The sequence below is a fragment of the Phaethon aethereus genome, assembly GCF_964289735.1.
Source record: "Phaethon aethereus genome assembly, chromosome: 7".
Classification (NCBI taxonomy): Eukaryota; Metazoa; Chordata; class Aves; order Phaethontiformes; family Phaethontidae; genus Phaethon; species Phaethon aethereus.
Window position 1 is genome coordinate 8,472,834 of NC_138583.1, and position 72,089 is coordinate 8,544,922.

General features: G+C 41.1%; 1 protein-coding gene across 1 annotated transcript; it reads right to left on the reverse strand.

Moving 5' to 3' along the window:
* Positions 1-18,840: 18,840 nt before the first annotated feature.
* Positions 18,841-33,088, reverse strand: CDK1 (cyclin dependent kinase 1; the record flags this gene model as incomplete). The annotated part of the gene is made up of 8 exons (XM_082001884.1): positions 32,966-33,088; positions 26,575-26,625; positions 24,972-25,128; positions 23,737-23,860; positions 23,105-23,275; positions 22,353-22,516; positions 22,081-22,222; positions 18,841-18,954 (listed from the first exon to the last, which is right to left on the reverse strand). The coding sequence occupies exons 1-8, from the start codon at positions 33,018-33,020 to the stop codon at positions 18,841-18,843; spliced, it is 978 nt and encodes a 325-aa protein (XP_081858010.1). The 5' UTR covers positions 33,021-33,088.
* Between the last annotated feature and the right edge of the window lie 39,001 nt (positions 33,089-72,089).

The following is a 72,089-nucleotide window of genomic DNA, read 5'->3' on the forward strand; positions in this document are numbered from 1 at the left end:
ACCATTTGATATGGGTACTTGACATTTTGTGAGCATCCTCTTCTTTGACACAAGCTATAATTGGGCATAGGGAGGGCAGACTGATACAATCACCGTATTTGTGCTGAGCTGTCTGCAGGTTTGTAGGGGGTGACATACTCTAGGAAACCAGAACATTTTTCAGGAAGAGTTTGTCCTTCCTAGCCTGCAAAGAAAGCAGGCATCTGCATTACATTAAGGGCTCTGTTCAGCCCTGCAGGGGCAGGAGGGAAGAACCAGAGAAACCCAAGCTCATGGAAGGTGGCAAGACTATCAGGGAGTAACTAAGCACTCCCACAGCATGAGAGTTGAATGGTTTCAATGAAACTAGCACATCACAGCTTCACAACCAAGAGCATCACTCCACACCTATGTTAGCTGAACTGCAAAATTTCTTGTCAGAGAACACTGGCTGGAAGCAAACACAGCTCCCAAAAGAAACCTTTGGGGAGGAAAGCTCTCCAATACAGGATTATCACTTCTGCTTCAGGGACTTAAGCCCAAGACACTGAAAGTTGGGAGTATACTACCAAATACCATTTCATGCTTATCTTTGCTTTACGTTTCCCAAAGCATCTGCTGTCACAAGCTGTATTTGGAGCTGAGCAGACCTTTGGTGATCTGCTTGTGGCTCTTCCTGTGACCCTCATTAAGGTCACTCCTACCTCACTGCAGAAATACCCTCATTCTCTCCCTGTGCTTTAGGCAGAATCCCTTGTATTTGAACAGGTTGGTCTTCTATCTGATGTCAGTTCAAGAGCTCATCACTTTCCTGTTGGCAAGTACAGGCCCAGCTCATGACAGGGTGGGAGGGAAAGCAGAGGAATTCATCCCTCATCCATTTCTGGAATATTATGGTGTTCCTGCGTTGTTCTGTGCAAAGGATTAGTCTTTTAGGAGAGGTCAAACCCATGAAGTGATTGTATCTACAGACAGAAAGACTGCAAAACAGAAGCTCCTTTGAGCATAGCAGTCAGACCCAGGTACCAGCTCCTGGGAACAAGATAGACTAGTCCTGCCCAATATACTTAACGATGAAATCTGGCCTCATGGTCTACAGCAAACACTGGCCATTGCTCCAGATGATGCTAAGTCACATGAGAATACACAGCATGAATACAGTGTCTGTCAGGGATTTTTAAAGCATCTTAGATATTTCACCCTAACCAAGTACCTAAGTAACATGTTCTCTGTCTGTTGTGATCCCCAGTCACCTACACTGCCCTGCTCTTCACTCTAATAGTAGGGAGATAATAGAGTTATGTCTTACCTTAAGCGTAGCCTATTGCTGACTGTAGAGAGCCAAGGTAAATATTGTATCCAGCCCCCACTTCTGCCTACCCTCTTTGTCTTACTTCTTACTCACTTTGCTTATTTTCACACACAAGGCTGACAAAAGTACTGTCACTTAGTGTGATACACATTTCTTCTGTTGCACAGGGAATAATCTTTCATTAATAAGCTTTTTGAATTTTCTTCAGGCCTTTTACCACTTTGCCAGTGTAGCATAATTTATTTTGTCGAGTAGTTTACACATTGAAGTGTAAGAAGTTGTATTTACATGTCTGAGTTCTTTGCTGCCTAGTAGATCAGTGTTATGCTTTTTTTTATTGTAGCTCTCTGCTTTTGCAGTGCATTTTTTTCACAAAAAAATGAGGCTTCAAACCTGCTGACTTCTGCCACCTCACACCAGTTCAATTCTCAGCTCCAGATGGACAGTGTAGGGCCTGGCATCCTCCCTGCAGCAGGAGCTTCTCACTTCTGTCCAGAGCAGCTGAGGATCCTTCAAACAGCAAGCTGCAACTGTCCTGAGTGGCTATCCTTTGCTTTCCTGGCTTCATGCCCTTAGTTTAACTTACATATTTTTATCCATATATTTTAATTTTTTATATAGTTTTAAAAGTTTAGTCTCTGTCTGCTGTTGCCTTTAAAATTGAAATGGTTCTTTCCTCCCCATACATACTTCTCTCTTGTAGCTTAAGCTCTTAAGCTATGTAGCAAAGTGTGGGCATTAAGCGTGATTAAAGATGACTGTGAGTGTACTCACATCAGAGTACAGGGAAAACTTAACTCAGTTTTGTGCAATGGTGGAGAGCTTGTGCAGCACTTCAGGTAGGACAGAACAAGGCACAGTCAGAGCCATCAGACACGGACAACTCCTCACTATTCCTTGTGAAAAAAGGGACAACACACTCCTCCCAGATATGCTGATACGAAATTAGTCACAGCACATCACTTGATATGCCATAAATGCCTTTTGGGAAGTGCGCAGGTTCAGCTGAGAACTATGTTTATGTAAAGCTTAGTGTCTTCTTTTTTTTACTAGAGACCCAAACCTTAGGCAGAACACTTGCTTATATTGGTCAATAGAGTAAACATTGAGTCTATTGGTACTAAGGTGCTTAACAAAAAAACACAGCTTTTGCTAAAAATAGGTTCAGAGGATTTAAAGTTCAGGGAGAATAGCGCCTTTTGTCCTTGCCCTGCATCAGTAGCATCCCATTTTGCAGACCGGGCCCTTGGAAATACTGCATGTATTTCGCTGCCTTTTAGACTGGAAAGAGGAAAAAGGAAAAGAATATTTAGAGGAGGCTGAAGAGTAGGAGGTCAGCAACTCCAGGAGAAACCAGGGTGTTATTACATGCACAATCATCACCACAAGTAGATTCACCTGCATTCACCTTAGTGAGAAGGGTGTTTGCAAGCCTCATGCATGCACACAGCCCCTAGTCCTTCCTCTTGCACCATCATGCTCCGACCTCCAAGTGCAGAAAAGCACTGGAGCAGCTCATCAGGCAGTACCACAGGCAAGCTGTTAGGACAACCTTTACACCATTCCCTTTGGATGTGTGCCAGCTGCACAGATGGCTTCTTTTTGGCTCTGCTTTCTGCTGAGTTGTACATATTAAAGCCTGCCTCAGATCAAATCTGCCTTTGCATTGCCAGCTAGAACATAGCTGTGTGGCTAGATGAGAAAGAGCATTCCCTCATAAATATAAGGCTCAGTTCCTCTGTTTTGGGGTATTTTACCTACCTGCTGATGGTTTTGAAGGGTGCAAGGAGTGGAAGAAAATGTGTCAAATAAAAAAATGCATTACAATATCTACAAAGGGTAAATTAAAACCTGAATGGGCTGTTGAAAACTTGATTCAAGCAATAGGAGTGACCAATCATGAATTTTTCTGTAGTAGATGAAGCAGTGCTATAAAAGCACATTACTAAGATTAATTACTTTAGCACCATAACACCACTTTTAAGTAGGTGGATTACTCAAGTAAAAAGGGAAAAAGTAGTAGATGCTCTGTGGAAGCTAATTGTAAGTACATCAGCTACACAGAGAGCCCCACACCTATTTATCCTCAATTGTACAAAGCTACAGCAGCAATACCCTCTGTAGCTTTGCGCAAGGCATTTTCCCTGCTATTAGTGAACAGCTAGGATTCATGGTCAAGATATCCTACATGACAACTCATCCCAAGTGTGGTGGCTCACCGCCCCCCCCCTCCTCCCCCACCTTGTACCTGGGACGCTCTAAGTTGCCTAATGAGTTTTGGCCTCTGAACAAAGGATTTGGCAGTTGAGAGCCACTCAACTGTACCAAGCTCTCTTGTGTGGCCAAGAAGAGGATGGCACTGATCACCTAAACAAGGTACAGAAAAAGAACCAGACAATCCTGGCAGCCTTACCATTAAAACTTGAGAAACCACCTGCCTGGACTGGGGAAACTCACTGATGCCTGAAGTCCATCATCTCCCAGTCCTATAAATAGTGGTCCCAAGTGGGACCCTTTGAGCTCTCCTGGACCGCAGCAGGCTGCAACCAGCACCTCCCTCTGAGAGGGATGCCTCTCAGAGTCCATGAACCCTCAAATTTGTGATCAACTCGGAGGCTCAACTGTGCACCCGTTGAGCGACACAAAGCATTCTGTGTATTTGACCAAATTCGAGAGGGACATTTAATAGGTTATCTTTGTACATATCTATCTCTTTTCTCTACATCTCTTTGTGTCTCTACCTCTACACCTATATGTGTGTGAGATTATGGAATCTTAGTAAGTTTAAGTTGATCATGCTGCTAAGTTTTATATGATTTGATACTGTGATTTTATCTTAATATCGTTAGTGAATTTGATTGCTGTTATTTTGTATTAGATTGTTGCCATCCTAAAGTTACACCAAGCACAATGCATATCACTACACCAGAATCTCCGATACCCTATCCCTTTAGTCATAAACCGTTGACCAAGTCTGGGACTAGGAGTGGATTCAGCCTCACCTAGACTCCTCTCTGAGGAGGAGTTTAGAAAGCAAGGGAGTCCACTCTGAACCTCGTGACTCAATGAGAGGGCATTCCTTTACTTCTCTTACCTAACCTTAGTCATAAACCATTGACCCAGTCTGGGACTAGGGGTGGATTTCTGTCTGCTCTGAACCTCGTGACTCAACGGGAGGGTCTCCTCTACTCTCTCTCCTCAACATACATACACATTAACTCAATTCAATACAGGAATAAATCATTCCAATTTAATTGTAATTTGGTTTCTCTCTGTATCCCTTTTCCATGTCGAAAATGTAATAGAGTGAACCTTGCCATCGAATTCTGTTAAGTCATGCTTTTTACAAATTTATTTTAAAATCATTCACTTTCTGATATCTTTGACAGTAATTCTTTAAGCAGCCTAAATTATCCATTCACAACACAGTTGTTTTAGATGTTTTACTACTTGGTCCTTAATTAAACACCTCTTTCTTTAGCACAATAGCTTAGTATATTGGCAGGGGGCAGAGACTGAAGTCTAAAGACAACAGGAGCTTACAAGAGGCATCCCTTAGTATTACCAACTACCACAAGACCAACCCCAACTATGAACCAGAAAGAAGGTTTCTAGCAGACCAAAGCCTTGGATGCCAAAACAGGACAGAGGAAACTGTAAGGAACCCTTAGCTCAGTCTATGAGCAAGCATACAGATTGGACAAACATGGACCTAAACCACTAACAGCATGTAACCACTGACTTGTCATGGGATGGAAGATTTCATGCAAGGGAAGAAGGGCTCCAATGGACCTTAAAAGCTATAGATCTCATTTCCTAACTTACACTTGTTACACAACAGAAGAAAAATATCAGTTTAAGCCAGGTAAGTGTGAAGCAGTTTACCTTTTGCTTCCTGTAAGCTCTGAGTACTACTTCTTACCTCCATCAACAAGCTCTGAACTGGCCAGCTCTGCTGCTGCTGCTTCTGGTTTTACAGCCCTCCTGTCCCCCAGAAACCTTTGCAGCCTCTCCTCCTCCTCTTCCTCCTCCCCTGTGCTTTATTTCATTAGGCTTTAACATAGTAGGAGAGTAGATTTACTTCAGCTACAGCATGGTTTTTAATTCTTGTTCCTTTCCATCTTTTTCTGCTGAAATAGTGTTCTCTTAGGCACAGTGTAAAAGATAAAATAGTTTAAATGAAAAAAAAATATTTTTAAGCTTATTCTTTAGTGGAGATCTATTCATAAGCTTTGACATGTTCTTCTTTAAGGAATCATCTACTACAGCCCTATGTAATTTGGAGCCTGGATCTCAAAGAGAGCCTCAAACAGGATCTTGAGGGAAAAAGGTAAGAGAATTCTACTGACCAGAAAAGAGAGAGATAGGGGTTTTTAATGCGTTTCTGTGTGCTACTGCTTCTACTTCAGTCTCCAGCTGAAGTTTTCCTCAAATTATTCAAGTATAACCTTTTTTTCTTGGTTCCATTAGGCAACCAAGTGTGAGGAAGAAGTGTATTTTGATTTTACTGTCCTTTGCACAATAAAAGGAAAACAATCCTTCCTACTTGTTCTGTGACCTACTGTACAGGTGACAGGTTCACCATTTCCCTGGCCAAGAATTTCCTTTGGTGCTCTGTCTACCCATATCATACATGCTGCATTTGTTAACAGCCTACGGTTTTGTAGGGAATATATGCATGTGACTAAATATAAGAAGAAAATATTAGGGGTATTCATATGTTTTAGATGTATTCGTCTGACACTCTCTGGACCTATATGTTTTCTTTAGCATGATGAAGCTCTCAGGGATGCTCTGTCAATCTGGTATGTGGTCTAGGTGAACGCTCCTCATGCTGTAATTTTACCTGCTGTACGGAAGATGCCTCCTGCTGTGAAAGTGATTGGTGGTTTATAAAACAGATTTGTATGGATTTGTTTGGGTCTCTTCCCTTTGCCTACTCCTGCCAGCTTTTCTTTCTTGCCACAAGCAGGGTTTGCCAGTGGGGCAGCGACCTCCACAGCACATCGCTGCTGTCAGACACAAGATAGTCGTGCGTGGCAGCTGGGAGCGAGCTGCTCGCAAACCTCAGAGCAAGAGCACTGGGGCCGCCAGTCCTTGTGCATGGATGGGGGCAGCTGAGCCAAGCCCCACACCCTCCTCTCCGGGCCCTTGCAGAGGGCTGGTGTGGTGCCATGGGTTTGCATGTCAGTGTGGTACCTGAGGCACTTTGCACAAGGCAGCATCCATGTCCTGCCAGCAGATCCAGGCTGACAAGCCAGAATCCAGTAAGGTTAGTTACTATAATGGTGGAACTTTTTGCTTCCAAGTCCCTCTGTGAGGCCTAGAGACTTTAAAATTAAACAAGAAGCCTTTTAAATGAGAGCAGATACTGAAAATCCCATGTAGCCATAAGACCTTAAGCCTACAGTATTGATGTCTCAGTTTGGCTCTTGTAATTGGTCAAAAAGTCTTATGGGGCTGATACAGATCATATAGCTTATAATTTTATAGCAAGAAATTATTAAAATACTTATAATAAAGTAATACTAATAAACCTTCACTTACTTTAATGTCAAATCTTTCTGACACTGACTGATTCCTCCAGCTTGCATATGACTCCCATAGCCTGAAACTCTTCTGAATGAGTCCCATGCTCTTGTTTCACAATCCTATGGATTAAAATCTAAAAAGCAGACTTTAACCCCTCAATAGCTGAAAGGGTTTTGGGCCCTTATAAGAGATTTCACTGAAAGGGACTATCTTTCCTTTGGAAGCCAATTTATTAAAATAGCAAAGTCAAGCACTGTCAAAATCATGGCAAATGCTGTGAGCCTGTCACTTTGAAATTGTAGGGGCAGATGGTGAGAAACTTTCCTGCTGGTCAGGGAACTTTCTGAAGTCTCAGTGACTTAGACCAGACTGATTTTTTTTTTTTTTTTTTTTTTTTTTTTGTAAGAACTAAACTTGGATTACCTTCCATTTGTCATAGGCTAAAAGCATATATCACCTAGTATAGACCAGCTGCTTCATGGTAATGTCACATCCCAGAATAACCTTTTCATTTGATCGTGCAGTTGGTAAAGCAAGGAAGCCTGTGAGCTTATTCCTTGTTCTGTGTTCCTCCTCAATCTTAGCAAGCCAGAATTGAAATGCAGTGGCGTGTTGGTTTTGTTTTGTTTGGGGTTTTTTCCCTAAGAGGCTCGAAGCAACAGAACACTTTCAGGATGGGGCTTAAGAGACAGACTGCAAGACAGTCCCTATTCAAACACAAAGAATGACTGGAAGAACAATCATTGCTGAACGTGGGCTAGCTACTGAACTGACAGCTGCCTTGAATATGTCAATAACATGCTTTAAGGCTGTTCAGAATTTTGGGGTTTTGGTTTGGTTTTGTTTTATTTATCTGGTTGCTTATGGAGAAGCTTTCCTTCCCCTGGTAGTTTAACAGCATGCGTCATGACCTGTCACTTGCTAGATTTGTTTGATGTGAAATTTGAGTCTGGCTATGGAAAAGCACACTGCAGGAATGTGTTTGTTTTGCTCTCTGCTGGAGGTAACACTGAACAGCTTAGTTTCCTGTTTTGTTGAAGTTTCAGCTCAGATCTGTGTTGTAAATGTAATAATCACATTTTAAGGGGAAAATTGGCATGTGTGGTCTACAAATAGAAGGCCCAGAGTCTGCAATTTTCCTTTACCTTCCCCCAGGCTGTGTCTTTCCCCAGGCAAACAGCTGTGTTCACATGAAGGTCATTGCAGAAATTATATTAGTAACACCAAAGCCCAAATTCACAGCTAATGTAAATCTTCCCTAGATAGTAAGGGGTTTCTCTAAATCACATCTACTGAGACTGTTGTCTTCATCAGCTGGGAGATAGTCTCCAGATTTCAAAATGCCAAATAGATTTTTAAGTCCATTTACTCCTATCCTAAAAATTAAAGAAATCAAATCAAACAAACAATGTAACCAAAGCAAAAACATTTTTGAGTGCTGCACGGTTGCAGAGAGATTGCAAAGCTGAATTTTTTGTTTTGCAGAGAATACTCTCAATTTCAGTTCAAACGACAATATAGAGGTGTTGAGGGCTAATTAAAGCAGTTGATGTTTGTTCAAAGCTTGAAGAAAGGAAAATCTGGAAAAGCACTGCTTTTTATTATCCATAAACTAGCCTTTTTCTAAGCCAGGGCTATTCTTAACTCAGAAAGCATTTTCAAACTGCATGACATGCATTACATGACAAAATTATACGTAGCAATTTACTCACCTATATAAAATTTTTTTAATTGCAGTAGACTATAACATCAGAGCTAAAATTTATTCTTCTCACTGACATGAGGGCAAATTAAGCTCCACCTTATTTCTCTAGTTTTTTTGCTTTGAAGAGACCAGCCTAGTCTTTTATTGTACATGACAGAAGCAGAGGACTCTAGTTAGTATACATCTAACAATTTCCTAAGAAAAAAAAGCATTTTCTGTTAATTTCTTTTCTGTATCATTTCAGTAAGAAGTTGAGTAATGTCTCAAGCTCCCCAAACACAGGGTCATTCCCACCTGCAGTGCTGGCTAGTGCCTCTCCTGTATGCGAGTTTGTGTGTTGTGTTCATTGCATTGCAACAACTGAGAACACATCTCTCAAACTGAACACACAAAGCTGTGAGGTTTAGCATTCCTGTTGGAAAGGAGCACAGCCTGGCTTATAGTCTGGGGTTTTGAAGATGAGCAGCAGGAGCTAAATCATACAGTTGATCTTTGGCAGGGTTTCCATGAGTTGAAGAATGATGTATGGTGACTCTCTGAGTTAAGCCAATGACAGATTTTAATAAAGAGTCTTCCTTTGTAGTCAATCTCTGCCCTTAGAATTGATGTTGCTTGTGGAGATGGATACGTTATGTGTGATTTTACATTTCTTTCACTGAGAAACACCCCATTATAAAGAAGCAGCATTAATATTTTTCCCCACTTACTAGAACAAGTAGTCTGACAGGGCCACATGTCATAAGAGAGGACACCTGCTGTATATTTGTTTATGCTCTTCGACTATGCATAAAATGCAGTTTTACCTAGTCCATATTATAAGCACTTGAACGAGAATTGGGAAATTATTAGTGTATTTTTCCATTCACAAGGATAACTATCAAAGTACATCTCCTACACGTTAGCACCTGCATTTCTGCCTCAAGCAGCTCAGTGAAGAGAATTATTAGTCTAAACTTGTATTAGTTATGTATCTGGATGTGACTCTACATTGAGAGAGGAGAGGGGGAAAAAAAAAAACAACTAATGCTTTATGCACCAGCACTGGGGTGAATTTTTCCAGGCATATGACTGTATAATCCCATGCCACTGAGAGCAGATCGAATCATCTGGGAAGTATTTTACATAGTTCTGCTTTTAGCCAAAACCTTTTGCATTTAGGGGAACACCATATCAACAAACAAAACCAAGACCTTATATTTAAAGTTAGTGTTGAGGACCAGATTCTCAACTATTATAATCTTGACCTTTTTTTTTTTTTTACCAGCAGAGAGTCTAGTCAAGCTTATGAAAGGTACTTAGAAAATGACAGGCTGCAAAACAAAAACAGAGGCACAATTTTGCACACACATATGTCAAGTACAGAATGGGAAATGTAGAGATTAAGTGTGCAGACTTCAAAAAATCCACTACAAAACTGGCCACTGTGGGCAATTTATAGGTATTTGTGACGCTGATTATGAGCCTGTTGTAGTTTAAGTATATTGACTGGCACTTCTGTGATACTTGCTTTATTAAGCATAGTCATTCTGATCATTAATTTCAGCATGAAATAGTTTTACAGAGGCTTTTGTGTGTTAACCTAAGTGATTCTTCACTAAAGAAAGAAATCAGTATGTCAGTATGGTACTGGACATCTTTGAAGTTAGCAAAATTTAACTGCCCAGATGTTTCATGAAAGGCTTTCAATTCAGATAGTATTTTCAGCCTGGCTGCCTACCAGAAAATAAATACCCTTCAATTTTTTATGGAGCCAGGAGAGTCTCATAGAGGTTTTTCTCCTCTTCCCTGCCCACGCCGCAGCGGTTGTCAGTACTGAGGTACCAGAGTGACACCTCGTGGTCGAGAGGGCGGCAAAACAAAGAAACTTAGTAAGAGAATGTAATTTTTATATTAAATACACATCAGGACTTTACTATGTCTTGTCATGATTCTTCTAAAATAGTGTTTCCTACAGCTCCATTGCTTTTATTTGCATACATTTGTGTTAAGCCCAAATTACTAAGAAAGATGATAAAATTTATTAATTACTGATCCAGGGAAAAGTATCAGATTTCTGCAATAAGATTAAAAAAAAAAACAAAACTCTTCACCAAAGTCTTTTAAATTTTATTTTAAGAGGGGCTTCCCCTTAAGCCTTTTTTTCCATTTATGGGAACATAAAATAGTTTAAGCTTTCTCAGCCATCTGCCAATTTTATATGTTCTACACCATTCCACTTCTTCCTTTTATCTTTTTGCCTGTAACCAAAGGATGCTGAGTAACTATTAACTTCCCAGCAAGTCAGTAGTCCCAGTACATTTCAGGATAAGATGCAGAGCTGGGTGAGGTCATTCACAGAAACTGTAATTCGTCATCCTCGTATTACAGTTTTAAAATAAGATCAAGACAAATCTAATAGAAGAGAACCCCTCCTCCTTTTTTGCAGCCAGTGACTTAAATGATATTTCAGGAACACATGCCTGCATTGGGTGGAAAAAAAAAATTGGCAGGCATTAGGCACATCTGTAGTACAAAGTATTATATGTTCAGAGCCCAGAGCAAACATAGTTCAGCAAACAGCTATGAAATATTTACACTACTGTCCACAGTTTACACAGCAAGGGATTGAAATGGAGCATAGAAGCTCAGGGACTTGCTCATACTGAGTTGATGAGTGACTGTTCTGAGATAACACAAAAAAGGTCAAGATCCTCTGGGAAGTAACCAAAGAGGAGCCACGAAGGAGGACACTAAGAGACTTAGTGTTTTCCCTGCCTTCCTTCAACTAGTCAAATCCTTTCTGATCCCCACAGGTGTCTGAAGATCTGCTAGGTCACAACATTAAGCTGTTCACAGTATGATCCTTTAAAAGAGCCTATAGGGTGAACAGGACTGACCTTTCCTTTTATCCCCCCATGCCACCAATTGGGAGCATTTTAGAGCCTGAGCTCTCCTCTGATATTAATGAGTCAGAACGGGACAACCTTAAGTATGAGATAAGGCTCCTCATTGTCTTTAGTCCCCATTGGAAGCAAGACAGGCAGAGCCAGCCCTTGATTTGATTATGATGTTCTTCCTCTAATCATTGCCAAGGAGAATGGCCTTGAAAAAGGTCCATCTCTGATGCCTCTTAAGTCAATAGACTCAGATAACAGAGGGGAAGAAAAATAGCACAAAAGGGAAGCTGAAGATGGAGGGAACAGCAGTGAGGGTTTTTAATGATACAGACACAAAATCTCTAAATTCTTTAAGGCAAAAATAACTGTTCTTAAAGACCAACAATTGGCAGGAAAAGTGATAGTTAATGGGTCTTTGTGCAAAGAAAAGTAGTAGGTGCAGAGCAAACAAAACCAGGGAAGCTCCTTTGGTAGTCCCACTTTGGAGAGGCCCATGGGGCATTGCTTGCTAAGCAAGTCTAAGCTGTTATGGGAAAAGTATGTTCCTCCAGGACTAAGGATCCATGCTAGAAATTAGCAAAATCACAGGTTTTCACTCTGTCACAAACACATTGCCTTGCACATACTGGATATTGTGGGTCATAGGCAGGATCTTTTAAAAATTAAATTCAGTAAGTTACCACTCAAAATAGTTCAGGAAAATATATTCTTAAACAACCTCCTCCAACAGGCTAGTCTAAACCCTACAGAAGTCAGCAGAAAGGCTTTGGCTAAATTGAAGGAACTGAATATAACTAATCCTGTAAAGCCACTAATTATCCCCAAAGGCATAATACCTGTCATAGTAGCAACTAGGAGAGACCAGCTACCACTTCTAATTCTTCCATTAAAGGCAGACAGCCAGTTAGCTATACTGGCTATATATGTTTGAGATCAGTCAATTAGTAACAGCATCAATAGAGACTACTATTGATTCAAATACAATGAAAATATATTGAAGTAGCCAGTAGACCATGCTGAAGTAAAATATGCTCAACAGAGGTGAACACCGAGTACCCTGCTCACATTTACAGTCAGGAGACAATACTTTATGCAGGAATACACAGTGGGAACAAAACCAAGAGTCATTACCTGAAATCAGCCATTGACACAGGCGATGTAAACCAGAGCAGCTGGTGGTCAAAGCAGTGAGAAATTGTTTACATTACCACATAAATTGATGCAGCTTGTCAGAAAAATAAGGCAAGGAGCTTGGTTGAAAATGGTCAGGCTTAATAAAGTATGGCCTCTGTATCAGCATTTCCATATTCTCACTCAGTCCTTATAAAGCTGATGAAAAATAAAATCAAATAGAGCCATAGTTGTACTATGTCTTCATGCAGGTCTGTAGACGTCGAACAGGAAATACTGCTGTTTGAAACTGGCTGTTCAGAAGTAACCCCAGATGCTGATACAGGAATGCTAGTAAGTTCTTAGTCATTTGCTGCAAGGGAGTTTTATTTGCTGCTTAAAAGTAATTTTAAGTGTAGCAAAAGGAGCTGCAATCTTGTTGAATAGATGTTTTCTTGCAAGTGGCTTATGACTCCAGCAGGTACATTTACCCATCCCCTCTGGGCAAATATAAATCTTACACCTACCCCATGCTTCAACAGATGAAGTAGCAAGGAGCACTTTGTAGTCCATGTTCCACAACAGGAGGTTCCTTAAGTAATTAATACAGGAGGAGTTTGTCTAAATGATCCTTTTTAGCAATGTCACAATAGCTTAACATTCTCTCCCTACCAGAGAAAACTGATTATGCAGACACTGAAAACAGATCTGAGCACAGCAGTGAAAAGCTAAAGTCAGTCCTCTTTTAGCACCATAGGAATTAGATCAAGCATGCAGTTACTAGCCTCTGCAGGACTATCCCAAGGCAGTGCCTATTCAGCCCCTAAAAGCCCAGTACCTCCCTGAGCTATCACCTGAGTTACCAGCAGCTTTAGCCTTCAGTCAGAAACCAACTTATGCATAAGGGACATTTTCCAACTTTAGTTGGTTGGAGGTGTGCAGCATTTTCCTTCATTTAATAAGACCTTTTTTAATCATTAACCTCCTTCCTTTTGTCACACACATCGTTACCTTAACCTTACTCCCTTTGGCACTAACTCTGTATGCAGCACAAAGCAGCAGGTAACATTCTTATTTCCTGGCAAATAGAGTGGTGTTGCAGTGGACTCGGCTTTGCCAGTTGCAGTAAATACACTCTTCTGGTTCTAGTAACTGCAGTTGCATTAAGCATTGAAGTTCTTCTTTAGCAGCTCAAATTGAGAATAGTCTTTTCCCAGTACTGACCGATCACCACTAGTTGTAACTTGAGTTGGGATAGACATTTAACATATTTCTACAGCACCCAAGGTGGATGTTATCAGACCCTCCAGGTGCAGCTATAATCCACCTAGTGAGAGACATTGATAGGTATGATGAGATACCATGCTTAGCAGCCTTCCTCTTTCAGAGCTGAATAGATAAATTGTGGGTGGGGGTTGCCTCCCCCACTCAAATAAATATTATTAGGTGGCCTGGTAGACCCAACAGAGCAAGTTACAAATAAGTTAGCTGCAACTTGCTGACCAGGCTCAGAACAGTTATATCAGACAAAGCCTTAAACAGACACTACTTTGGGAAGAAGTTAGTTGGTTGGAGCAGAAGTCAGCCCACTGCAGCACGTGTGCCAAAGGCAGCACAGACACATTTGGACAAGCACAAGGCTGGTGAACAAAATCCAGGGCAACTCAGGAGAGGCAGCAGCTCTCAGTTCATCTCTGAGGAGTTTCTGTTTTCCAGGGCAGGGGTGTGTGTGCATGTGTGAGATCATCGCTCCATGGGGTGCTTCCTGGCTCCTACTGAGATTTAAATAGTGTTGCTTTTTTCCCTAAGTTAGAGACCAATTCTGCTACGCTGCCCTTAGAAAGCTTCCTACATCAGGTTTAAAGCAGAAAGGAAAAGCAAGTGTCTCGCACTGAAAGCTTTCTGCATTGAAAAAGTGTTTAGGAAACTTCTCTCTTGTGTCCTTCACTCTATGCATTGCCTTCAGATCACCCTGTTTCTCTAGAATTTTCTCTCATGCTTGTTTTTGTCCTGTGCTCTGAGCAGCCTTTTCCTGCTTACAAAGACCCCTTCTTGCTCATCCATCAGTTTGTCCTTCAGATCCCCCTGGTAGGAATTCTTCCTGGCTCTCTTCACAAGCAAGGGGGAAAAAAAAATTCCAGGACTTCAGTGAAAATTTTGTTCTCCTCCAGACAAATCACTAGACCTCTCTCTGCCTCAGCCCCTGATTCTTACCCTAAGATGGCATATACTAATGTAGAGCATTCCAACCTATGGGGAAGTTCTAGGTATTAGACTTCCTAGTCTTGCCTTCACCCAAGACATTTTCTTTCATGTAAATTCTGGTATCTCCTACTCCAGTAAATACTGGGCAGAGAATGATTCATAACATAGCACACAGCCAACAGGTTTTAGGAATGAGAGCCTCTCAGAAAATTAAAGATACTTACACTTTCAAAAGCAAACATGACTCTAGAAGGGGCTGATGTACGACAGGGAAAATATTTAAGACAAGAAAAGCAGCAAGGAAGAGCGATACCACAGTTACGATCAGACTCTAGGGTTGTTAAATGAGAGAATCAGCATAAAAGGAAAATGCATGATGAAATGACTTTTGCATATTTGGTAGCAGAAAATTCAGGAAAAAAATATATCTGCTGACACTGTTCCATCTCCAGATGTCATAAAGGCACATCATCAATGACAGGAAAACACCCACCAAAAGTCACTAGAAAAGAACATGTTGTAAAGGAAACTTTGTTTGAAACAGGTTAAATCTGCAGCAGAGCATGCCTATCAGCTAACCCTGCTCTACCTGTTCGAAGGATCAAGACTGAGAGGATGGATTCATTGAACACTGCAGCATAAAGGCATTGCTAGAATTACCGGCCCAGGAAGGACCACCTCTGACCCAAACATCTGCACCAGCACATAAAGAGGTATAGGTTTCTTTTTATACCAGCTTTTATAGTATTTACCCCATTCAAAGATTTTGAAAGTACAGTTCTTCCTCTTTTTTGTTCCCTGTAAAATCTCTATTTTTAAGAGCCACTTATTTTAAAAGCAGCAGATGGTAATACCATATTCTCACTAAAATGAATTATGTCTGAGTAAAATAAAAGCAGCTGAGCTCAGTCTACAAGTATCTAGTAGGTGGTTGGCTATTTTTAAAAGAGCAAAGCTTGCTAACACTTGGAAACTTTAAAAAAAAACAACCAAAACCCTAATTTGATCCTGTGTAAAATCCTATCCTTGTATACACCAAACTTTCATCTGCACTACTTTTAATGGTATAGAGGACAAGCAAGTAAAACAGCAAGTTACATTTATCATTCCCTGCTGGGGTTCATGTGTGCTCTAGTAGAAAACATGTTACTCTGCAGCAGATACAGCACAAGAGGCAATACCGATGCAACATTATGGAAATTTAAAAGCAGTCTGCTCTTGGTTGAAATGAAGTGATTCCTCCACTCAGTTCTTAAAACATTCAGAAGCAAACTACTGCAAACTTGTGGAGCTTTTACTGATGTGCACTATCACTATAAAAGCCCATAAAGGTGACTTTAAATTCAACATAGTTAATGTTATTACTAGTAAATAATGTAAGTGGGCACTTAATACTAGAATTACTGCACATAGGGCGGGGGAAATCAAAACAATACATTGACTTCTACTAGTCACTTCAGAAAAGGTACAATGTTCTCTATTTTCAGCTAATCATTCTCCATCTGCAGCTATGAAACATGCTAACTGTCTGGCAGGTCCATATCCAACTGTTAGTTTAGTACAATTCAATTGTCTAAACATCCTAATAAAAAATTTGAACCAGCGAAACCCTGCCAAGCACTACAATGTCCTCAACTGAAGGACAACAGTAATGTAGTACTATGGCAATTCAGTTCTCACAATATATAGCCAAAGCGCTATCAGTAAATAGGGCTGCCAATTATTACTCACAGTGCAAGGCACCTCAAGTTTTCAGCAATAAAATGGAATAAACATAAAATGGAATTTCAGATGGTGAAAACTTGAGCATCACAAACTTTCCACATACTAGATCTAGACAGCAGGGCAGTTAGACAGTGTAGATGATATATTTTTCCTTAAGGTAAATTATGTTCATCATTGAAATAACTTTACACTGTATTTCAGAATGGAGCTATTTAAGTAAGTCATGTCTTCGGGTATGACAGTCACCATTTTATCTGACCTCAGACACTGATGGACAGTATTATGTTCCTTTCTCTGTCCTATTTGCTAGGAGTACTATAATAGTTCATTCAGAGCTACAGCAATAGCTGTGTTACACCACCAGTCATAACAGTGCCTGGGTAAACAGGAAAGACTGCAGACTTGTAGTAAATTGTTTAAAATTAAGCTGTCTTTAGAAATTTTGGTACTGAAATCTTTTAGTTAAGATAAAGTGTTCACTGTGTCACATGAAACAGAAAATCACTAGTACTTACAAGACAAAAATAGGGCTTTATCAGTATTATAAGTAACAAAAGTCTTGAGTTTGCCTAGCTGAAGTAGTCTTCTCCACGCAAAAGAACTTAAGTAAAAGTCCACTGCAAAGAGACAGACTATGTTAAGGTGCACAGTATTGCTTAAACAGGTTAACTTCTGATTTTCAGAGCAGTTGCTAACAGGTTCCCCCTGCTTTTCTACACCGATGTAACCAGCTAGCACCAGCAATACTATCCCTTGGCCTGTAAAGCTCAGTTTGTCTTGAAATGGTGTCCTATTGCTGACATTAATAGGAAGGATTCAGCCACAGCAATCTTGTTCCCTTCCACCTTCAGTTAAGAGCCTTCTGAATAAGCAATTTCAGAAAAAAAATCTCTGCTATTAAATGACCCCATTAGGCTGACAGTATCCAGATACTTCTGGAGATTAAGAACTACCCTGCAGAGAATGCTAACACCCCAACTGGTACTTATGTCTAAAAATACTACTCGTTAACAAAAACTGGGTCTGACATCCAATACTTTCAGCTACTCATCAATAGACACAATAAGCAGTGAGGGACAAGATATCATCATCTCCACTGCTTTTGTTTCAGTCTCAATCTTCATCAGCTGTAGGACAGGGCTCTTACAAACCTTGCTGTTATGAGCAGTTCATCTGTTCCTTTCACATGGGTGATTTAGAAACTTAAAACCTTCAGCAAACTTTGGCCCCTAAGCAGCATGTAAAGGAGCACCATGGTGCTTAGAGCCAATAAAACTTAGAGACAGATGTGCACCCTGTCCCTACTGATGATCTGAAAGGCAAGAATAGCAATAGCAATTGAAAGACTAACATACAATCAACTATTAGTATATACCTTTGTTAACTGTTTGAACTTTTTACAATACTCTCACCTATAAAGTTAAATGCTGGGGAACTTTAGAAAGCTCCTGCTTTAATCATGGAAGAGTCTATAGACATGTAGCATCTCAGTCTACAAGTGCAATTCCTAGCACTCATGTTAAGTCAACATTTACTTGACTACTCCTATATGAAGACAAACTGGTTTACAAATTCAAGCACAACCCAGGGGGCTCTACCTTTAATAAGAATCAGGAACTGTAATACTATTAGCAGTTGGAAGAGGCTCTGTTAAGCAGTTACACATGGGTATATAGAGAATCCATGTAAAATTTAAGACATCATACCTTAACTGGTCCAGGAGCTAGAACTATGCCGATTCACAAGTTAACATGCCAATGTCTAAGTAAATTCTTGGGCCTTCAAGATAACAGAAAAGCATACAGAGCAAGGATTTTTCCAAACACTGATTCGCAAATACCTTCAAAAACTTCAAACCCTAGAATGAGTTTGGCCATTTATTTGGCTTTAGTAGTAATCTGCAGTTCTTCAGTTCAAAAATCTTATTTACATGTCTTTTGGCACATTGATTGCCATGCTCAAGTAAAATTTTAAACTGACATTATGCTGAAACTGCTCAAACTTCAGAGGAATTTCCTATTGTATTTTCCTATTACATCAAGAGCAGCAATTTAGTAGTTTAGTTTACCTGCCTTTTTTAGACCAGTGGTACCTTACCAGCACATTCCAAAGAAAACTGAGTCCTTTTGTAGAGCACCCACAGTCCAGAAATAAGTTCAGTCCTTCACAGGATTTAAAGCTTTATTTATAGAAAGTTCACTGCATTAATGGCAGCGATATTTGCATTGTATTTGAACTCAGCACTATTAGGTTAATATTTACATTCAGATAACACTTAAACCAAAACAAACTAAAACACAGCCAGTTTTAGAGCAGATAGACATACAAGTTAGACAGACTTAATAGTAAAAGTAATCACAATTATTTCACTCTGGTTGATTTAGTCCAAAGGTCTATTATTTCTTAATCAGATTAGCAGGAAGAGTAGATTTGTCCAAGTCATCAAAATATGGATGGTTCAAGGCCATTTTGCCAGAAATTCTTTTTGCAGGATCATAAATTAACATTTTCTGTAAGAAAAAGGGAACACATTACTCCCTCATGAAATGGGAACTAAAATCATGTTAAATAGGTAGATATTTAACCACAGTAATAACCAAGTAACCATAAATATAAGTTTTCCCCTATGTTCCATGATTTCTCTTAAAGGGAGAGGTCATTGCCACCTACAAGTCAGTAGTAATGTACAACATCCCAGAACACAACGAAATGTTTATTCTCCCATTCAATAACCAAGCCCATGCATGTATCAGGGTACCATATGCACTGAACTAAATCCAGAACCAGGCATCAACTAGTCTCAGCTTCCCAGCTAAGGGAAATTAATAAGCTTTAGGCTGTTAAAGCCCAAAATGCTTACAAGGACAAGTTGTCCTATGCTTGTTTTGTTAAGCTAACATTGAGGAAACTGATGTCAAATTGCTTCTGCTGTTTACCTTTAAAATATAAGCAAGTGATCACTCCATTACAGAATCCAAACAGGAAAGTAGTATACAAGCAGGTAGAACTGAAGAAACCTAGTTTGAAAACTTAAGTTTCTTTGCAATGTTATTTCAACTGAAGACTTCAATAAAGTTGATGAGAGCAAATAGAGGCAATACCAAGCCACTAAAATAGCCCCCAGAACTTTTTAGAATAGGCAAGAGATTTGTTTTGCTAGTAGTTTTTAAAACACACCTACAGCTTATATCATACAGCCAGGGGCCAAAAGAGGAAAGGAATGAAGGATTTAACTGTTTTCTAGATGTAAAGCTAGCAAAGTCTCTGCAAAGTCTTTTTGCTTTCGTTTTTCCTTAAAGGAAAGCATGTTTCAAATTAATCAGGATTCTACCAGTTGCTTCTCCCCCATCCCCACAACAAATTTATCTTCCAGAAAAAAAAAACCACACACCTTAACCAGTATTACTCTGCCCAGCATTCAGTCATGACATTTAACTATCTTTAGACTTCATCCTACAGGGAATCTTCCAAGTTGATTTAAACCACTGAATTTGCATTTATATTCTCTGAACACCTGCCAAATGCAACACTATCTCTATATTTAAGGTAAAATTGGACATACAAGGTTAAGTGACAGGTTCCCATTAGCTATACCTCAGAACAACAGTACCCTATAGCTAATACTGATATCAAAGGTTCTCTTAAAATTGACTCAGACAAAAAAGGCAAATTTCTCTGAAAATGGGATGCTGTGACATTGAGACTACCGGACTTCAGATGATAGATTAAGTGACCATTTCTTCTCCGAGCAGTCTGGAACATCGTTTTTCCTGAAGCTTAGGGTCTGATAATCAAAATTTTTGATGATGGCCATTAAGTGCTTTGAAACACTGGCCACAGAAGTCATTTAGCTTTTGAAAGTCTATAGTTTACAATCTCACTCAAGCAATTGTTCTTAACACAAAAATATGTAGCCCCTTTTCAAAGATAGCTATTTTACATACTACCATCTGCAATAGTCTATAGAGGAAATGAACATTTTCATTGACATATCTGAGCTTCTGCTCTAGAATGAAACACTTTTGTTGCCTTTAGAGTTATATCACTGCTTCAGGCTTAGAAGTGCCATAGGAAACTTAAGTGGATTCTAGACACTTCAGAATTCAGCTGTACCACCATCACCAGGCATTAGAGGAAGCTGAAATTTCAACACTAATTTAAGGCAAAACTATACCAGATTTCACAGAATTTAATATGCTTTGAGACTAGCATTGTGTTAACACCATTTGAGGAACTAACAATTACTTTTGCCTTTGTTAGCAGCACTCCAAACATTGGTTTTACACAGGGAAGCCACAACTAAGCTCAGATGAGTACTTAGCAGGCCAGTTATGTGACTATAAACAACATTCACTTGCCTGTTCAACTGATTTTTAGTTTGTAAATACAATCAGTAACAATTCCAATCAGTAACAATTCCACTTCAAACTGACTTAATGATGCCGTCAGTGGACACAAAGGAATTCTTCTCAGCTTAAGTCCATTATCTCTGTAAAACCATACTGCTACAAAGTTCAGAGAGCTACCCAAAACAACTACATGTTTAACAAATATTGTTCAGGTTGTCAGTCTGAACTGTGGGTCTGTTCTCAAAGAAAAATTGTGAGAAATTGTGGTTAGTTGAGCTTCTTGGGTATATTTTACCATAGCTATACTAATATAGGTAACAAACTACTTCGCCTGCTTTAGAACATGAGCCAGCTGCACAGCTAATTGCTGTATAAGGTTCCCCTTGTACCAAGATGGTTCTGAAGTTCCAGCTTATCTTAAGATCCACCCTACACCCCCTGTATGCAAGTCTGCACTGTATAAATGCAGCTTTAGGATAAGTCACCCAGGTACATTCTTATACATAGGTGCATCTAAGATCACACCCAACGTGATCTAAATGAGTCCACAGCGGCAGTACATGAGCTAGAAGAGCACCAAGAAAAGCCTGATGAAGAGCTTGTCAAATAAAAGCTTAGCATGGTACTTCCACTGCATAGCCACAGAACTAAAAAGTAAACTCACACTAGACACAATATATACCAATTAAAAGTTAATCCACCACAGCCAAAAAAAATTCAAAATTTAAAAGCAATTGAGACAGACACTACAGACTGACTTAAACTAAGCCCCAGTTCCACAGCTAATCAATACATTCATCCATTTCCATCGTTGGTTAAGCTTTCATGGTGGTTTTTAACTGAATAAACAAGATGAGCCCACCAAGATTAATCCACATGCTACCATAAAAGAAAAACATTTCCATCTGGATCAGCAATTATACAGTCACATCATAACTAGTGCTGGCACCAGGAAATTGACAGCTACAGTTTGTGGGCAGGAACCTTCACTTCACCTGTTTGTAAAAGCCCATTCTCCCTTTCCAGTTGTACCTGACTTATTAGTATAAAAAAGCTGAGGCTTAATTGCTTAATTAGAAAAAGTAGTCATCTATTATTTATGAAAGAAGCGAATACCACACAAGATGTCAGTTCTACAAAGAACAGCCACTCATACCACTGCTGATAGCTTGAAGATCTCCATATCTTCATTCTAGCCAAGACTGATTAGTATAGCTTTATGTATTCCAGAGGATTTGAAATGATCTGTTTGGTTTCTTAATCAGCAGTTTAAGAAAGACTACTTACAGATAGCAGATCCAGTCCATCTTCATCTAAGTTTTTGACATGTGTTCCCAGGCTGCCAGGTTTCCATTTTGGGAATGTGTTTTTATAATCTTGCAGGGATTCCACTTCAGGCCATACCTCATTGTTGGGGGTACCTAAAGCTCTATGCAAGCATAAGCAAAATACTGAGCAGTTTAGTCCAAAACCTGTATGCATTACTATGATTTTAGTAAGTGCACAGCACTGTTGTGCAATGCTGCACAAATAGCAAGGAAAGGTTCAGCCTGACATACCTGAAGATTCTGAAGAGCTGGTCAATCTCCGAGTCCCCATGGAAAAGGGGCTTTTTAGTTGCCAGCTCAGCAAATATGGTACCTATGCTCCATATATCTACAGGAGTAGAGTAACGTGCAGATCCAAGCAACACCTCTGGAGACCTGTACCAGAGTGTCACTACCTATTGAACAAGGAAAATTTTTTGGTAAGGTTGTAGAATCAGGTCCTCCAATTGACCACAAGCACAATGGCTCATTCATTATTAAGCAGCATTCACAGGTGGTTTTTTTGGTTAAAATAATAGCCAGTGCTAAAAGTTTTAGTAAAAACACTAGTTTCAAACTTTGTTTACAGATAAGCATAATGAACTCCACTGCAGTAGTTTCTACTGCCAGCAAAGCCATTGCCACTCTACTTCCCAAAGAGTGGGAAGCCTTTAGCATCTAGCCACTAAAACCCTCAAGAAACTCTAGTAGTTTGCGAAGCAAAAATGCCCTTATGAGACAGTGAGCAACAAGTTCTGTCCCATCTGATTCATTGTCAAGGTAGTAGTGAGATTCATAAGATGCTTTGGAACCTTAGAGTAAAAGCAGAGTCAGGGAGATGGAAAGCCATTGAGTAAAACAAAACAGAAATATAACTTTTTTGATACTGTTAGGTTATGACTTCAAAAGCTCCATGATTCTTTTTTAGCTGTTTCATATTCAGTACTACCAGGAAGCTAGTAAGCATTGTCCAAATCACCAAGAGGATGTTCCAACTCACTCACTTCATGAGTGTATACCCGCACTGGAATTCCAAAGGCACGAGCCAAGCCAAAGTCTGCCAGTTTAATCACTCCCTTGTCATCTATTAAGAGATTCTGAGGTTTTAAGTCTCTGTGCAACACTCTTCTTGAATGACAGAAGACAATACCTTGCAAGATTTGATACAAGTAACTCTGTGGAGAGGATGAAGTGGGAGGGAAAAAAAAGAAGGATAAATAAGTAACCTTATCCTTAATAATAAGGATAAATAAGGATACATAAATAAGTAATAAGAATCAAGTAACTTTTAGTGTTCTGCAACATAAAGCTGCTCTCTTACATTAGCTCTCCCCATAATAGTAGAAAATGGAGATCCAAATCATTGCAGATATTGAGTTAATATCAACCATAAAGCCATACAAATTAATTCTTTACTGAAGCTTAGTTTAAGGCAGCTTAATTTCAGTAATTGAAAGAATTTGAAGTGGCATTTGAGAGCAAAACTCACATTCATCTTCTTATCAACAGCTTCTTTAACCTTTCATTTCTCCTCAAGGAGTTTACTATACTGAAAATAAGGGCTGCTTCTAGCTTTGTAGGTCATCTTCTTTAGATTAATTTCTATCTTATTATATTAAGAAATTGTCATCATTACCTTAACACGTGAACGATCCAAATATTGGCCAGATGGAATAGTATCCAAGTATTTCTTGAGATCCATGGAAAGGAATTCAAAGACAAGGTACAGTCTTGAATCCTGCATGAGAACATCCTGAAGACTAAAAATTGAGTATACAATCAACGCCATTGCAAAATGCATGGACTCATGGCTACATTTCCCCTCTTAGCCGGGATACAAGCTGACATTTCCAGGTTCCTGATACAAAAGCCTTAAAAATTTTGCAGTCTTCAAAGATCAACAGACTGAGTTACACTGTCATCTAGAAAATCAAGTATATCTGAAATAGTGTCAGACTGAGATAAACACTCTGTATGCTTCCTCTTAAACTTACATTCCCTTATGCCTACTATCAGACACAGGAAGTCTGAGGAAAAAATATTGTTGCCTTTAAAAAAAAGATTGTGGGTGTTGGTACCTAGCTTCCTTTTGAAACTGGCTTATTACAGCACAGCCTGAATTACTGGGAGGGTTTAAGTGGTTATTATAATAGGAACCTCATAGGCACAACAGGATTTGCACAGGTTTATTAAGTATCTCCTTCATCCTTAAATAGTTTATAAGGGTTCCTAAACCCAAGCATACATAGAGACACTGCATAGCTGGACCTTGGCCAGTTTTTAAGGCGCGTTAGAGATAAAGTGTTTTGCTGCATCCAAGAGCAAGTAACTATTTTGTGGGGAAGACAATAGCTGCAATCAATTCTGCATGTCAAGTAGTCACTGGTAGAAGTTTCACTTATAGCTCAGATGTGCCAGCTATGACAGCATCATAACACAACATATAAATCTCTGCTACAAAACAGCAAGAAGTGATGGATGACAGAGGCTCACATAAGATCACTGAGGTCAAATGGTCTATTCCAAGGTGGCAAATAGAGTTCTGAGGCTGAGTAAAGTAACAGCTTCAACCAGTTTTCATGAGGTACATTGTCTCCTTTCTGACAATAACCACTCTGAAGGTAATTTACATGAATTACAAAATCAACAAGAACTTGTTAGATTCCTAGAATGGGAAAAGGCAGCATGTGGAAGTTTTAATTAGCAAACTGGTATAAACACAGGATTTGGGACTACAGCTATTTGCTGCAATGCAGACACTGTATTAAGCAGGGTAGCTGTCACCTCACTAGAATGGTGGAAAAATAATTTCTTATCTGAAGCGATCTAGCGCCCTTCAAAGAGTTTAGCTAAATACCAGTATATCCATACCAGACTATATTGGGATGATGCAGCTCTTTTAATAAAGAAATTTCTCGGATAGCAGTACTTGGAACACCTTCCTCCTCACTTTCTAGACGTATTTTCTTCATTGCAACCACTTGGCCTGTGGTTTTGTGCCGACCTTTATACACAACACCATAGGTACCTGAACAAAAAGACAGTGAAACACGTACAGGAAGAGACAGCTTCAGGTACAGATAAGTCATAGGAAATAAGAATTGCTAACATAGGCAAGAGTCCTTGCAATCAAGTATTTTTTAAATTATTTTGCTTGATTACGAACTACTACCAAGTTTTGGCAGTTTAACCGTGCAATAGTTTTGTTCATTTAAAGCATGCCACCCATAAACAGTATCATTTGTTAGGACAGGGTACTCAGTAGCCTAAGTGTGAAACTTGAATATTTGGAAGATATAGTTGTAAAATCAAATACTGTTTGAGTTTCAGGTTGATTAACTTTCAGGCAAGATCACTATACCTCTTCATCCCCGAGGAGTTATGATTTTGCCATTGATACATCATATTAAAAGATTAAGGGTTTAGCTGCAAAAAAACTAGCATTCCTTCTGCAAACAGATCTATCCATCCATTGGCCAAATCTATAGAAATACCTCTAGCACAATCCTCAGTGCAGGAGAGAGAGTAGTGCTGTAGGTCTCAGCAGAAGCTAAAATTGGAACCAGTAGTAAATCTCAAATCAATAATCTATTTTAATCATTAGTGTTCACAGAATTAGAACCCTCAAACCCAGACAGCTTAAGTATTGTCTTTTCACCCTTCTTGAAGCATTAATCCTGCAGATTAAGCTCAAACAAGCTCATTTCTTTCAGGAAGAAAGATTCACGCACAAGGCTTCAGTTACAAAGCTTTGTTGCAAGATCCAAGCCCATACATTTTGCAATTACCTTAGAGAACACCTTCTCAGAATAACATACTGCAAATTCTCAAATCTACATCAGGCTAAAGCATTATAAAATACACAGTCTTCTCCACTTGACATAGGTTGGATTTCCAGTGAAAGGGAGTTGTGACTAACAACTGCATTGAAGCAATCATCTTAGTGCCTTATAGTAAATTAATTGTTAAAATTCACATCTCCACAGATGTTTACAATCTGCTCTTTCCCTTGGCAAGTATAGTGACCAGATATAATCCAAGTAGAACAATCCACAAACCAGTACTCCCGACCAGCAGGTCGAAGCAAAACAAATATACCATGCAGTACAACTTCAGGAGCAACTGGTACATGAGTTCACATACAAAGGAATGGAGGGGCTTCCTAAATTGAAAAGCCAGTTTCAGGCCTCAGAACATTTCCCCCTTGGAAGAAAATTACACCATTAGCCATCAGTATGGAGGCAGATGCTTCTCAACACTAATCAGCTGTTTCAGATAGACAATGTCATCTTCAAAAGAAGGGCAGTCTGAAAGCTTTTGCATATAGGGATGATTACCACAGTTAACCATGGGCTTATTTTGCTGGTTAGTTGAATCTCAGTAGTCACTCTAATAGCCAGAGTGCACAGAGCTTCTATGACACTTCTGTGACTAACTGTGGAGCATTATGAGGCTCATGGTTCTCCATACTTACCTTCCCCAATCTTCTCTATTTTTGTGTAATCATCCATTGCTATGGTTATTCCTGAAATGAACAGAAAAAAACCACATGAGGGTAAACAGTTGCTGTCCTGAACACAGCCAAGGCACTGAAATTATGCCAGATCTTTGGAAGCTACTTCTGTCTTAAATAATTAGAATGCAGTGTGGAACACTTACCATTCACATCAACAAAAACATAGGCTTTTAATCAGGGTTCCAACTAGAAAAAAACTACATCCCAAAGTATGATTAGGCACCAACTCAAAGGAGAAAGATGCTTTTGTGAAGAAAGCTCCTCCAAGCAACTGAAAAAACACACTCTACTCATTAGTTACTCATTAGCAGGAACCCTACTATCTAAAAACCACAGGGTTTGGTGTTCGCAGCACAGGGGAACACCAGCCCCGTATCGTTTGATAGGTACACGGCACAGAGCTACAAACCACAACTGCCTTACCGGGCACAGGTACTAGGAGGCATTAGCACCTGGCGAGACCTTCCATGCTGCTCTTCACCTCCTCCATCCGGCACAGCTGAGCTCTAACGCCAGGTTCAGAAGTGCCACACGAGGTAACGAGCGGGTTCGCCCTTACCGGCAGCTCCAGGGGAGGTCTCCGCGTTTGGGAGCCAGCGCGGAAAGAGCAGCGAGCGCTCGCCCCCAGCCCGCTAACTAACGGCAGCCGAGGCCGGGAGTGCGCAGCTCCTTTCGGCCCAGCTCCCGCCCCTCTGTCACAGGTCGCGTCCCCTCGCCACCGCCCGCACCGCGGGGCTCGAGCGACGGGAGAAGCCCCGAGTACCAGCGGGAGGGGCGGGCACACTGCCCACCTGCCTCCCTCCCTCCCTCCCCGCGGGCGGTCTTGCCCCATCCGGGAAGGGATGGAGGCCCGCGGCGTGCCGCAGTACCCCGCCCCGCCGAGGAGCGGTGCCCCCTCTGCCGCCCGGCCGGCGGGGCGAGCGCTGGTCTCAGCAGACGCCGGGCCGGGAGCGGCGGGCCCGGCCCGCCACCCGGCGCGAGAAGGGAAGGAGAACTACCTGCCATCCCCCCCCCGCCCCCAGCGGCCGTTACGCCGCCACGCGCACTAACGACCACGGAAAAGCGGCTCCCCAGCCCCTCCGCAGGGCCAGCGCCGGCCTGCCCGCGCTGAGGTCCCCGTACCTTCCCGTCAGCGCTCCGCCGGCCCCCGCTCCCCCTCACCGGAGCCGCCGCCGAGCCCGCTCCGCGCCGCAAGGACGTCCCCGGGCTCGCTCAGGGGCGGGCACGGTGCATTCGAACCAGCCGCGCGCCGCTGCCGCCGCACTCCGCCAATGGGGCCGCGCTGGGATCATTCAAAGCGGCCAATCAGCGCGCGCCACTCCGGCGGCGCCAAAGCGAGGCCGAAAGGCGGCTTCTGCCTCCGCGGTAGAATCGGCGCGGGCGGGCGCGGCAAGCTGAGGATGCGCCGGGCGTCAGCTTGGTTCGCGTCCGGTGCGAGGGGAGGCAGGACTTGTGGCGCGGGCGGGTGGTTCCCAGTAGTCTAAAGCCTTCTGGCCCAAACGGTGAGATACGAGGGCCGTCGCGGAAGGGGTTGAGCTGCGACGGCTCTAATGGTTGAACTGATCGTTGCTCAAATAACACATTAGGCTGTTTGCATGGTATGGGGAATATAATCATATTTGGATCAAGCTGGGCTTGTGGCTGCAGCTGCTCCTTTGAATCAAGCAAATCTTTTCGATTTAGATGGTGTGGTCAGCCAAAGCATAAATTCATTATTTCTGGCTTGCAAGGGTGCTGATCTGTGAAGTACTGCTGTGACTTTTGGAGCTGTTTTTAAAGTACACTCATTAATAAAAGGTCATTGGGTAGCTTAATTCCCCAGAAGCTGAGACACATGCCCGTAGTCAAATTAAAGTTCTGTATCACTGCTCCCAGATTAAGAACAATTAGTCCCTGTGCTGTAACAGCTGCCGAAAGAAGGGTTGGGGATGTAACTAGAGAGGCACCCGCGGGCTTTGCTCGGGGAGAGCCACAGCAGTTGCAGCCTCACTCCATTGGTACCTGGGGAAGTAGTAATGCAATACACTCAGATGAAAAAAAAAGCCTGGGAAAATGCTATTCCAAACATCGCAAAACTGTGTTACTTAGAAATTTCAATGCCAAATAGATTTGCAAAGGAAATGCGTTTTCAGTTTTATAGGTCTTTCCCCTACAGGATAGTTTCACTGTGGGTTCTGCAATGCTGCTGACCTACTCTGGCACCCGATTCTCATTGGCACCGGCAGTCCCAGGCAACACGCTCCTGTGGAAACCTACAGCCCCTGCAGGAGTGAGGTGCAAGCATCACTCCACATTGCTGAAGTAACTGCATTTTTTAATTACTTCCTTGCACTGGTTTACAACATCCTTGAAGGATGGGATTGCTGCTCCTCTTAAATGTAAGCAGGGCAGGCTGCTGTATACAAAAACATACACCTTCTCCCCTAAAAGCATTTCTTTGAGAGGGGGATTCCAGCAGGCAGGACTGGTTATGGTGCTCTTCCTACTTCTCTTCCCTAGCCCATGACCAAGGCGAGATCCTGCTCGTCCAGCTCCTCCCCACCAACACGCATACGTTTCAGGGGTAAAAATCCTCCATTTTCTCCTTCCTCCTGGGGAATTTTTGTGGCATATGGTGCGCATGCTTGCAGGTTTCTGTTTACCTTGAATCGTGTACTCCCAGCATTTGCTGGAGGTTTACCTGCCTAGAACAAGGCTTTTGTATTTCTGGGAAATCCCAGATGGAAATACAGCCTCACATCCTGAGCAATTCATAGGAAAACAGTCCAGTGTGCTCTGCCCTGCACAGCCACAGAGAAACTCTTCCCTGTGTGTATAACACGTCCAGCAGAGCCCAGGTTCAGTAATGCACGTGGAGTGGCTGCACAGCGCGGGCAAACACGTGTGAGCCCCTTGGGCCTGAGTCTGCACAGGCAGCACCGTCAGCCTGTGCGCGCTCAACAACTTGGGGGGATTGCTTTCTACAGCCAGCACAGGACCGGAGCTACTGCTGCTGACTCTGCTGGACTAATCCTTGCCCAGACACCTTAGGAAGGTGGCCAAAGTCCAGCTTTTCCTTCAGATAAAAAGAAAACATGCCTGGGGTTTCCCAGACATATGGTAACCTTAGTTAACTTGGGGGGAGAGGGTGTTAGCAGTATCATGAACATTTGGTACTATAAATTAGTATAAATTATATTAAAATATATACAGATTATGTTTATATATAAAATATACTGTGTCTGAAATTACTGAATCTACTGATGTGCATTTTCTCGAAACCGACATTTTCTTTTTTTCTGATTTTAACCAGCTTTAGTTTAAATATACACAATATTTTCTTAGTTGTGCTCGTACAGTCATTTCTGTTGGATGGCTTTGGGATCTGTCTGATTGCCGTTGCGCTTGCAGCCCCGCAGAACTGCCCCTGCCTTCCTGCCTGCTCTTGTGACTCCTGCTTCAGTGCACTAATTATGCTGGCTTAATCACGGGTAAGCAGCTCGAACAAGTGGTCTCCATCTTCGGTGGACTGTACCAACACCTTATAGCAACGGAGAATGCTGTTGTGTGCAGTGGTTTCTTCTGAGAACACTGGAAGTTGCCTTGCCCTGAGCGTGTGCTGAGAGTGCTCAGCAGCTGTGACGGTGGGTATGGACTTAAAGCAGCTTATGCCAATTTCGGCTTGTCCCTGTCACCTCACAGCACAGTTGTGCACGGCGTAACTCTATGTACACCGACAGAGGTGCTACGTGCCCCATGCCCACACTCTCCATGCTTACTTTCTCTGTCCCTCGCTGTGTAACAGTAAGCTCTAGCTAGCTTGCTTATAAGGCAGGGTACGTGTAAGTATAGACCTGTCATGGCATTAATTTGCCAAGTATCAGTCTCACAGTTCTGCTTACCTAGCGTTTTCCTCCCTCTTGCTGTTGTCTGTGTAAATCATGTTAAATCATGTCGTCTTTCTGACTGGACAGTGCTTATCTTGGGTTGGTCGTTGCTTTAGACATGGCAGTAGCTAATGATACTGCTTGAGATGAGTGATAGAACTACATTTGTATTGACTTTTGTGTTTCAAGGGATTTACTGTCGTGCTTGAAGGAATGAGCCTGCTGACAACTGAGTCATGGATGGACAGAGATGTGCAGATGTGGGAATCCCTAGGACTGCTGCTCCCTTTTACAGAAAAACATGGATCCAAGTGCAAAACCCAGGGAAAACTCAAAGGCAAACAGCAAAGGAATCCAGGTCTACCTTGATAATAAGAGGTTTACCATTTTATTTATATAAATGGGCAAAGGGCATGTATATTAAAACCTCTTCGGCATCCAAAACTTCCACTTGCTTGAACTGCAATGCTATTTGTGCAAGGCATATAGGATCAGACCTACAATGCCAAGCTTGGATTATAGTATTACAGTTGTATTCATGGCTAAGAACCCAGTGTAATACTCTGAACAACTCCTCCTATGCTGAGTAGAGGGCAGCTGCAAGAGTCAATATCATTTTGTCTTTCCTATATTAATCATATTCTCCTCAGCAATAGCATCGCTGTAAGCAAGAGAGAAAGTATGTCTGTCCTTTACATAATGAAGTTATTAAAAAAGATCAACTGGTTTGTGAATACCAATGAGGGTATCTGAAATAGGTTGTGTTCACTGTACTCAGAAGCAGATAAATACAAACATTGATTGCCTTCTTTTAACATTTATTAAAAACAAAAGGTTATTTTGTTAGTATGACAATGCAAAAGTACAGTAGGAGAGATTTAGTAGCATTTAGGAAAGCAAGATAATATTAGAGGGATGGTATCTCTTTAATGCACAGCTCAGCTGATGCATTTAACCTGTTAAATGCCTCTTGCTATGCAGGACAGTTCCCACTATCAAGAAACATGGAGAATGCCTCTGCTGCTCTTATTGCATATTAGCATTTTGACAGGATGCCACAAAGCAAAAAAATCTGAGAACTGTTTGAAAACAAAGCAAAAGGATGAAAGCTGCTAAGAAAGAATTGTCATCAGTGTCTCCTGAAAGTGTGAATATAAATATTTAAAATGCATTTAAAATACTTGAATTTAGGTTCAAATTATTTTTAAGTATCATTTTTTGTAGCATAGGGTGTGGCATGCACTAAACCACTTTACCTAAAAACCCTGAACATTTATATGATTATGATAATAAAGTAAAGTATCATAAACCATCCCTTCATTTCAAATAATGAAATTGTAGCTAGAAGGAAATGTCAGTGGGGTGGTTATTCATGAGCTTGTATCTTCCTGGAGGAAACCCTGGCTGAACTTAGAATCAGGGGAAGTTTTACCATGAACTTTGCAGAGGCGCATGAAGAAAAGCGAGCATGGAGCACAGGGAGTGTGTGGGAGGGAGCAGAGGGATGCCAGAGTCCCTGGCCAGCGCACTGGGGTTGGCCTCCAGAGGCTGAGACGTGCCATACCTGGATGTAAGGTCTGAAACCTGCTCTCAGCTCTGGCTTTGCCGAACTCCTGTCCCACAGTAGGGAACGTTTCACTGTCACCTGAGCTCTTCCTTTATTGTGGACACACAGCCGGTTACATACAAACCTCTAGAGGAATACCTACAAACACCCAACCTGGATTTTATTTTAATAATTGTAATTAAACAAGAAAGGTGAACAGGGCATATGTACCAAGTTAGGGGAGGGAAAAAAAAAAAGAAAAAGAGAAAGAAAAAAAAAGTGCCTTTTGTTTTTCTGGAGCATCTGGGCAAAAATCCAGGCTCCACCAAAGTCATTGGCAAAACTCCTGTTAACTTCAGTTGGGCAAAGCTTTCACTCCTGACCCCGGTAAAACCAACCTTAAGAAAAGCTCTCTGCTTCCTGATTTTAGTTTTTGCATGGCTTACACACCAAGAAGAAAAATGGCAGAGCACAGTAAACAGCTTTTTAATTGCTGTTTGGATGTATGAGAGCAGGAGAGGTACGTTCAGAGTTACGTTTGGGGTTCAGCACCCAGCCCTGGTGCAGGCTGGTTTTGAGGTAGACATGGAGGGCTGGTTAGCAGAGCCCTCCAGCTGAGCAAGGCAATCTCAAACCCCACTCCCTTAGGCTTTGTCAAAATTTAAGGCCCTGTCAGTACAGCCATAGCAATATAGCTCTGTCAGCAGAGCTTCCTCAGGTAGAGACAGTTACGCTAGCTAAAAGTCTGTTTTCTGGTACAGCTTTTTCCGTTCAACAAATAATGCTCTTTTTCTCCAATTACCTCAAGTTTTCTCTGCGCTCCTTATTTGTTTATCCTTTTTCATCTTACGAAAACCACCTGCTGCTGTGCCCCATCAGATCAAATGAACTGCAATAAGCACATTTAAATGTCAAACCTCCATTGGGGAAGCCTGACCTGGAACCTCTCCTGAAGTAAGGGAAGTTAACTTTTTCTTCCCTCCGGGTATCATTCCTGCTGCCAAAAAAAGAAGGTATGCTCTTCCAGGTGAGAGTGTAAATGAGACAAGTGAGGTATGTAAGCCTGTGGAAATGGACTCTGGATTTACATCTACACATCACACTTGAATTTGTTTAAAAATTCCTCCTCCTATCAGTTGTGAGAGTAGAATTACAAAACACTTTTCAAGTAAAAATTATTTTTTTCCCTTAAGTTATTATTTTATTTCACGATCCACAAATTCCATGTAAGTCTTTATAATTTTCCTTCCCAAAGAATGATGGAAGGCTGTATGCAGCAATGGCATGGCGTGCGAGTCATGTAAAAACAGTGCATGGCCCAGCCACAGAGCTGTTAATTGCCACTGCCAGCGATGGTACTGCTCACTGGTAAACATGACCAGCCTTGCTTCGCGCCTTCTTTCAGCCAACGGGGAGGTTATGATCCCTTTTTTCCCCATCTCCTCCGGCTCCCGGTTCTCTGAGTGGGCTGAGGAAATGAGTCACATCCCAAATAAGAGGGATAAAAACATTCTGGGGAATTAAACTTCTCCATATGAGACACAGCCAAGGTCTTCGGTTAAATATTTTTATTTGGCTCTATATACAAAGAAAAAAAGTATACACTTTACAGAGAGAGTGACAAGCAATTAATTACACAGTGTCATAAAGATGTATAAACATCTATAACCTGTTTATACAGCTGGGGATTCACCCTCTAAAGTGCACCTACAGCACTAAGGCCCACCGTAGTAAAAAGTAACTGGATTAAGCTGTTATTGGCAATATTTCTAGATAAAGCAGGACTTAATAGCATTCATTGTGTTCAGCCACTGCTAATTGGTAAAGCAAGTTCTAACAAAAACAGGAAAATAGGTTAGTGCACCAGAACAGGCTTTTGAGAGGGGAGGAAAAGTAAGATGATGGGATGAAGTCATTTAAATCAAAACTACAATAATCTTAACTGGGTTTACAAATACTTTCGCAATTTCAAGTCCAGTGATAAAACACACTTTAATGAGATCGATTAAAATATTTTTTTACTACTAAGAAGAAGGACAAGCAGAACTACTTGCTTGGTCAATGCAGCAGCTCCTGCATGAGGTTTGCATAGGCGCCAGCTTTGACTGGGGGGGGAACCACGACATCCCCAAAACCGACTCACCCCGGCTCACGGGCGTTATAGAGTGAGCATCAGCTAATCCTCATGGTGCGAGCAGCTTCCGACTGCGCCCTGTTGCTTTTCACAGGTGATCCGCATTATAGTAAATGCACCACGCCTGGAGCCCTGCTTGTGGGAAACCAACGGCAACGCGTTAACTGTGCGTGAGGACGCCCGCAACGTCGAGTGAGACGGCTTGGGGGGCTTCAGGCTGGCTCCTCGAGCTGCCCCCCCTCAAGAGGGGCCTGCGGCAGGCGGGAGCGGCGAGCCCCCCACCCGCCGTTCCCAGGCTGGTCGCCGCGGCGGGGGGCTCCGGCGGGGCGCAGGTAGTTGCTCCCCGGCCCTCTGGTAGCAGCCGCCTTCCCGGTTCTCCCGCGGGGGAGGCCTCGGGGCGCTCACGGGTGCGGGCAGCGCCCGGCCACCGCCGTCGTCGGGGGCCGCCGCAGCCAGGCCGCGCCCCGCTGCCCAGCGACGGGGCGGGACGGCGGCGGCGGCCCCCGGAGCGGGCGGCCGGGAGCCGCGCGTGCCCGCCCGCCGCGGGAGGCGAGGCCCCGGCGGGGATGGGCTCCACCTGAGGGGGCGGCGGCGGCGAGGGGCAGGCCCGCCCGCCGGCGGGGGTGAGCCCGGGACGGCTCTGCCCGCGCGCTGGGCGAGGGGAGGAGAGGTGCCTGGGAGCGCTGCAACATGGCCTCCTCCTCCTCCTCCTCCTCCTCCCGTCCCGTGGGACGGGGAGGCAGAGACCAGGTGAGCGCGCGGCTCTCGGTCCCGCGCCGCTGCCGTCGGGCGGGGTGATGGCGGGGGCGCCAGTACCGGCGGCTCTTTCTGCTTTTTCGCCCCTTTTGCTCTCTCCTCCTCCTGCCCGCCGCTGCCGCCGGGCAGAGCGGGACCAGCGCCCGCCGGACTGCGCGTGGCGGCCCTGGGGCGCAGGGGGGGGGCACGCGCGCAGCGGGAGGTGAGTGGGGTGGCTCGCGCTCCCGCGGCCGTTAACGGTCGCCGCCGGTCAGGGCCGACCCCGGGGCCGGCTCCCGCCAGCCCGCCCAGGTGTGAAGGCTGGCAGGGGCGCGGCGAGCCGCCTCTCCCCGCCGCCGCCGGGCGTCCCGGCCGGCCCCGGTCTCTGCTGTACGTCTCCTGTGGTAAAAGATGGCAAAAACGGCTTGGAGAACAGCCGCCTGACCGCACGTGAGCGCCCGGGCCCGGAGGAATAAGGTGCTTCGAGGCACAGGTAGCGATTTAGTGTGCTGCACATGCTTTGCTTGTCTGCCTTGCTGTTTTTTCACACCTCGGTCACGACGTGGCGATGTGCTTGTGGGATGGGGGCTGAAAACCTGCCCGGGTAAGGGCTGGAGTCTCCCCTGTCCGCGCCTGGCTGCCGATCCAGGCCTGCAGGTCGCTGCTGGGGAAGGTGGGGGCTGGCTTATGCCCTGTCACTTGGGGGCCATCAAAGGGGCCCCCGTGTCAAACTGTCTTCAGCGTCGCTTTTGCCGGCAGCGGGACAGGTAAAGAGAAGGTGCTGTGGAAGACTTCATCGCAACGTGGTGTGGGCAGCCATGGGAGTTGTTTTTCTCCTCTCTCCTCCCCCTTCTGCAGCAGTTAGACCCAGGCCACAGGGTCAGGTGAAGGAGCTTCGCTACCATGTCGTGTGTCCCTTAGGTATTCGATGTGATCACTTTCTGTTTATTACTCTAACAAATGCTGCCTTGTGTCATGAGTGAGCGGGCTGGTCCGACATTCTTCCAGCTGAATGCAAATGGCATAATGAATTTTAACTGTGAAGACTTGTGTTCTCAGGGCAGAAGAAGAGCACATTTTGGCCTATTGCACAATGTCTGACGAGCAAAATGACACTTCTCCCAGTAGAAGTAAGTTTTAAGGGATTGGGAAACTATGATAAATGTGAATTACTCTTTTTTTTTTTTTTTTTTTTTTGCTATATACCCAGAACTCCTGAAACTAAAACTGAAAACTCTAAAATTAAAGCTATAATTAATCAAGGGTGAATAAGCTTCATCCTTTGTTCTTTTTTTTTGTGAAATTGGTATCTTTTGAATCATGAAATCTCCCTGCTTTTAACACCACTTTTGCTACTACTTGAAACATTTAATATCCTACCTTCTCTGGCCAATTATCTCTCTCATTGTAGGGTGCCATGGTTTCTCATGTTTCTCCGTCAAATCTGTCCAGGGTTCATGTTTTAAAATGGAATGGCAATTAGCACCCTGAGAGGACTGATCTGCCAGAAGTGCTGCTCTGACAGTCGGGTCCTCTAAGTTTTGGCTCAGCAAGCTGCTGTTCCCCCTGCCCATCACCTCTTTGTTTTGTGAGACCTGTGTTTGAAGGACACCTCCTAGGATGTGAACACAGCACTTCTTACTGTGGTGTCAGTACTCCAGGCATTTTGCTTCCTCTCTTTCAACAGTTGGCTCAAGGATAAATGGAGAAAATGTGACGTGTGTGTTCTTGAAGTGGGCAGCTTCCAAACTCATTCTGGAAGGTCTGTAACGTAGGCTATGTTGCAAGTGTTGAAGCACTGAGTCCTTAAAGAAGATGACTGTTCTCAGTCTCGAAACTGTGTGTGGTGCACCTTGGGCTTGGAGTAGCCTCAGGACTGTTGGGGTGACTTGGCTCTGGACTCTGACTGTCCAGACCATCAAGGGCAGCAGATTCCCCATTGGCTTGAGAGGACTGTTAGGTCAGGCTCTAAACTTTTAGGGTGTCTTTTTGTATTGTGTGGGGTTTTTCCCCCCCCCCCAAAGGGTAGTGGGTGTGCAAGATGCTTAGATCTGGAGACATTATTAATGCCCAGTGTTGGAAATGGGGCCATGCTTTGAAACAGTTGTGTGGTTTTAGTGAGTTCCTTACAAGAATCTTTTCTGTCATCGTAAATTTTCCTCTGATGTCATAGATACTTTCTATGGGAATTTGCTAATGCTTGTTGCTTGATTTCTGTGACAAAATTATACTGTACTATCACGTGCCGTTGCTCTATTGATACTTGTCAGAGGATAAGGTTGGGGATTTTTGTTACTGAAAGGATTATCACCTCTCCTATATCTTCCAGATACTAATTTATTTGCCATATGCTTTCTTTAAGATGAGATCTCTCTGTTATAATGCAGTGATTTTCAAATTCATGTGAATTATTATGTGTAGATAAATACTTTCCTTTTTTTAAATTCTATTTCCACTTTTACCTAAGATAACTTCTAAGCTTTGCAGATGGAGTAGAAATTGTTGTAAAGGCATAGGAAAGAAAATAACTTGCTATTACAAGTATTTTTGTATTACTGTGCTACTTTGCTGTTAGTTATTAGGATGGCTCTGCTCTTTATGTTGCTTTTCAAAAAGCAACAGGAAGAGTAGAATGCACTTTTTTAGTTCTTATTTCTTTTGCTATGACAGTTCTGAGCCTGAATGCTATGAGTACTACTGAAAGTCAACAGCTAAAACCAGGTTAATTATGCTAGTAGGTCAGTGACAGGGCTGTGTTTTGCTCTGTAGTGTTTATGTCTGGTCAATTTACAGTACTGAAAGTTTGGGGACTGTCTATGGCTTGTAGGAGATCTGACTTTGAATTTTAGAAATGAGAAACTCTTCCACTTTTTTTCCCCCTACTTAACTTAAAACCGGGGCACTGCTGGGAAAACAGAGGAGACTGTGGTCATATTGTTGTGCAGGGGAAGGAAAAAACTCCCTAACTCTGTTCAAATATGAAAGCCATGTTGTTCTTGCATAACAAAAATAATTTACTGTTGAAATAGAAAACTTATTTCACAGAATAAGCTTTCAAGTGTGAAGTGTAAGACCACAAATCCAATCATAGCTGCTCTGAAAAACAATAATAAACCTAAATTTTCTTCAATTATTTAACACTTTGGGGAAAAATTATAGTCTACACAGTAAAAAAAAAAAACCCCAAACAAACCAACCTGCCAAGTCCCCAGACTCCCTGCCTGTGCAGTATACAGATCAGACTACCTGAGTCTCAATTCTAGGCAAATGTTCAATATAGACAAGTTCCTGCCACTGCTGTCGATTCTGGTTTTGGCCTACATTTTTATCAGTTTAACTTTGCTATTTTTCCTCTACTCCAAAGCTCTTGGAGTTCTGTTCTTACACACTCTGTTTCTCAAAATTCAGCACTCTTGACACCATGTAAAAATTAAGTTGACATACTAATCCAGTGGTTGATTACCCATTGAATGTTATTTTTGCCACTCTCTTGTCTGAAGTGTGAATACTTCCCATATACATTAGGTTTTGTGATAAGCTGTTGACAATGGTACTTGTACTCCTGTTGGCATGGCTCACAGAATGACAAAATATGACCTGGCATGTTAATGCATTAATTCTGAGAAAAGCATGGTTTCGCAATCTTTAATCAGGCAAAGTTTCATTAGCTCTTTGAGGGAGTTTGACAAGGACTTGGCCCAAGTTGTTTTGTTGGGTTTTTTTTTTTGAGCCGCTCGTGGCACTTCTTAGGTTTTTCCAGAGAAGCAGAGTGGCATAGAACTTGGGGCATGAGGGTAATATAAAATATTTCTTTGGGTTTTATGCTTGAATTCTGACATGTATAATGTTAAATAGGTTTTTATGATGCTGACATGTCTAAGAAGGAAAATGAGTTTTGTAGTTTGAATTTTCAGAAAAAATCCTTCAAAATAGTTTTAAACATTTTTTTTTGAATGTGACAAAACTAACTTGGATTCTGTTCCTTTCTTCCCTGAATAATTTGAGAAATTAGGCAAAAATTTGAAGTGTTTTCCCTTTTTCTTCTAATCTAGGGAGGAGGAGGAAGAGAACGAACTCCAAACTGTTACTCCCATCTTCAGCAGTTAAGAAATACCAAAACTTTGCTAATCTTTTGTTAGGTTGCATGTACTGCCTGATGGTTGGTGCAAATAGCTCTTGCTCTCAACAGCTGAATTACATTAGCGTTCACATAAAATACATGGAAAATAATAGTTGCTTGTACTGCATGTTTCTGCTGCCCTTGCCATTGGGATGCAGTTATGACTATGTAGAGAGGATATGTTGCAGATTGAGAATAATGGGCGAGGAGGATGAAGAGGACAGTAAAGAAAATTGCTTTATTAAAATATTGACTAGCATGATGGTGAAATTCTAAGGAACCTTGCTCTGCTTGTGTCGGTCATTGCCTCATTGTTCATGTGATGATTGTGTACTCTTGCAATCTTGCACAGTTTTAGTACTGTCTTGAGCAAAACCCATCCTGTTTAGTCTTGGAGTAGTGGCTGCTTTTCCTCCTACGCTCCCCTGTGACATCCCAGAAAAGTGATTTTTAGTATTAGCTAGTTAATTATATTGTAACTTCTTCTATTAAATCCATTTTAAACTTCAGTTCCCACTGACTTGTCGAAGAGAAAAAGGTACCATATTTCCTTCAATATCCTTTCAACATTGAGAGCTGTTCTCCAAGGGTGTACTTAGGTTGGTGCCCTTCAGAGGAGAAATTGTTCAAAGTTTCCGTATAATATCTGATGTATGCATCATGACTTTATCAGTAGGTGTTATTGATTCTATCTGATAATGCCTTAGAAAATGTTATGAGCTAATGAAAGGAGTTTTGCATAGCTGTAGTCAGGAGTGTTCATGGGCTGAAACCTTCCCATCCACCCTGTGTGCTAGTGCTAAAGCAAGAGCTGGCTAAGCTTCTGCACTGAGCTTCTGTATTTTAAACAGGTTGTGATGACAGCTCCTTTTAGTAGGAAACTAAAGTAACGTTCTGCAATGACAGAGTAGCATATGCATGTCATATGAGAGCTTGTTTCTTACTGGGAGTCTTCATAGAGACTTGATTTTTAAGTTTTAAAACTTGTGTGATGTAGCACCTATTTTGGAAAGTATTTTTAAAGCAATCCTAATAGAGGTCATTTTCAGATAACTTGGGTAGAACAGATGTAAGCTTGTTTTATGATCTTCGCATGCTACTGTTACTATATTTTAAGGGTGTTTTGGCTTTTTTTTTTGTTTAAAGAAAGGAATATGGATTCTCCAGCTTCCATGACAATTAGCTTGCTCTATGAAAAAGTATAAGTTGGAAAGATGACCACACCCTGACCTAATAATCAACAGAAGTTCTTCCGCTTTTATTTTTTGTGGGGACAGAATTTCTGATTGTCACTGTATTGAGAGCGCTGATTATGCAGTTGGTGAGGAATTACTTAGCATTAGGAAGATGTTCAGGCAGCTGTCTCTATTTTCCTTCTGAATTTGAAAGAAGTCTGAAGTCCTCTGTGGTGGGAAACCCCCATTCTCATAGAATTATTATATGCAAATGACTCATTTGTTTTTGTCTCACTTTACTGTTTTGTAGACTTCTGTTGCATGTGTCTTGCTCTTAAAAGATTCTTAGCTTTTCTGTTTCTTGTCCTCACTTTTTTGAGGGGGGGTGGGGGATGATTTTATTTAATTTCTCTTCCACCGTATAATCTCAGACTTATTTCTGTTGCTTTAATAGTTTAGTGCAGCCTCAGACAACAGAGCAGTTTCTGTGCAGCTTCAGTTACCTCAAAACACCTGTTTTGCTTTAGGACTGGTTCAAAGAAAACATCCTGAAATCGTGGGACTTACTGTGCAAAGAACTCCCAGTCACACCAGAGAATAGGAATAGATCTGACAGAGCTGAAAAATTGATAATTAGTTGTAGCCTTTCCTTTTCTTGCTGAGATGAGTCTGGTCTATATGTGAACTCACAAGAGGTTTTTTTTTTTTTTTTAAAGCACAGAAGTCAGGCTGTTGCAATGGAAGGCAAGGCTCATGGAGGTGGGATATGCAGCAGAACTGCAAGTGCTGCTTATTGAGTACAGTTACAGTCATTAGCATTTTTGTTGTTTCTTCACTTCTTTCCCCTTACTTTGGAGTTTTCTGTTTGTGCTATGAAGGAATCTCAAGCAGCAGGTTGCGTTGCTTTTGTACTGTAGGAATGACCCTTTTATGAAAGAGTTTTGGGGACTAATGAGTGAAGTTTTTTGAGGCAGTTGGACGAAGAGGTAAAGAATGAGTCTTGCGAATGGGGAGGGGGAAGTATACAAGGCCAAGTGACCCTAGTATGCTCTTTAAGTTATATGTTTGGGACATAATAAAACACTGAAAACTTAACATAAAAGGTGAGTCAGCTGGCCTTCTGTTCTAACAATCAATACTGCATTCAGGGGAAGAAAAAAAGACTTATAAAGAAAAGCCATCCGATTATAGGTAGCAGTATTCTATAATATTAAGAAGTAACAGTAGTAATAACCATGTGATGGGTGTTAAGGGAGAGGCTAATTAACGTGGCAAAACCAGAAAGAGTAGTAGTGACTTTACAATAATCTTTGAAGGGAAAAACTGTAGCAATTAATAAAGCTGGTAACTTTTTCAAAATTTAAAATTATTCATTGCTTATCCTCCAGTGACCTCAGTGCTCTTCTGTAAAGGAAAACATTTTATTGGCAACCTTTAAAAAAAAAAAAAAAGCGGGGGAGCTCAGTATGATTTTTAGAATTTATTTAAAAAGAGAAACTACATGGTGTGCTTTATTTTGGTTGTGGGTTTGGTTTTCTTTTGTGTAGAGATCTTAGGCCATTTTTGTAAGTGACTATCTCTCATCAAAGATTAGATTTAAGGCACAGTAATTATGTTATTGCCCCATATCTCTACTCATATGACTCCTTTGTGCAATATCTGAGGTACGTAACCTGGTACGTGTATTGCTCAGAACTGTGGAGCAAGTTGCCTTTAAGGTGTGGTGAGGTAAAGGAAGTCAAAGATGGAAGATACTCTTAACAGCCTCTTAAAATATTTCACCCAAGAACATTACATGCACCTAGACTTGCTCTTAAAGTTGTTGGAGATTGTAGGCATAATAGCTCTAAGTGATTGTGTTTAAGTTTTGTTGGGCTTTAAACTAGGAAAAGTTAAATATCCATGTAGCTTCTGAGTATCTGGCCTTAAACTTTTTGTGTGGTTTTTTGTTTGTGTTTGTTTTTTTTTTAATCTGCACCAAGATGTCTAAAATTCTAGCTTTTGGTGCCCTTTCTAGTACAATGTGGAGCAGCTGCTTTGTGCTCTGAGGTAGCACAGGCAGCTTGCTTTTCATTTAACCTCAGCCTCTGTAATGGCATACTTTTCTTCATCACATTCACACTGTTGAGTAAGAAGCTCCCTCTATTTTTTCTGCACAACTTCTCTAAGCTTTGATATACTGTATGTGGGGAATTCAGCTCAAGAGCTTAGGGTACTGTACCTGCAAGCTGACAAAGATGGGAACAAGTCCAGCATGTTTCAGGACGTGGACTTGTTCCTTCTGTGACATTAATTTCTACAAGTAATGACTTGTGCCACAGACATGACCCCATTTGGCAGGTGAACATTCTATAGGTGTGATTCAATGTTTTGAATCTCTGATGGCTGAGCCAATTTCCTTTCTTATTTCTATCTACGTCTTGATTCTGCTGCTTGTTCCTTTTCAAAGAATACTGCAGAGAGCACATATGCCTGTCTCATGGCAAATCATTTCACGGGTCAGAACTTTGCAAATGCATGAATCAGCCTTACTCTGGGATAGGAGCCTCTGGTGGGAACAAGTTACAGTGAATAAGGAAAAGGCAAGAACCTCCTAAAGGGCATCTGCCTCTAAATTTGCCGCATAGACAGTACCAATTAGTGCAGGTGCTCAGCTTTTATATTCAGGAGCATATGTAGCTCACAAGGCTCAACCTGAGGCTTGCTTGGTCTTAGGCACTGAAGCGAGATGTTGAAGCTACAGGTTGAGTTCCCAACCGAGGATACCAGCACCAAGTCTTAGTTCCAAATACCCTAGGACAGCAGAGAACTTTCTTTTCTGTGTTTTTTTTTTTCTTCCTCCTGCCCCGCTGCATGAAATCTACTGTGCTTTGGTGATCCTTGCAATCCCTTGCTTAAAAACCTGTCTGTTAACTGTCTTCTTTTCCTCTGCAATTTCCCTTTGTGAAATAACTAATTCAATAAGGTACTCTTGGTCTTGAAGTTATTGCTTTTGATATTGATACAGGTTAAACTTTTTTCAGACTTCAGTCAATTTGGTGGTGTGGCCTACAGCAGTTTTCTGAAAAGTGTTTTGTTTCTGTAGTTGGGGAGAGATGGACTGTAGAAGTGTGGCAGGGAGCAGTAGGGGAACAGGGCAGGTGCTTTGCTACCTGGTTTCATCACTGCAAAGGGTGTTATGTAAATACATTGAGACTTTCTTCTGGTTTCTGTGATGTAATGTTTCATAAATAAGCACTATGTTCTTTAAAACTCGGGTGTCAGAGGCAGCAAGCTGAATATATTCAGAAACAATATGACAATCAGAAGAGTAATTCTAGGGAAACCTCAGTGGAAACTGTATCTTTCTGGAAGGGTATGAAAAATGGTGTTGTGTTTACCTGCATTTGGCTTAGTGGTTGGTAAAAGTCTGGGACTAGCAGTAAGAGTCAGTAAGTCCTAAATGAAGCTGCTTTATCAAGTCTCGTGAAAACCAGCAATAATGTCAATATAAAAATGAGTTATCCAGTTTACTGTTCTAATTGAGTCATAAATCAAGCAAGTTAAAAAAAAAAAAAGGAAGGAAGAATGCACATGCATCAGTCTGTGTCAGTTCAGCATACTTTCCTGTGTGTGGCCTGTATTTCTTTTCATGGACTCCATCCCTGCAAAGCAGCTTTGTGATCGCAGTCTTGATATGGGTCAAAAGGGGAAGATTGTTAACATTCCTCCTGCCCCTCTCCATCACCATCAGCAGCTCTCAGTGGATATCAGTCCTTTAGTCTCGTGTGGGAGAAGACAGTGGAATTTTGTGCCACTTGCAATCACTCTTCCAAATGTTTCTCTCAATCTGTGTCTTATCTGGACAATAACCCAGCTCCCAATTTTTGATGACTATTATGAATTGTGGTTGGTTTAGTAATAGGAATGCCAACATTGCTGGCATACTAGTATTTTCATATTTTATTAACATTCATGTGCTCATCAGGAAGTCTGTGATACAGCTAAAAAAACAACTTTTCTCAAAGAGAATCATAATTCTAGTGTTTTCTGTAACCGCCCTTTAAAAGTTGTCTTGTCCCTGGTTGGCAGCTTTAATACTGTTGCTCATCTGTGTGGCTCTTTCTTCCCTCTTGGATTGTGCTGTATTTGTTTTGATACCAATGTAGTTTCACTGTGACAGCTTTGGTTTTACAGAATAGAAACAACCACATTTTTTTTGGCTAAATTTAAACTGCTTTCAAAGTGAAGTGTCCTTTGTTCTGCAAGTAAATTATACTGGATTGTTAGAAGCAGTTTAGAATTGCTTGTTACAGTGATACAAGTAGGTAACAACATGCCTCTGAAGAGATTAAGGACTTTACATTTTATGTTGCATTTGTTCCAATCATAATTCTAATGAAATGCGTGTCTCTTCTGCAGTCTCTTTCCCTTGTCTTTAATGTGTCCATCTTCCTAAAGAACTTGTTAAAGAACGTGGTGTTGAACAATATTCCTTTGATCAAACTGGAACAAAAAAAAAATCAATATTCAGTAGTGATCTGTAGCTTGAAAAGCAAATGTATAAAGATCACTAACCTCATACTGAGCTTAAATATATTCTCTTGCAGGGAGGGAAATATATCAAATATAGTTATTGCAAAGGTTAGATATTGGGGAGAAAAAAGCTTAGAAACAGAACCTGTTTTATATATCTGCTATAGATAACCTTTACTTGAGGAGTATGCATAAAAAGAGATTAGTAACAGCAAATTCCATAAAGCTTGTGCACTTTCTGGTTAATGTTTCTCTTATGCCCTGCTTTTACTACAGTTGACCAGTGTATTGTAATGGAAGAGTCCAAGTATGATAATTTTTAGTCAGCTGCATGGTATGTTTAACTGGACTGTGATGTTTAAGCAACAAAAAGGAATCCCATTCAGATTGCTCCATGGAAGGAGAAGTAACTGTCTTGGACACCTGTAATTCTGTCATCTGCTTATTTTTGTGCCAGTTGAACACGCTGCAGATGATCTTGGCAGTTTAGCATAAGCATATTAAGCTTTCTGCATGAAGGACACTAGTATCTGAAAAAACCTTCAGTACTAGTGTAAATAAACCACTTGAATGTCTTGTGTTTTATTATGTAAAACGCCTTTGTTCTTGTTTGTGACAGTTGTTGCTGATGTAAGTATAGCAAATCCAGCTGTACTAGTCACTCAAAGTCCTTGCTAGGGCTTTTTTGTCAGTTAAAATTATATACAATAACTCCAAACTTTAGGAACCTTGGAAAGCACTGATATAAGTTGTGTATTTTTAAGTGTAATGTACAAACAAGTTTGACCTTCCTGGAAATGTGCCCACGTGTTATAGTGAGTGTCATATAGCAAATTCTGTTTAAATTAACAGTAGTGGAACAGCGAAGAAAGAGTAACAGAATCATTAGGTTGGAAAGGACCTTCAAGATCATCAAGTCCAACCATTAATCCAGCGCTACCATGTTCCCTAAACTATGTCCTGAAGCGCCACATCCACTTGTTTTTTGAACACTTCCAGAGATGGCAACTCTACCACCTCCCTGGGCTGTTCCAATGCCTGACCACCCTCTCAGTGAAGAAATTTTTCCTAATATCCAATCTAAACCTCCCCTGGCACAACTTGAGGCCATGTCCTCTTGTCCTATTGCTGGTTACTTGGGAGAAGAGACCAACACCCTCATCGCCACAACCCCCTTTTCAGGGAGCTGTAGAGAGCAATAAGGTCTCCCCTCAGCCTCCTCTTCTCCAGACTAAACAACCCCAGTTCCCTCAGCTGCTCCTCATAAGACTTGTGCTCCAGACCTCTCACCATCTTCGTTGCCCTTCTCTGGACACGCTCCAGCACCTCAATGCCCTTCTTGTCGTGAGGGGCCCAAAACTGAACACAGTATTCAAGCTGCGGCCTCACCAGCGCCGAGTACAGGGGCACGATCACTTCCCTACTCCTGCTGGCCACACTATGTCTGATACAGGCCAGGATGCTGTTGGCCTTCTTGGCCACCTGGGCACACTGCCAGCTCATATTCAACTGGCTGTCAACCAGCACCCCCAGGTCCCTTTCCACCAGGCTGCTCTCCAGCCACTCCATCCAAGCCTGTAGCATTGCATGGGGTTGTTGTGGCCAAAGTGCAGGACCCTGCACTTGGCCTTATTAAACCTCATACAGTTGACCTCTGCCCATCGATCCAGCCTGTCCAGATCCCTCTGCAGAGCCCTCCTACCCTCCAGCAATTCAACACTGCCACCCAACTTGGTGTCATCTGCAAACTTACTGAGGGAGCACTCGATTCCCTCATCTAGATCATATATAAAGATATTGAACAAGACCGGCCCCAGAACCGAGCCCTGGGGAACACCGCTTGTGACCGGCCGCCAGCCGGATTTAACATCGTTCACCACAACTCTCTGGGCTCAGCCGTCCAGCCAGTTCCTCACCCAGCGAAGAGGAAACCTGTCTAAGCCATGAGCCGCCAGTTTCTCCAGGAGAATGCTGTGGGAGATGCTGTCAAAGGCTTTACTAAAGTCCAGCTAGACAACATCCACAGCCTTTCCCTCATCCATTAGGTGGGTCACCTGGTCATAGCAGGAGATCAGGTTGGTCAAGCAGGACCTGCCTTTCATGAACCCATGCTGCCTGGGCCCGATCCCTTGGTTGTCCTGCAGATGCCCTGTGAGCACTCTCAAGACCAACCGCTCCATAATCTTCCCCGGTACAGAGGTCAGGCTGACAGGCCTGTAGTTCCCAGGATCCTCCTTCCGGCCTTTCTTGTAGATGGGCGTCACATTGGCAAGCCTCCAGTCTTCTGGGACCTCCCCTGTTAACCAGGACTGCTGATAAATGATGGAGAGTGGCTTGGCAAGCTCCTCCGCCAGCTCTCTCAGTACTCTTGGGTGGATCCCATCAGGTCCCATAGACTTGTGGGAGTCCAGGTGGTTTAACAGATCCTTAACTGCTTCCTCCTGGATTATGGGTGGGTTATTGTGCTCTTCATCCTCATCTTCCAGCTCAGGGGGCTGAATACCCTGTGGATACCGGGACTGGCTATTAAAGACTGAGGCAAAGAAGGCATTAAGTACCTCAGCCTTGTCCTCATCCTTGGAGACAATGTTCCCCACCATATCCAGTAGGGGATGGAGATTCTCCTTGCCTCTCTTTTTGTTGTTAATATATTTGTAAAAACATTTTTTGTTATCTCTTATGACTGTGGCCAGACTGAGCTCTAGCTGGGCTTTTGCCTTTCTAATTTTGTCCCTGCTTGACCTAACGAGATTCTTGTACTCTTTTTGAGTCACCTGCCCCTTCTTCCAGAGGTGATAAACTCTCCTCTTTCCCCTGAGTCCCAGCAAAATCTCCCTGTTCAGCCAGGCCGGTCGCCTTCCCCGCCAGCTCCTCTTACGGCACATGGGGACAGCCTGCTCCTGCGCCTTTAAGATTTCCTTCTTGAAGGCTGTCCAGCCTTCCTGGACCCCTTTGTCCTTCAGGACTGTCTCCCAAGGGACTCTTTCAACCAGTGACCTGAACAGGCCAAAGTCTGCCCTCCGGAAGTCCATGGTAGCAGTTTTGCTGACAAATTTTACTGCAACTGTCTCTAAAGGATGAAAAGAAAATGTTGTGTGACTGCTGCTATATGTGATCACTTCCTTTGGCTGAAACAAAAAATGCAATCCTGTTACTTCTTATAATACTACAGTAAAAAAGTTGCATGTTTGTATTTAATGGGATCACAGCCTTTAGTTGTTGTCATCTATACTCACAGTCACTAGCTTATGCCTTTCTCTACCGTTTATACTGTGGTAGAGTCTGTACAGCTGAGGAGGCGGAATTGGCTCTGTCCCTTGTGTGTGCAGAGCTGCTGACTGGTTTGACTTCTCATAGGTGCTGAATGGCAGTGGCTGTCACCAGGGTTGGAAGAAATACAGCTCCTCTTAATAACAGATCTTAAGACTATATGATCCTATTGTGGAATACTAATTTAGGTGATACAATGACCAGGGAAAGTAGTGATGACAGTACTGAGGATTGACAGATTTTTTTTTTTTAAATACTTGTCTATTTTCTGAGATTTGATCAGAGAAGTGATTGGGATGAAATGTAGAACAACTTTTCAGAGCTGCTGGAATTCTAGAGTTGAAGTATTTAGAGGAATAAGCAATTGATATATACATAAATGTATATATATAAAAGATAGTTTAAAGTCCCCAAAATATTTGGGATTTGCATAATAATAAGTGAGAAGGTGTCACGGAGACACAAAACAAAGGCATCAGATAACCAGCCAGTGTATATATGACCAGATCACTAGTGCAGTAATATTGTTAGGAGGTCTCAGCAGCCAGATTATTTATACCATAATGATGTTAGTGCCTGAAATTCTGACTCCATCTGCTCATCTCTGTCCTGCTGGCTTGTATTTTTGGCAGCCACCTAGGAGTTTCAACCTAGAATATGGGGGTGTGTTAGTGAAGGAAGGAGTGGGCCCATGGAGCATGGCCTCTGGAAGATGAGAGGTTCGGTAGAAGATGGGGTAGAACATGAATTAATGTGAATCTTTCCTGTCCATCAGCATTACCTTCAGCTCTTCTGAGTATGCCTTCTGCCTAGCACGTGTCAAGTCCTGGGTGTTCAGTTGCTGGTTTTGGCAATGGCCCTCCCATACAGATGCTGTCTTCTGTGGTTGCATGGAAGTTTTACTGTTCATTTTTGCTGCTTTGCAATGCAGGTGTTACTGTTCCCCTGTATACCTAAATGTGTTAGGCTGGGATTGCAATTGATCTGGAACAGAAAGCTGGTGATTAAGAAATAGCCTTCTATTTAATGAACCATGCCAAACAAAGTTCAAGCTCAAAAACTTACTGACTTTGATAGAAATCTTGAAGCTGGTTAGAGGTGCTGGAGTGGGTCTTTTTGTAACTGACATTACAGTAACCTTCTCTACTTCAACATAAATTTTTTTGTTCTCTTTCATAGTGATTAGGTATGTAATGATAAAGCTTGCACTGCTTGATGTTGTTCTCCTCTCTGTCCTTGAGCAAAAACACATTTAAAAAGTAATGTCTGCTCAAAGCCTCTAAGAAAAAGGCCATCTTTGAATTTATTTTACTGGGAATCCCCCAACTTCTAGTGAAATGCAAGACTTGTGTCCTAGTGGTGTAAGCTACAGTCTTACCTTCCTAAGCCCACTGAATCTCCTTCCAAATAAAAAAACGCAAACCAAAAAAACCCAGATAGTGCAAACTAATGCTTCCTTTTTCTTCTGAGATCCCGACTCTTTTCCCCATTAGTGTTATAGGGTACTCCTGATTATGACTGTGAGTGAGCTCTGTGCTTTCTGGGACTGCTGTACGCTCTGAAGTCTTGCTGTGAGTGCCAAACCAGAGAGGTCCATCCACAGCACTGATACTGGATTTTCCATAAATTGTAAAATTTTTCGTAAGATCTGTAGTAAAAAAGCATTTTCTGCTCTTTGAGATTTGCAGTAATGCTCTCTGAAATTAATTTCTTCTCTGTGTAACAATGACTATTTAACTCTCAGTACTCATCAACAAAAAAATTATCTCTCTCTGTTTTTCTGTGTTTAACATTGTGTCCTGTGTAACCAGGCAAGCCAATGTGAAATGAGGATATAGAACTTAAGATAGAGAAATGTGCACTACATCTCTCTGGTTAGTGAATGGGGCCAGGTGAGCAGAAGTGGAGGTTGAATTTTTATTGCCAGTCACTGACTGTGAGCAGTACATCTAGGACTGCAGCTCCTCCAAAAACCTCTGCCAATATGTAGGTGTCTTGCACTTCATCCTTGATGGAAGGAATATTCTTGCTCCTTTACTTAGAGTTGTCAATATAGCTGCCCCCCTGGCAGCTTGCCAGCCACTTCCTTTGTGAGCTCCCCTGCTTACGAGGGTGGGTAGATGTTTGTCACTCCTGTCATAATGTTTCTTCTGCTCTGCTTTCCTGGCAGATGCTCCTACCCACCACGTGGCTGATTGTTCTCTGGGTGAGAAAACTTGTTGAATGCTGGTAGGGCTTTTGTCCATCTGAACTACTGATCCTCTCAAAGCATGGGCTGGAGCTTTGTGATATTCTGATCACACTAAATATAAGAGCTCTTCCATTTTGCAGAACATGTTCTTTCCTGTTTTTAGTAACTCTTCCAGTTAGTGATTAGTTTACTTTATAACAAGTATCGATGTCAGTATTGTTTCAATCATGCTGATGAACAGATCTTTTTATACTGATACATGGTAGTTTGGGAGGACAAACTCACTGGAATATCTAACAATGAGCAAATGCTTTTATTAAAGATGGAAAGGCTACTAGACTGCATACCTGCTAGTTGTAAAAAAAAGTTTAATTTGAAAATGGATCCAGAGAATTGTTTCACTTCGCTACGAGTTACATCTGTTAAGAGCAAAGAAATTAGGTAACAATATATTACTTAATCTCTTTTTTTAATGTATATCTTAATGTGGTATAAGGATTTTTTTAATCTGTATTCAAACTCATAGGTGGTTATTTCTTATGAGAGATTGTAGTTCATATTTAAATAACAATCACTATAAATAACAATAAATTTAAATAACAGTTACTAAAGAATGTGCTGCACTAATTTTTCTCCTTTCCCCATCCCCTGCCACAACTTGGGGTAAAAAACAACTTGTATGAAAACTGATCTTGTTTGGATGCTAGTCAGCAGTAAAAGTCTATTTATCTGCTTTCATTTCTTTGACATGGCTAACTTCTAATAAATGAGCTCTGTGCCCTTCAATTGAGATTCAGTGATGTGTGTATTCTTGTTTCATAATCATGTTTAAATGATTAGCCAAGTAGAAAATTGCATGGTCAGTAGAAAAAGAAATTGAAGAGAGTAACATTGTAATATTGATCTTCACTAAATTGTAGTAAAACACTTGGAAATGGAAGAAACATGTATTTCATGATGTATTTTACTGCTAGCAGAAAGTTCTCTAATTTGTATACAAATAGGTTTTTTCCTGTGTTTAATTAGGTGAACAAGTAAAAATGAGTCTTGAAATTCAGAACATATGTAATGTTTGGAGACTTGCCCCCAGGTTCTTGTTTGGAAATTTTTTAAATGTATACACTTCAAATATCATAGGTATTCTCTCCCTTCTTATTGCTTATGCCCTCCCACCCCAACACTTACTAGCAAGTATCAGATTTAAACAAATGCTTTTGGCATGTTATGCATTTTCCCAGTCTGTTTGGGATCCTACGGTCCCTTCTCTTCTCCTTTAGCAAGTCTGTACTGTGATCCTTCTTCACGATCTTTATCGTTTCAGTAGGAATTATACACTATCCAGGGCTGCACTAATTTTGGGAGATTTTCTGCTGCTCTTAAGACATGCTGAACATCAGTTATGTTCTAAACAAATTACTTCAGGGTGCTTTAGGGCACAAATTACACCAGCCTAAAGAAAATGATGTTTATGGCTGTAAACAGCTCGGGTGCATCCTCTAATGTTCACGCTGCTATGATTACAAGGTAGTCTGTATTTCTTGTCTCTCGGAACACTGGATATTTGTCACGTATTCTTGGTTTTATTCCTTGGAAGGATTTTGCAGATTACTATTGTTAGTGCAGGCCTTAGTGCGAAGTTCATCATGCTGCCTGGCCTGATAGCTGAGAGCGATCTTGGATGGGGTCTGTGCACTGTAAAACCCTGTGATCAGAGGTTGTCTTAAAGTTATTGCTTTAAAGTGCAAAATATTTAGGAAAAGTTCGATTTTAAATTGTCTTCATAGATATCCCATGCTGTAAGAGAATTAACAACACTTCTCCAAGCCTAAGGGTTTCCAGGGATAAACTCTGGGTCTCTGCATTCAGCTGAGGAAGCAAGCAGGACTTGAGCAGGCAGGGGAAAGATAAGACTTGTGAGCACAACTGTAGGTAAAGACATTCCTTCATGTTAGATCCTGTTCCTGTGTGGGCCTTGGTCTCCTGGCACATGTGTTTGACAATGGCCATCTTGTCCAGATGGCATCTGGCCAGCCTGACACTTCTCTGCATTTTCAGGGACCCGTGCAAGACAAGATCAAGGTGTTTTGAGCCCTTTAAAGGCATAATGCTATTTTTGTGTGTGACTTTGGTCTCTAACATCATTCATATAATGGGATTTTCTGCTATTTGTCATAAGTTTAAAATAGTAGCCAACGTATGTATGAGACGAGATTTAATTTAATGGTCTTCTACTGTAGAGTTATTGATTGTGATATGTTCTTGTTGAAGTGAGATGTTTTGATTACCATCTTATTTTGGATCATGTGCAATTCTGGAAATAGCAGCCTTCCCCCCACTCCCCCAGGCAATCATTTTGGAATGTAAGTCAGATCCAAATGACAATGTCTATGAAAATGTGATGCAGAGGCTTTTTTCTTTTTTTTTTTTTTTAAGCACATTTTTTCTTGTCCTACAAACCTTAAAATATGTCTGGTTGGGTGTTGGGATGTGCTGTCAGCCAGGGTGGAGCACTTCAGTATTAGCAGATGGACTTTGGTTTTGATTGAGAAAGGTTGAGTTTTTAGGGGCGGAAAAGGGAGATTCTTTTAGTTCTCAAACTTGGATTTTTTTTTTTTTAATAGCGTGATCCTGGAGAACTGTAGCTGCAGCACATGTATATAAGGCAGAAATGTATATGGTTATTAGCTTCAGATCCATATTTGTAAGAGCTATCCTAAAGCAAGGAGAATGGTGTGGGGGCGAAACACCACATCTGAAAAAATATTGCATTTCTTGGTGCTAATGGAAACCCAGGTCAAAGCAGTGTAAGTTAGAAATAGATGGAAAATAGAACAGGCAGAAAATAGCTCGTCTCACATTTTTTCTAAATGAGTGATAAATGTTTTGCTTCTAAAAGCCATACTTGTATACATACACTTAATGTGTTAGAAATAGCAAAATCATCAAAACTGTTGTAGAGTTGATGTTTAGAATGTATTGTGTTGAAGATGTAGTGAAGCCATTGCAAAGCTAGACAGCTTGGATTGGTTTCGTCTGACATCTTTTCTCAAACCAGACCTGAATACATTAGTTTCTCATCTGTCCTTCCCTGCCTGTGCCCAACTGGGTGGTTCTTCCACACCAAAAAATGAGGTCCTGTTTCCAGAGAAGCTGCAATGTTGTTTTACCTCCATTTTCACTAACACTCAGATTAATTTGAAAGGCAAAATACAATGAGTTTCTCCTGTGTTAAAGAGAATGTGGGAAGGAAGGTGGGAGACTTTACCTGAAGATTGTGACGTGTCACCGGTATTTCATAGTTTACCTCTACCCCGATGCACTGGATGTGCTTGAGTGAGAAGGATCTAGACAGAGTATTCTGAGAGATGCAGTGAAAGAAACTGGAAACTGGTGTCAGATATAGCCCCAGTTTGGTTTCTTGTTTGGTAAGCCTGTTACAAACCTTAAAGAACTTAAACTTCCATGTGGCAAGAATAGAGTTGCTATGCTCATTGATGTTTAACTAGTGTCTGAAGCAAATGCAAACGAGTCTGACAATTTTGGGGTGTCTTTACTTCCCTAGAAGTGACAAACACCACGGCTGTGATGTTACTGAGGAACCTTCCAGGTAACTGCAACCCAAAAGTAGTAGGAAAATCCTAGAGCTGGGGCATAGGGTGGGGGCTTGCATCTTTCCATCTCCCTCTGTCTCAACAGTCAGTTTGAATTCAGGCAGCCCTAAGTGAAGAAACAGAGGAAAAAAAACCTGCTCTGTACTGAGAGCCAGCCTGATACAGGACATGGAACAGAGACAAAGCAAAATCCTATAGTTTTGGGTAAACCAGGTTATGGTGGACTTCAGCCTTAAGATTTAGAAAATACGCAACATTAAATGATGTTTGGGGGTAAACTTTGAATCCCAGACAGATACTGGAGAGACTGCTGACTTAAATTGTTTATCAAGCCTTATAAAAGATGGTTGCTGATCTTAAGCCTATTTAGTAGGTCAATAGGGAGAAAGACCAGAAGCCTGTTTTGCAAATAGACCTTCCCCTTCAAATTAAATATGGTCAAAATGCTGGTGGGCAAAAAGGAGACTTTAATGAATTACATTTGTGAACCTGATTCCGGATTTCTGGAGTTACTTTCTGAAAATTGTGTTTGTTTTTTTGGTATGTGACCAAAGCTATGTCTAGACTGTTATTTAGTAATTTTTTTTTATTCATAGTACAGACTTGCTAAAGGAGAGGAGAGGGGACCGTAGGATCCTTCCTTCCTCTGTTGACTTCATGTAGTGTGGCACAAGGGCTCATGTCCTGTGATGGGAATTCCCTCCCTTCCCTCTTTGCCCTGTGGTTCTAGACATCACTGGATATGGCTAAGTGAAAGCGTGCATTTAAGTGTATAAACATACACTACTCCTAATTGTTCCTGAGATATAAATGACCATTCATCTTGAATTTTAAGAATCCAAAATTGTGCTATGTGATCAGGTATTAATGACCTTTATTGCAGGTGGGCTTGGATCTAGGACGAAGGCAGTTTTTACCCCTCTTCACAAACTGGCTTTTTCCTGTATGTACACCTAGACAATCTGAGTTCTTTTCCAAGACCTCTTGTCCTTCACACTCACCTTACTGAATAATTGGAAGTGCTTTTGTTTACCTTTGTATTTCCATTATTGCACAAAGATCCAAACTACAGAAGAAACACCCCCCCCCCCAATTGCTAGTCTATTTTTAATGCCTAGTAATATTGTACATTACTTCTTCCAGGGTGTTTCCAAAACGGTTTCCTTTGATCTAAATAAGTGGTTTTATTCTATGCCATCAAGATAGGATAAACAAAGTAAAAGGTTTCTTTGTATCTTCTTAATATTTTTGTAGTGTTACCAAACAAAAGAACACCAGTCATGTTAGTAATGGCAATTCTCGAGCACTTTCTTGGTGAATAAATAGATGAGGAAGAACTCTGGAAGGAGAACCTGAAGAAAGACTTGCATGTTTCTGCAGTGAATGGAGAGTATAATTGTTTGAACTAGTGAGAGAAAGAAACTCAGCATGTTCACTGATGAATGCCAACTTAAAGAAAGGGGAGGGGGAAAGGGTAAAAATATTTTAGTCATCTAACCTAACAAAGAGGAAGTTGTAATCCCAAAGTTTTGATGTAAATGTTTATACTCAGTTCTGTAGTATACATCTTGAAGTGAGAGGGGAAAATGTGAGGCCTTGTTTCTTTTGAACTGCTATAGGACTTTTTTTAGTTTGTTTTATTTTTCTTTGAAAGGGTTGTCCCCACACTGGGAATAAAATCAGAAATCAGCTTTCTCCAGAGGCCACAGAAGCTAAAAAGTGGGAAATGCTCATCATTTATCAGTGAGAGAAGGTTCTTTAAATCAGAAATGGGACGTATTTTTGGCATAAAAACTGCAAAGATGGTAACAGCTATTTTATCTTAAATTTAAGACTTTGGCCTTAAGCTGTTTAACTGTGTTTGGATCTTGCCAAATTGGGTCTGGTCTATTTTTCATCTAATGTAATCTAATTCCAAATAGTGCTGGGAGTTCCCTCCAACAGCTGCATGAAAAGGCATTTTGGGAGCCACGAGTCATACAAAAGAATGCTATATGTGCTTTTGTCAAGTCAGGCTTCCAAGAGTCATTTTTTATGGAAGAAAAAGAGAATTTGTGTGCATTTCCATACCTGCATTAATTTATTTGGGCTAATCTGATTCCTTTTAGTCACAGGGTTTGGGGCTAGCTCGTTTGAGAAAGTAAGCAGCAGGAGTACAATGTAGAGAGGGATTTGAGAAGCAAATTCTTTGGGGGTGAGTTGATAATGTTCATAAAATGTAAGCCAAAATAATGTCTTGCAGAACTGAGAGATCTACAAGGGTGGGGGATAGAATAAGTTGTTTCAGGCTCTGTGTACACTTCTGTAAACTGAAGATCTTATGATCCAAGAAAATTCTGTACACTGTATTTCTCTTCACAGTTTTATTTGTAGCCTGTAAACTCTCATCTGGGGAGTTTAGCTATATTTTTATGTGCAAATTTAATGAATATGATCACTTGCCTATAAAAAAAAACATAAAAAAAATACAGCAGAAATGCTCCCTCAGAGCTGCTGCTTTTTTTTAATCTGATTTTTGTGATCCAAGTTTAGGATATTGTTTCCTGAATAACTAGACAGAGCCTGGAGTGGATGCTTAATTTTACACTGAAATTAATGGGCTCTGGATTACTTTCTACTCTTCCAGTGCAGCATCCTTCAGTACAAACATCAGTTTATGCCCTCACAAGAATAGCAGTGTAAAAATAATTGCTACCCAATTAACAGTAATATCGTGCTGTTTCTCTTGCTTTTGGCTATCTTTCAGGACAGTACCTGAGAATGCCTGTGCTTTCTCTTGGACTATAGCACCTGATGAATTGTTCTCCAGAACAGGGATATATTCCTGAACTGGAGCTAGAAATTAGTAGCAGCGTTGTGACTGTGAATTGTAGTCTTCCTGGAAGATTCAGTGTAAGATGTAGAAAACTGAACTGAAGTCTTAAAGCTGAAGCTAAAACACAAATCTTGTGCTGAGTTCACATAATAAATAATAGGGCTGTTAATCTGTTACTATAAGGAAGTTTGGGTCAATTAAGTATTGCGGGCGTGAAAAATTCTCTATGATATTTTTGCTATAAAAATCTCTCCAGCAGAGAATGAAAGTAAGGAACTTACCCTTTTTTCCAAAGCATAAATGATTCCAGAGGTAGCAGGTTGAACTGCTTCAGGACTAGGAAATTACAAGTTCCTTTTATTGTTGTTTGTTGCTCTAAGTTTTGTTCGTCATTAAGGATGCATAAGAACTGTTTCATGTGAGCACTTTGTAACTTGTTGAATCACAGTGCCAAGGTGCAACTAAATCACTTTAGCCTTGCAATTGTTTCTTTTGGGGAGGAATTGCAGGTGGGAGGTAGAAAGTTCAGGGTAATTATTTCTCTACTGTGTTGAAAACAAGCTTTATACCTATTGTATGCACTTGCCTCTGAAGTATAAACAGTTTATACTGTTGAAACGTTTTGGGAAAGCAGGAAAGGTATTGGAGGAAGGGTGTGATTTGTAGCTATTTAAACTTCTGTATTTAACTGAAGGAGAACAATTATTTAATTTCCATTTACACCTAATTAATTCCACTCCAAAATTTATGGTAAACCAAAGTGTGGATTGATCTAATGTATGGGATCTGATATGCAAAGTATCTGTTTGCCTAGTGCCCCATAGAGGCTGAAGCTCTGCAGGTCTGAAGAGCTTTTGTGGCAACACAGCTCTTCTGTGAGGAGGTCGATGGGGGAAAGCTGTAAACCTCACTGGTATCTGCTTCTGTTCCTCATGTCTCTGTCCAGCTGATTTGCTGTTTCCCACAGCCTCCTCCAGTTCATCTGGCTGCTGTCATCAGCTGGGTTGGGAAGGCAGCAGCCACTGCTGGAGGAGCAGGGAGGTGGAGAAGGGAGTGCACAAGGCTGAGCTACTATGACTTGCTCTCCTATTTCTCATTTCCACAGCCTCTGCTGGCTGGTAAGGACTCTAGTAGGAGCTGCCGGGTGCAAGAAATGAGATGGAAATTGTGAGCAGAGCCAAGTATAGGAAGAAGCCTGAATCCTGAAACTGCCCATGGTGGCTCTGCTAACAGAATGTAATTGTACGGGCATAGCTAGTTGACAAGACAAAGACCCCAGTCAAACTGTTTATGTATTTTCATCTGCTGAGTTTGATACTGTATGACCTACTAAATACATAATTCTGCAGTGAGCTGACAGAATGGGTTTGGTGAGAGAATGTACTTTTCAGCTGGGTTTTCCTACACAGTAATCCTTTCTGTCAGCCTCTCCCTACTGACACTCAAGACATTTTGAACTTCCTGGCTGCTTTTGATTAAATTTGACAGAGCAGAAACAGTTCAAAGTTAGTTTTCCACAAGCTTCGTGAAAGTAGGTGGGCAGACAAATTCACATTCCCAGTTTATCCACTGTAGTGTGAGCTTAGCCGTATTACTACATAGCAAAGAATCTAAGTGGGGGTGGGGAGCAGACAGGGTACGTTCCAGTGTTCACAAAACGGCTTGCTTAATTGTGTCACATGCTCATAAAACAGTTGTATCACCGGCCTTTGTTAAAGTTTACCAAAAGGAAAGTTGAGAGCCAGCTCAGAGGCTCTGTTCAAAGATGTGAAGCATGTTTAAGAACCAAAGAGGGTTTTTGTTGCCTTTATATTACATAGGTACTAGGACTATGTGCCCAATAGGAATACATTTCTCATCCCCGCAAAAAAAGCGTTATAGCATAGGCAGGGACCCCTAAAAAGTTAAAAAACTGAGGTCATGCGATCTTCATGGTCCTACCTGTGGGCTCTTCTTCCTGAAGCTTTGCTGTTGTAGAACCTAAGCCAATGCTGCCCACGGTCTCCAGACCTCCTCCTCTGGGGAGCTGACGGTGCTTTGCAACAAGCATCTGGGCATCAGCTCTTTGGGTTTTTTTCCGATGGTTGTTTCCTTGCTTGTTACTTCCTGCTCCCTCTTGTCTGTGCATTTGTTCTGCTCATGTCAATGGAAAGCATGATTTATTTTTGTTGGTTTGGTGTTTCAAGAGGATGGCTTTTTTCTTGGCTTGATAGTTCAGTTACCATCTACACAACTGGGCAGGTGGGTTTACAGTGTGGGCAGAGGGAAAAGAAGCTGTGATTAGTAACTGCTGGTATAAGTTTAGGCGTTTAAACAGAGTGGCCTGATTCCTTCTGAAATCAGTCTGAGTCCTTTTGGATGTACAGCAAGAACGTGCAGGTGGAGTAACTGGCACAGTGCTTCAGCTGTTGAGAATACTAAGTCTCCAAGGTTATAATCCTTGGAATGAAACAAGTATGCAGTGTGCTGGGAGGAGGGACAAGTGTTCTTAGTTAATGTCTGTGTGAGAGGCCAATTATCAGTCTTCTACCTGTCAAAGAACAGAAGAACTAGATTTTTGTTTGTAGAGAAATTAGACTGACATGAGGCTTTGCATATTTATTACGATGAGATATTGTGTTAAACAGTAGTTAATTATTATTGAGGTAGGAAGCCTATCCAATATAAGATTTCCCTAAAGCCTGCTGTAGGCTGTTGTGAAAACTCATTTGAAGGACCTGCAGTTTTTCACATAGTTTTTATTTTTATCCATAACAGGCTTTTTGTCTTAAGTCACATCATGAATTCATAAAGTAATACAACTCTCTCACATGACATAGGATGTAAGCGCTTAATTTTTTGTAATTTGACTTTTTTTAAGTAAAACAAAAATATGGTGGGAAAAGTTTAAGTTTTACCACTTCTGTTTAAGAAAGCCAAATATTGGAGTGTATATCCTAGAATATGGATTAGATATTTAAAATATGTAAAGGCAATTTATATGTGGAACTTATGAGAACAGTAGTAAAAATTAATGCGTTTTAAGCTAAATGGGTAAGCTTGGAAGCATCCTACTGTACTGATTTTATTAATTGAGCTGCAGCTGTGCTTACAACTGAGCCTTTAGAAAATGAATACTGTGTATTTACACTGTTTGTAGTAGAACCATGCAAATCAGATAAAGTTTAAAACTATGTTTAAATGCATGGAAAGAACTGAAAGAAAAATGAGTGTTTTGTTTACTATTTTTGGACAAATGGCCATTAAATACAAATATCAGTAGTGCAGTTGTAGCCCATTTTGTGGTCATTTGCCGTAATAATGTTAAGCGTGACACTTTGCATTCCAAAGGTGTTGGAACATTAAAAAGGATCAATCTATTCTTGGTATTTAATATTCTGATAAATGTGATATTTTTATTTGTGTGTTAATTTTTATCTTTCTCCTTAACAGGCACATATAAACTAAAAAAATGTTAGTAACCAAAGATGTTTTCATAAAATACAAGCATTTGTTGTTTTTTGTACATAGTTTTAGAAAGGACAAGAGCTTCATCTTGCCTTTTAGGTTTACATTTTTGTTGTAACTTCTCTTACCATAAGTTGTTCTTACCTTTGGTAATTTCAGTTCAACTCATTTATTCAGTCTCCCATCTGTTTGCTTTTTAAAACTTAAATGACCAATTTGCATAAGGCAAGTCCATACTAGATCTACCTGGTAGATCAAGGTGATCCCAAGCTTAGTTACTTGGTTAGATGATTGTTTTAAACTGTATTTGTAGCATTACTATTGAATGGACACTTCTATATGTATTCTTGGTCAAAACTCTTAACTTTAGCTTCCTTAAATTCAGATTCAGAAGCCTAACTTAAATGCTGTACTACAAATGATTATTAAGGCACTAGGGTTTTATAGAACATGTTAACATCAGTATTGCTAAGCATGTTTTTTGTATTTTTGTCCTCTTTTATTTCCCTATTACTGGCCTGGAAGCCTCACTTTAAGTATTTTTCTAGTTCTTTAACTTTATCCATAACCTGAGTTTCAGTACTATATAGCCTTATAAACTTGCTAGGCACCGCTTTCATTAGAATTACCTTTGCCATCTTTGCAACCATTGGGAAAAAGCATGTGAAAAAAGAAAGGGTACATACTTTTGATTTTAACTTTTATTTACAGTTTCTCCCAGTTCAGTCTTAATACAGAATTTAATAATACACTAGTGCTAAAGTAGTGTACATGGTAGAATGCTTGCTTTTGCTTGTATAAAAACCTGAGCTCCCTGGAGCATGAGGAGAAGGGTAGTTTTGTGTTATTCTTAAAACAAATATGTTCTTTTGAAGTTGATATGCAAAGATCATGCAGCCCTTTCAAAAAAGAATAGGGAAGAAAAACACTTTACACTTTCCTCTTACAGTAAGTTATAAATAAAAGTGATGTATTAAAACTATAGCATTGCATCAAAACACTGCGGTTTTAAGAACTGTGTCTCTGCCTAGGTAAGAACATATAAGGATGATGGTTACAAACAATGAGGTTAATTGTATGACCTATTTCATAATGTGTATTCATATATATCTGTAAGTACAGTTTAAAAAAAAATGCTGGTCACCGACTTTTTTAATATGTGTAATATGAAAATAAATTAAGGCATGATTTCTCTGTGCTACTTTTTTGTAGTAGGATCTGAACTGATAGATTTTTATTAGATTGCATTTTCTGTTTTGCACATTACTCTTTATAAAGAAAAAAAACCCAAATAAATAATTCTAGGTACTCATTTGGTAAAACACATGTGAAACCTAACCTATAGACTTAGGAATGTATTTAGGACTAAATTATAGTGTAGTTCCCAAACATAAATAGTTAATAGAAATGCTTTTTGTTGTTCAAACATACTAAAGAAATTGATTAAAGAAGTGACTGTGAACAAATATCTGGTGGTGGTTGTTACCTGTGGTGCTATGATAAAATAGCGAAAAAGATTTACCGGAATGAAATTGCTGCAGTGTTTGTAACAGGTTTATTCCCTAGATACCTGTTACAGATACCTCCAAGTGCCTTTCATCTAAACAATTTAAGTCTGAATTCTGCAAAGCACATGTACATGCCTGTATCGCATTGGCTTAAAGTTCAGTGCATCCCTGGTGCTTTGCTGGATCAAAGCTTTAGCTCTTTGTTGCTTCTTTTGAATGTTTTGGGGGTTTTTTAATTATTTGACTTCATACATTAATGCTGTTGGTTGTCTTGGTGTGCCTGAGCGCCCAGTGCACTTGGAGCAGTGCACCCGGATGGTTTTTATGTGCTTGTGTGTGATATGAATTGAATGTATGTGGCTTCCAGTGCTAAATGAGTAAAGCTTGTGTTAGGTTTTCACTGGGGTCTGAGTGGTGATGTAGGACCTACCTGTTCCACTTTAGCCTAACATTAAATGAGTTAAGTGTTTGTTGTTGGTGTTTGTGTTTTTTTTTAAAAAAAAGACAGTATGCAGCTGAAAGTTTCTCAAAAGGCAGTTGACCACATAGAGGTCGCTGCTAATGGGAGGATTTTGTGCTTCTGGCCTAATGCCGTTGTGCCATTGCAGCACTTGCTACCTGGCATAGCTCACAAAAATGACAGAAAACAAATCTAGCAGAGAGCTGTGTTTTTTGGGGCATTGGTGGTGCTTGCTGCTTTAGTGAGTTAAAAAGGCTTGCAGAGGATTTGCTGAGTGCTGGGGGAAGGCAGGAGTAACACTGGAAGGTGATGAAGGGGACCTCTCTTCTGATGGCAGTTCTGGGTAGAACTGCATCTCTCTCCCAGTTTCCCAGAAATCCTTGTGTGTGAGGAATAGATCTCTTTGTAGAGTGTCTGGTGTCTTGACTATTAGCCTGGGGGTTAGCAGTTGTTGTTTTGCAATGCTGTTGCAAAACAAACAAAACAGTTTGCTGATCTAGTATGAGAAAGCCCTTAGAATTGTGAAGTAAGTAACCAAAGATCCCTTTTCATAATGGGTATGGTTGAGTCTTCACTGAAACCAGTCAGTTAGTGCTCCTTAGCTGACGTGACTATATTAGTAAAGTAAATCTACTTCTTTGCCAATGTAGATGTACCGTTGCCTTTACTAGGGGGAAAAAAAACCATACACATGCACACACCCCTGTGATGACAAAGAAAATCAGGGAGGAGAGTGAGTTTAGTTTGTTGTGATCTTTTAACAGTGTAGTTAAAACCTGTTGACTTGAGTCTTTTGTGCCATTTTTCAGTTGAAAGACATGTCTTCCCAAAACCATGGAAAGGTCTATGATAAACTTGTAAGGCAGGCTGAACAGTCAGAATCCATGTCAAAAACGGTGAACTACCTTATTGAATGCGATGGCTCTTGTGCCTCATGTATGGCTTTCTTCTCCAGCAGGAGTATGTGTAAAGCTCTCTTCATTTTCTATAAAGAAATAAGAATGTGAATATTAATAGTTAAAAGCACAAGACCATTGTATATGCACAGACCGGTGAGAGAGAATGTATGCAGTAGGGCTTCTCTTAAAGCTTTGTATTTATTGTGCATTGCTAAAAGGTATACTACCCTGCATTGCCAGCTCCAGTGTGGGACAACAGAATATGCATACTGCATTTGCATTTAGGATTTCTTTATCCAAGCATTATTCTAAGATAATTTGAGTAAAGGTAATTATTTCCCCCTCTTTTTTCTATAACACTTTTTCTCTAGAGATACAAATTTTTTTTTGTGAATATAATGGGTAACTTCCCCCTTACTCACCAGAAACCAAGCTCATTCCTTGTTTCATTCCTTCATAACACTTTCACCCCTGCGTGTATCTTTGCCTGCCTGCTGTCAGTATTGAAGCATCCCGAAACCATCTTTGCTGCTTAACTGCTTCCTCTAAGTTATGCTCCATGTACTCAGGCTGTTTTTGGGAGCGGAAGAAGGAAGCTAATTTAATTTCCTGCATATTTGCTAGAAGCAATCACCCATTCTATCACACTTTTTCAGCAATCATATGGTATTATTTTGCCACATTTCACTGATTCAGGTCAAACAGAATGACTGCAAAGTTGTATAGAATCATAGAATAGTTTGGGTTGGAAGAGACCTTTAAAGGTCACCTAGTCCAATCCCCCTGCAGTGAGCAGGGACATCTCCAACCAGATCAGGGTGCTCGGAGCCCTGTCCAACCTGACTTTGAATGTTTCCAGGGATTGTGCATCTACCACCGCTCTGGACAACCTGTGCCAGGGTTTCACCACCCTCATTGTGAGAAATGTCTTCCTTATATCTAGTCAAAATCTGCCCTCTTCTACTTTAAAACCATTCCCCCTTGTCCTATTGCTACAGGCCCTGCTAAAATGTCTCTCCCCATCTTTCTTACAAGCCCCCTTTAAGTACTGGCAGGCTGCAATAAGGTCTCCCTGGAGTCTTCTCTTCTCCAGGCTGAACAACCCCAACTCTCACCTTGTCCTCATAGCAGAGGTGTTCCATCCTTCTGATCATTTTTGTGTCCTCATCCGGACCCTCTCCAACAGGTCCACGTCTTCTCTGTGCTGAGGGCTCCAGAGCTGGATGCAGCACTGCAGGTGGGGTCTCACCAGAGCAGAGGGGCAGAATCAGCTCCCTCAACCTGTTGGCCAGGCTGCTTTGGATGCAGCCTTTTGATATGGTTGGCTTTCTGGGCTGTGAGCACACATTGCTGGCTCATGTCCAGCTTTTCATCCACCAGTACCCTCAAGTCCTTCTCAGCAGGGCTGCTCTTGATCCCTTCATCCCCCAGCCTGTGCCAATACTGGGGTTTACCCCGACAAGTGCAGGACTCTGCACTTGGCCTTGTTGAACCTCATGGGCCTTTGAGCTCGTTCAGGTTGCTCTGGGTGGCATCCTGTCCCTCAGGCATGTCAACCGCACCATCAGCTTGTTGTCAACTGCAAACTTGCTGAGGGTGTGCTTGATCCCACTGTCTATGTCACTGATGAAGATATTAAAGAGTACTGGTCCCAGTATGGACCCCCAAGGAACACCACTTGTCACCAGTCTCCATCTGGACATTGAGACATTGACCACTACCCTCTGGATGCAACCATCTAATTAATTACTCATCCACCCGACAGTCCACCCATCAAATCCATCTCTCTCCAATTTAGGGAGAAGGATGTTGTGGGGCACTATGTCAAAGGCCTTAAATATATAAAGTATATCCATTTCCAGACAAATATTGCAGTATAATCTGAGCACTATGTCCCAATTATTAGTTGTACTTATGGCTTTATTTCAAGCATTCTAGTATCTTTTTCTGCAAGGCATTTAGCTTTCTGTGAATAGCTTACTGCTTTTGAAAGATCAAAGAAACAATGTGCATGACTATCATCACCCTTGGTTAGTATTTGGTGGATCTTAAGAAAAAAAACTAGTAGAAGGATAAATTTGAATTGGGCACTCCTGTTTACAAGCCGTCACTTCACTGTTTCTCCCTTTGCCTGACTATATTTTACAACTTGTTTCATCAAGTATGTAGCACATGCTACAAACTCATTCAATTTTTAGTCATGTTACAAAAAAAAAAATCCACCTCTGTGCCTCCCTGCAGGGCTCTGAATTGTATTGGCTCAGATGTTTGTGACAAAGTGTTACAAATCACGTGGCATACTTTTATAGTGTAATTTTGCAAAATAGCACTTGTATTATGTGATGTTGTGTAGCAGACTTTTCTCTGTATGATGGCAATGCCAAACGCTCATCTCGAAACAAATATCCTGGAGCTGGGCCACGTATGCTAAGAAAAAGCAAAATAAACCTGAGTCCTGGAGCTACTAGTGGGTGGGTGGTGTTAGTAATTTCAGTGGTAGTATTTTAGCAGTAGTAGTTTCAAGATATAAAAAGAAAAGGTCTTATATAAACTTGTATAGCCTTTGGCTTTTATAATATGTCAGGAACAGAGGCAACTGTACAAGGCTTCTATCGTATGAAATGCATTTCTCTTTTTCCTCTTCTCCCACCTGTATCTGTTTAATAAAAGATAATACCTCTTCAGTTTATTGTTGGAGCTAATAACTACATGATGGCTCTGAAGTTGGTGTCGTTGGGAAATGAAAAGTGTAGAGGAAAGAGTAATTCATCACTGAATAAGTGGTAAGAGTAGGAACAGAACTGAACAATGAGTCATTGCCATTTCCACACATGTATAATTTTTGTACTACCAAAATCCTGAGCAAGCATATAGAGACTTGTTTTAAACACACATCTGTCTGTGAAAAGGCGTGCCATTTAACACTGTCCAGTGTTTTCAATCACGCTGTAGTTAGTTAGCAGATACTTGCCCACATTTGAGTGTTGTCTTTCCACGACAGCCTAGCACCTACTTGCTTCTAAGATGATGTAGAAAGTAATGTGTAGAAAGTACACATGGCCAGTAGGTGGCATTGAGGCCCCGCATTTGCGGAAGCTTTAGCGTGTCAAATGCCGTGTGTGCGGCTGGAGTTGCAGGATCATGTGGCCCGACTGTATTTTTCCGCTTCGGACGCTTGCATGTTTAGATGCGTATCTTGTTTAAACAACAAGCGTCTTTTAAGTGTTATACCAGGTAGTTCAGAGCGGACACAAATTTTGTTCCTAATGAATAGCATCAGGCTATTATACAGAATCAGGAAATTCCCTTTGGATAGCGACAGATTTTGTTCGTTTTTTTGGTTGGTTTGTGAGGTTTTTTTTTTTGGTCCTGCTTAAAGATGGTATGCTTTTTATACTAGCTGTTGTTTTACGGAACATCTTGTCTAAAAAGTAATGAAACTGCTGCTCTGCTTTAAAGCATATGCTTCTGAGGACTATTCCCATGTATAATCTTGAAGTGCTTTGCTGAACTGAGTGACTCTACACTGAACGATTGTAGCTTTGTAAAGCTACATACATTTAACATGTCCTTGTTAAATGCATGCAAAGAAAAGCATGTCTCCTATGCTTTTCTTTGCATGCATTTAACAAGGACATTTGGAAGTGAATGCCTTTTATCTGAAATGCATCACTAATAGGCTTTTAATGTCCTAATGGATAAATAGGTGTTGAATGAAACATTGGAAAGGCCAAAGCTTATCTGCTTCTGCCCAAACCTGCAGGTCCTTTCTTTTCCTCTTCCTTCTGAGAAATTCAGTTTCTAAGTATGTATTGCTCTTGCATTATTGTCTTGGTCTAAGATGGATACCTTTAGCTGCAATAAAGAAAGAATTGCTAAATACTACTTTCATCTTTTTTGTGATACAGATTGTGTCTAAGTAGGGGCAGTAGTAGCTCTTTGTTCTGTCTGCAGTGTGTTATCTATGGCTCCCCTGGCTTGCCTTTCTCTGATAATTGATCCTTCCTTTCAGCATTTAATCAGTTTAGCAGGCTCCAGTACCATCATTCACATTTATGACTGGTCCCTGAAGTAAGACAGCTATTCAATACCTGCGGTATGGGGGTGTGGGTGATGTAAAAGGTCATCACAAACTAAGTATATTAACTGATTAGAGGGATTTAAAAAAAAAAATACAGAAAGGTGTCAATTTTTTCACAAGAAAATGCAAAATAAGTAATAGGGTGGGAAGGATTAAGAAGATTTAAGGTTCCAAGTGATCCAGAGTGGGGCAGATCTCAATGTGTATTTCTTAGATGGGACTTCCCACAACTTCCAGGAGATGAGACTTTTTAAATTGTTATTAAAATTATCTCAGTTATGTAGAGGGGAATTACTCTCATTTGGCATATTTGGGAAGTGGCATCTTGTTAATGTTCTTAACTTGCCTTCCTTTCCTGACTACCGTCTTTAGCACTGCTGCCAATCCTTCTTGTATAACAGGTCCTTCTGTTTTCCAGAGTAATGCTGAGAAGACTACAGATCGCTGTCCCACACTAGTTACATTGTGCACGTGCATCCCACACATGTAAGACTGCTCTTCTGTGTGTGTCCTACATGTACATGACCCAAGTGGGTTTTCAAATGAGCTCTTGATGTTCTTCACATGCTGGAACTGAAATGAACAGTCTGTGGTGGCGAGTGGTTTGCATATGTTGTGTATGCTCAGTGCCATGCAGTGGGAGAGAGTTAAAACGTTCTTGACAGAGGTGGCATAGCAGGGTGTGTGTGTGGAAAAGCATCCTTGATTTGAGACCCTGTGCAAGATGTTTCAGTTTTGGTGGAAACGAGGTAATTGTGTTCTCTGCTTCTCAGCTGGCAAGTGGAGAAACTCTTCACGACTCTTAGCTGGAACAAGAATTGTGTAAGTCTGTTTTACATACAGCATAACTACTAACTATTGCTTGGCATTTAATATCATGAAGAAATAGGGAGTCCAGATACGCAACTAGGCCTCCAGCCCCAGACATGCAGAAATTACTAGCTTCTCTAAGGACAGCTGTATCCATTGATACAATGTTCTGAGTCCATCCCTTGGGGCCTATCCTGGTATGCTAGATGCTTAGTGTGAACAAACACTTTCTATGCTTCAGACTAGGGAACCAGAAAAAGATGAGGAAATTTTGCTATACAGAGCACTGATTGGATAAAGTTTGTTCTTGCTTGTTGGTCTTGCAGTTTTGTGTGCAGAGTTGCCTATCCTGCTAAACCTCCTCAAGTTAAGGAGTGCTTTCAAGACTAGTGGTCTTCCTAGGTTAAGTAAAGGGCTTTGAGTTGTGGATTTTCCTAGGGTTTCTCTTTTATTGCTGCTGGAGGGGAGCTGCCACATGGCACAATCCATTAAAAAAACCCCAAACCAATCAACCAAAAGAACCACCTGAAAGAAACAAACAAAACCCCAAAGTGTTCTAGTGAACAAGTTGCTTTTTTTTTTAAAGTAGTAATTACTATTGCTGACCCTAGATCAATTAAATACTGTACTTTTCTTTGTAGACGATAATGTTGAACTACACATCACGCCCCTCATGTAGTGTAAAGTAGTCCCAAAGAAAGAGGAGTGCAAGAGAAGCATGATGAATATCAGTTTAGGCAGGGGCAGGGACATGACACACAAAAACACAACCCAAAAACCACAAACCAACAAAAAAGCCCCAACACTAAATATTCATGGAAAAAATAGGGATTGGAAGAAAAGAGTAGTCTCTGCCACACATGTAGGTGTGCTGTTGTGTAATCCTGAAATTTAATGCAAATGCGTTTTTCCTATCTTGGTAGGCAGTTCCTGTTAAAACTAAATCTCTAAGTGCTGACAGAAGAAAGGTTAGGTTGTATGTTAGGCACTGTAGTATTTAATGGAGTTAAACTAGTGAAAAATTAACTGGATTCAATCCTGTGCAACCAGGTTAGATACAAGAAGACAAATTTTGCACTGTGTGTTATCGCAAAACACTGTGTGTTATCGCAAAAATAATGCAAGCTCTGTTTCTCTGTGGAAGACTTTGTTGCCTGAAGGTCCACTGTAGGTTATGCTTGTTGCACTTTGTTAATCTGCAGTGTGTTAAACTGCTTAAAAGCAGTTTCCCTCCTTTGTCTTTTTGTTTGTGACTTAATCTGTAGTAATAGAAGCTTATGAAACAAAAATGTTCATTTAACTTATTTTTTTTTGTCCTACGATGCTATTTCAAGGAAGTAGATCCTAAATTCAATACCAGGGCCATGGCCTGCATTTTGTATTACTATTTCATCCCAGACATTTTCCTCAGGTCTCTCCCAAACATACCAATTAACATGTTTCCGCAATTCACTGAGACCTCTTAATGTAATCATAGCCAGGCCTTACACTAATCTGATAATTCTGAATGTGATTACATTGATTTCAATATTATGTGTTTGTGTGTATTCAGTCGGTTGCAGCCACAGCCAGCAGTATTTGGAAGCAGAACCGGGATTTGCCAGAGATTAGTCCAGGTTAGTTTCCTGTTGTAGGTTATGCTGCTACTGAGTTACATCTATTCTGTAACACTTTGGCTTCAGATGAAGAAAGTCTTTCCAGTTTACCAGTTTTTGACATTCCTGCAGTAAACTGGAGAATGACTTGTGTTTGGGTTACAGCTGTGAGAGAATTCTGTCAGTGAATGCAGACCTCTTTGTACCCTGTCTTGTGGAATTCGTGTGTGCACTTGTGGTTCCTTTGGGACTCTGCAAGCTGAAAGTAGATTAGAAGATGGGCGAGTACAACTGATGCATTTGATCTAGGTCAGAAAGATAACTTCTGTCCTGTGGGGCTGCCTCTTCTAGGCTTGGGGAGACTTGCTGAAGGGACAGTGGTTTGGGGTTTTTACCACTGGGATAGATAGTTGTTGCAGTCTCGCAAAAGCAGATTCTCACAATCTGGCACCTGAGAAGCTCTGCAACCAGGAGACTGTTGCGAAATACCTTACACGAAGCACATTTCTTTATCCCTTATTGCTGACCTCACTGCTTTATCATTTAGGAAATGAAACAGTTGATGTATTTACTCCTGGAGGATAGCTAACAAATACATGCCACAGATCATATTTTGGATGCTCTTGTGTAGGTGTTGAGGGAGAGAAGAAAAAAAATTTTCTATCTAATGCTTACCTGATTTTTATATTTTTTGAGGAGGAGCTCATGCAAGAAGGCCTAGGTTATAAAAGCAAATAATAAGACATGAGGAAAAATCTTAGATACGATTACCTTTGGTTTCCCCACTGCTGGTGTGAGCTGAATCCTGGCACTTGTGATCCCTGGGAAGTCTTCTGTGACCTAAAATTTTGCTGTCTCTTGGTGTGACTTATCGCATAAAACTTATCTCAGACAAGCAGCACCGGCTTGCCAGCTGGTGCCACCTTTTTTTTTTTTTTAAACGGTATGCAGTTGCTGGCAAGGTACCTGAAAATGTCTTAAATTTTCATAATTTGTGTAAACTATCTAGAAAGTATTCTGAAATTCATCTTTAGAGAATTAAAAAAAAAATTGTACCAGATGTCACTTAACTGATAATTTTATCACTCTTAATACAAACATTTTGTTCTGATATGTAACTTTTAACAGTGGATCCTTTTTCTATAAATGAAAAACACTGCTCATGCATTGAGTTGCTGGAACATTCCTATAAAGTAACAGGGATCTCTTGTCATGAGTCTTTTCTGAAATACCAAAGCAATGCTTTCTGTCCTTGCAACATGAATTGCAGTAGTTGCCATATGGAGACTAGATACGTGCTCAATACAGTATTCTGCACCTTTTTGGTGGACATAGATTACACCAAGCATTGTGTACAAATAACTCTTACATCATGGGCTGACAATAGTTTATGTACAAGGTGATGCAAGCTTTGGATTTGTTGACTACAATTTTTTTTTGTTGTTGTTTGTGGAATTGAACTTCAACCATAGCATTGCCTTGAAGTAGGGTTTTCCATTTATGCTACAGCCGTAGAATTTTCACACTTTGCAATATTGCCGCATATGTAACGTTTTGCAAGGTTCCAAAACCCATCGAATCTCACACAGGAAATGTACAAATATATTTATAGTTTTTGTTATAAATGATACATGAAATGTTTGGTCTCCAGACATCTTGTCTTTAGGTTCGCGTTGCCATGGGCACTCATTAGTATTCCAGGGAGGCCTGGTTGTCATGGCAAAGTGTGTAGTTGTACCGTGTTCCCATGGCAACCTCTACCATTATGTAGCTTTAGCAGATCTGCTAGCAAATCTGTTTGGGTAAATCTAAGATGATCTTATGATAGCATTAATGTTTTAAATATCATTACCATCCCTAGGTGATTAGCACTGCAAAGTGTTTGGTATGTTAATGTGCACCATTGGGTCAGCATAACACAGCACAGTTTTGGACTTCAGGAAAATTGCTCTCAAAAAGCAGCAGCAAGGGATAGCTTGACCCCTAAAGAGGTTAAAACAAAATTGTGGTGTTGAAGCTGTTTACATTTTTTACATGTTCTTGTGTGTCTCTGGATTTGAAACGAAAACATTTCTGAGCTTGCAGTTCCTGCCTAGAATGACCTTCAGCAGTAACAACCTTTCTGTGCACATCTAAGTGCTTGTGAGAGTTTTGGTCTTTGAACCTCTTTTATTTTTTTTTTTTTTTAGGAAGAGAAAGCAAATTACCTTCTGGCACACAGCTTGCTGTGGTTTTCTTAGGGAGCAAGGCATTATTGCCAGCGTGGAAAAGCTCTGTAGATGGTTATCTTTGAATTAGTAAAGTTTTTCTGTCCATTGCTGGAGAATTTGTTTTGATGGTGGAGATGTTTAGAAATGTGGTAGACAAATTAACATTTGTCAGCTCCCTGCTAATGACAGGCTGTTTACTTGTCTTAAATTTTGTTCTCTGTGCATACTTTTTTTTAGTTTATGTAATGTACCTAGTCAAGGAGCTGATGAAAAAGCTGTGTTTTTTTGACATGCTCTAACGCTGTGGAGTGCTGTGCATTCAGAAGTGGAATATGCCTACATCGCCTGTTCAGACAGGACAGCTTGATTGGCCCCTGTACAGATACCCATCCAGTGTCTGTTGTTCAGTCATAGAAATGAACTAGAAGAATATACAATTGAATAGAATGTAGAAATCTGTCCAATTTTTAAAATTTAAGTATCAA